At 46.1% G+C, this 72,089-nt stretch overlaps 1 protein-coding gene across 1 annotated transcript; it reads right to left on the reverse strand.

Moving 5' to 3' along the window:
* Positions 1 to 7,952: 7,952 nt before the first annotated feature.
* On the reverse strand, positions 7,953 to 43,800 carry FAM174B (family with sequence similarity 174 member B). Its single transcript, XM_004093177.3, has 3 exons — positions 43,315 to 43,800; positions 18,998 to 19,129; positions 7,953 to 8,561 (listed from the first exon to the last, which is right to left on the reverse strand). Exons 1-3 carry the CDS (start codon positions 43,662 to 43,664, stop codon positions 8,558 to 8,560), a joined length of 486 nt encoding a protein of 161 aa, XP_004093225.3. The 5' UTR covers positions 43,665 to 43,800; the 3' UTR covers positions 7,953 to 8,557.
* Between the last annotated feature and the right edge of the window lie 28,289 nt (positions 43,801 to 72,089).

Below are 72,089 nucleotides of genomic sequence, written 5' to 3' on the forward strand. Positions count from 1 at the left end.
GAGAGAGGGAGGGAGAGAGAAAGAGGAAGCGTGGAGAAGGAAGGAAGGAGGGAGGAGGAAGGGAGAGAGGGAGGGAGGGAGGGAAGGTGAGGAGAGGGGAGAAGGAAGGAAGGGAGGGAGGGAAGGGGGAGGGAGAGAGTGAGGGAGGGAAGTGGGGAAAGGGGAGAAGGAAGAAAGGAGGGAAGGGAAGAAGGCAGGGACGGAGGAAGGGAGGAAGAAACGGAGGGAGGAAGAGACAAAGGGAGGGAGGAAGGGAGGGAGGGAGGAAGGGAGGGAGGCAGGGAGGGGAAAAGTTCAGAGAGAAACCTACCAAAATGCTAATCAGGGTTATGATCTAGATGCCTTATTTTATCTTCTTTATAATTACCTGTCTTCCAAATTTTCACCAGTTAAAAGATCACTTTTATAATAAATATACTTTTTATCAAAACTCTGCTATTTGATTTAAATCCATCTAAAATGGTTTCTCATAACTCCAAGTCCTATTTTTAAGTAATGAATCTAGAAGACACTGGAATTAGTTCATGTCTATCAAAGTGGTCAAGTCTTGAATCAACATTGGGACACATGATCTGACAGTTTCCTAAATGCTCATTAAAGAGATGGGACTATTTGGAATCAAGGTGCCCACAAATCTAAACAAGACCCACACATCGAAGGATGCAGGGGAGCACAGGTGCTCCCCTTAGGGAAGATGACAGCAGCACTGGGGACGTGGACAGTAACCCTTAAGACGGTGGGCCTGTGTCACCCAAAGTTGCCACCTCTAAAGTGCCCATAATAAAGGTGGCAAGAGGGACATCTCAGAGGGAGATCTCAGACATTCTACTGAGTATAATATTCCATCCAGCCCGACTTTGCTTCCCTGAAGCTGAATTCATTCTGCTTTTAAGAAATGGATATTGTCGCCGGCCCGGGGGTCTCACACATGTAACCCCAACACTTTGGGAAGCCGAGGCAAGAGAGAGGATCACTTGAGCCCAGGACTGTGAGGCCTGCCTGGGTAACACAGTAAGATCCTGTCTCTACAAAAAATTAAAAATTAGCTGGGTGTAGTGACACGAGACCGTAGCCCCAGCTACTTGGGAGGCTGAGGTGGGAGGATCCCTTGAGCCCAGCAGGTTGAGGGTGCAGTGAGCCATGATCATGCCACTGGGTGACAGAGCAAGACCTTTTCTCCAAATTAAGAAAAAAGAAAAAGAAAAGAAATGGAGGGGCTGTATTATGCAGGTAAACAAAAAAGCCCTTCTGTGGCCTCCTCTCCACCTTCATCCTCCTCTCCTCTAGCCAGAGATACATCCATGGGCCCCATTCCCCCAAGCACCAGTCACCACCAACTTCTTACCCCCAAGAAAGAGAACAGCCTCAGGGGACCCCAATGCCTCAGCACTCTCTCTGGGCCTCTGCAATCTCACAAAACTTTGTAGCTCTCGCAGGACCTAGAGCCAAGGGACCTGGTTGGGATCAGTGCCCACCCTTCTGCAAGGCCGGCCCTGACCTTAGGCCAAGTCCCAGCACTGGGTGGCAATGTAGCACTGTGGGTAGCACCCAGGCCTCCAAGCAGCAGACAGACCACTGCTGGCAAGGGATCTGGGTGCGTTTATTACCAAAGCCTTGGTTTCCTAGCTTGACAAGTAAACACCCCAACAGAGAAGCTACTTTGTAGTGTTGCTGGACACATTAATGCATTAGTGCTACGTGCCTGGTCGTGCTTTAAAGACATTAAAACATCCAATTCATAATATCCAGATGAGGTCGGTACTGCTGTCATTTTCCTTTTACAGATAGAGAGAGGGTATCACAGAGAGGTTAAGAGATGTGCCTAAGGCCACACAAGTGGCAAATGTTAGAACCAGGATTCCAGCCCAGGGAGTCTGGCTCCAGAGTGCAAGCTAGTCTTACTATGCAAATGAGTGTCTTTACAATGCATGTAAAGTTCTCAACGCAATGCCAGGAACATATTAAAAGCTCAATAAATAGTAGCTGATGCTCTTGGTTGCTGGGATGCCTCAGTAAAGCAGACGGCGGCCACCCTGTGCTCTGTGTACAAACCTCATCTCCCTCCTACACCAACAGCCTTATGAGTCAAGAGTGTGCCTGTCTCGTCCACCTTTGCAGTCCCCAGCATCATGCCTTGTGGCTCTCTGAAAACCTGCTGGATGTATAGTAAGACGACACCCATTTATCAAGCACCCACTGTGTGCCTTATCTCATCCAACCCTCCCACCGCCTCATGGGCAAGCTGGGCATTTCAGCATCTCGGCAAAGGGACACCGCCACTCCACCAGTGTGGGGTGAACAGTGGATAGAAAGAGATTGACTTGCCAGGCAATAGAGACTGCCCTGGAGTAGACTTCAAATGAAACAGAGATTATTTATTCCATGTATTGGTTACTTTATGTGGTGCTTACACAACTCTGCTCTTCTTCACTTTCTATTCCAAAACATTTCCGGTAAGTATTTTCCATGGATGGTGATTCCAACTAAAGGAAAGAGAGAAAAGTACACTGATGTTGACCAAGACCTTGAGGGGACTAAGAGGGAAAGTGAGAGCGTCACATAATGAGAGCTGACGTCAAGGCTGGCCAACTCAAGAAACGGTCTCAAAACCATACAATGTAGGAAACAGAATCATCACAAAGAAAAACAACGTGATCTTGGAACAGTGGCAACCTCAAAGCACATCTCTACGTCTTGATAAGAAAAAAGAAGAGACGTAGAAAATCCCCCAGAACCAGACTCCAGTTTGGCTTACGGTCTGTCATAACATCACAGGCACCAGGAGTGGGCTCTTTGGTGATGAGAGCAGAACTGAGAATGGAAATGGAAACCAAACACACAGCCCCAGTCAGGTCCCAGGTTAGCTGACCTGCTCCTGATGTCTGCTGGGCTCAGGCCAGGATATCAGCGGAGGCCCCGGTCTGCGGCCTATTCCCCTTCTCTCGCCATCCCCATCTGGTCATGGTAACAAGGGGCCTCGCACATGAGTGTGGACACCCCGGGCTGCATGTTTTGAGCTCCAGTCATGTCCACGTCTCAGTCACAGCTGGCCATTCTCAGCCGAGGCATGGGCACACAAGTGGCCCTAGGGAAGATGAACTCAGTGCAGGCCCTGGCAGCTAGCAAAGGGGCATTTGGGCAGAGAATTATAGAAAAGGAAGAATCTGGGGGTCCAGGGGATATGTCCCTTTGCCCTGCAGACCTCTTTCCCCATTAGGGAGCCACAGACAGAGTGGGTGCCTCTTGGAACATATGACCGTGTCTCTTTGGCCCAGAGATGACATCCTATGCTATCCCAAGTGTGAGCTGTTTTGGTCTCAAAAGAAAAGTCCCCTCGTCTTCCCTTCAGGGAAAAGTGCTAAAGAGGGCAGGAGACTGGTGGTTTGAGACCTGCCCCTTAGAAACCATGTGACCCTGTGCCGTGACTGACCTTCCTAGGCCCAGCCCTGTGTGTACAAAATGAACACACCTACCTCACCACCTTGTTGGCAGGACTCAAAGGATGACAAAGTGCCAGGCAAATCGATGTTTTCTTATGGAGAGCCAGGGAGGTGAATATGATTCGGGGGAAACAGCCTTGAGCCTATGGAAATGATCAGTCTGTTCCAGGAATAATACCTACCTAAAGGATGCTGTTAAGGACTGAATAAGGAAGTGTGTACGCAAGGGCACCTGGCACCCAGGAAGAACTCAAAAACTATTCATGGTGGAGGTGGTGGTGCTGGTGGCGACCATTCCTAGTGGTGCTGGTGGTGCCAGGCACCTGCAGCAGATATTTGGCTAAATTACGTAATTTAATGATCACAATAACCAAAGAGGTGTGTTCCTGTAGCGCAGATGGAAAAAGTGGGGCCAAGATCACAGGGTTCGTGAGTGAGCAGTGAGGCCAGGAAACACATGCCTGTCTGTCTGCATCCGATTCCTCTTCCCACCACACTCAGCACCACCTGGCTGGTTGTCTTGCAGACTCTGGGGATAATTCATTCACAACACTCTCACCTGCTCACAGCAGGAAGCCTGTTCACAGCACCCCAGGCCAGATCAGCCATTGAGACACTTATACTAGAGCCTGTGGGCCACCGGATTTGCCAACAGACACACAAGAGTTCCTTGTGTTCCCATCCACATCAACTCGGCTCATCACAAAACCCATCCCAGGGAAAATGAGCTTGCTGATAAACCAACTGAGCGTTACAAGAAATAACAGCAAATTTTGAGGCACTTTACAAGGAGAGTCACACCCAGGTACTTGTTGGACCCAAGAAGACTCAGGTAGCAAGGCAGGGAGCGGCTCAGGACAGCCGCCCGGAACAGTCACGTCTATTTGGTTCTCGAAAATAATGGAAAACAAACTCGGTTTTCGCAAGTGGTATGCTGTGTACACTGAGTCCACATCAGGTGTTCTTGAATTCTCTGATAAATAAAAACCACAAGCAATTGTGGCACCACCGGGCTGGAGGGAAGCGCCGGTTTGCATCTGTCAATATGAGCAGCCTGGGGGCCTTATGGGGCAGACCCTCTTCCTGAACTAGTGATGTTGGAGTGAACACCTTCCAGGTCCCCAGGGCTCGCCCCTCACCCTGAAAAGATTAAATCATTTATTTGCATCAGAAAATATCTAACCCAAATACAGGAGGCACAGGCGGGCACAGGGAGCTATGGTTACAATGCAAGCAACATCTGGACCTGCAAACTCATGATGCTGCTACAAGAAGCGCATGCAAGGAAGGTGGGTGGCTGGGGAGGCAGCCCAGCATCACCCCCAGTCTTTACTACTGCTCTCCCCTCTGCTGAGTCACAATGCTCTTTGTTGGTGATGCTTGTAACATAACCCTCCTCTCCCCTCTTCAGAAACTGGCAACACCAAGGTGCCAATCTTTTTTGAGACGGAGTTTCGCTCTTGTTGCCCAGGGTGGAGTACAGTGGCGTGATCTCAGCTCACTGCAACCTTCGCCTCCCAGGTTCAGGTGATTCTTCTGCCTCAGTTCCCTGAGTAGCTGGGATTACAGGCACCTGCCACCACACCAGGCTAATTTTTATATTTTTAGTAGAGACGGGGGTTTCGCCGTGTTGGCCAGGCTGGTCTCGAACTCCTGACCTCAGGTATCCACCCACCTCCCAAAGTGCTGGATTACAGGTATGAGCCACCATGCCCAGCCACTGATCTCTTTAAATGGCTTCAGCTGCCAAATCTCACCAGCAAGTTTGGGTCACTGATGCACCCCCTACCCCTCTTCTACAGACCCTGATCTTCTGGGTAATTTCCCGATTCCCTTAAAATGATACCAACACCCAAGAATTTCACCAAAGGGGGCAGGCACGGGACACAAACTTATGACTGCATCAAGGGCCCTTTGAGGATAATTTGCCATGTCCGTAGAAAGCATCCCCCATCCCCACATGTCCGTATAAAGCATCCCCTCACCCCCCATCTTATTGTATATAACAATAACCATACAATTCAGGCTTTTATGACAGGAGATGCAGGCAGTAGAGGGAGGGGCTTTGATATTAGGACTTTAACTTACTGGCTTCCCATAGGTGTTCCACGGCACAGCAGGGGAGAGAGATTTTGTAGAAGAGGTCAAGGTGAGGATGGAGCCTCAACAGAATCTTCAAAACCAAAAGGCAAGTTGCAGTACCAGCTGACCCTCCGCCATACAGAGGCCACTGCGGACGCCGAAACACCCTCCTCCCCATCAGGCTGGCTTGTCCCCGGGCATCTGAACAAGCCAACCTGACAAGGATGGGTGCTCAGTGGAGGACACTCTCCGAGAAGACTGAGATGATGGGGAAACCCACTCTCCAGGGCTGGCTTCCCACGCAGTTGTTTGGAGAAAGAGCTACCCTGGAGAACCTTAGTCACTGCTACGGTTGCAGAGAAGACGGAGCACAGGAGTAGCTCCTCAAGGAGGAGGGACACAGACCACACCCCCAACTTATTGGTGACCTCCAAGGGAACCAGCTGGAAAAGCAGCAAATGGGCTTTTCCCCGGCTTTTTCTCACCTCGCTGTGAATCCAGCCCAGATGCATCCCACGCTTACTCACAGAAAGAGTAAAGCAAGCCAGGTATGAGGCAGTTACAAGCTAGCAGTTTTTTATGTGATTGATTCTGGAAACAATTAGGGCTCAGTATTTCCTAGCCAAGGAGCAAGCTTCCAGGAAATGAGCGAGTGAGCCTCCAATTGTATATATAAATGTAAATTGTGTATGTAGATGTAAAAACAGCACGCATGCCCCTCCACCCCCAAGCATTTTCCTTTTCCTTTTCCAAGCTTTTCTCTTAAATCACCGGGATCCAAACACCTCCCGCCCAGCTCCCATCCCCGCCCTCCTCCTCAGCCTTGGGCCCACCCACCTCTGTCTTCACAAAAGGTGCCTCGCTGGCCTACACCACAGAAAACATCCAAGCCCAAGGTACTCATGGTTTGTGTGTAAAGGGTTTTTATTGGAGAGCCTGTAGCGCTGAAGTGCCACCAAGGATTTGGAAGGTCACTCTCAGCAGCCGCCACTTCTGCCAGGACCAGTGGCAAGCACCTGGCAGATGGAGCCCGGTTGTTTCCGCGTAAGGCAGAGGAATCCAGCTTTTTCCATGAGATTGAGCTGCAGTTGTCGAAAACCCCGTGTGAGCCAGCAGTTCCAGTTCAAAGGTTGAGGGGGCGAACAGCTGTGAGGTGGCCGGGCTCCCGTGAGTCACCACTTAGGCCTGAGTACACCGTGGAGAGGAGAGATACAGCAGCCACGGCTGTTCTGTTGCCAGTCCCACCCCTCTGGCAAACAGATGGGGGAAAACAGAGAAGGAAAGTCAACAAAGAAGGTGAAATGCAGGGAGTAGAGACTACACGCAGTGCCCCTGTGGCTGGCAATGCCATGCGTGGTGGGCCGGCTGCGCCATCCTCACCGAGGGCTTCCCATGGGCTCTGCTCTTTCCTGCAGAGGCCAGACTGCCTTCCTGGCAGGTGGAGGCTGCTGAGCTCCTATGCCCCTTCCCACATATCCCCACTCTTCTCAGAAAACTGAAGAACCTGAAGAGGGAGGTGAGTTGCGAAAGGCTGGAGTTTTCATCCAAAAAAAAAAAGAGCAGGACAATAAACAGGCAAATATACAAACCCTGGAGCAATGCCAGGAAAAAAAGGGGGAAATAAAAAATAAAAAACACCTTTCTAGAGAGAGCAAAAGCCCAGGGTCCCAAAGGCACTGCTAATAGACTAATAGAAGCATCTTTGTTGCAGCCAGTCACCTCTAGCCTGGGAACACCACTAATTGGGAGGCCTCAATCAACCTGAGAAGTCAGCCCAAGGCCCTCTCTCCAGAAGCCAGCAGCAGATCTCTGGGTCATGTCACAGGCGAGTCCTCACTTCACCAGCTCAGAGGTGAGCCACTCTCACCTGAACCTCTGCCTTCCGGCAGGGACCTCCTGGGTCCTGTGGGGTCTCCTGGGTCCAGGCGGGTTTCTAGTCCAGCCCAGTCTAGACTGACTTCAAATATAGTCCCCTGACAGTGTGCTTTTTTCCAGCCAGCCAAATCACCGTTCATTTTTAAAATGGTTTTTAAAAATTACATTTCTAAGGCAAACAACGTAGAACTGTGACAGAGCAGAGGAACAACAAAAAAGCAAAGAATGTTGCTAATCACAGGCTGCCTAGCACTTTCCTTTCCCTTCAGAGAAGGAGAAACTGTTTTATAGGTATCACACACGTGCCCACGCATGCATGTGCACGTGCACACGCATGCACACACACCACACACACAGTTTTTCCCTGATACTGGAAATTCTTTGTGAACTAGCCATGCTGATTTCTGCTGAACTTTAAAAAAAAAGAAAGAAAGAAGAAAGAAAAGAAAGAAAGAAAGAAAGAAAGAAAGAAAGAAAGAAAGAGAAAGAAAGAGAAAGAAAAGAAAAGAAAAGAAAAGAAAAGAGAAAAGAAAAGAAAAGAAAAGAAAAGAAAAGAAAAAAAAGAAAAGAAAAGAAAAGGAGCCACAGACGTGTCCAGGTCTGGAAGGGGCTGACCAGCTCTAAGCACATCCACCTTGAACTCTGACACAGGTAACACCAAAATGAGGCCAGGACCTGATCAAGCCAAAAAAGCAGCAAAGGATCAGACAGGGTCCAATGTGTAGATCCAGTAGAGAAGAATGTCGGAAATTCTAAATACACAGTTGGACATCCTTCAGGCTTGTTTTAGATTCTTGATCCTCCTGATCTCTTTTACTATTGTCAACAATTGTCTTAAAAAAACTTTTTTAAAATCAACATATTTCTACCCTTTGCTCCTTAGCCAGGCACAAAGCCTCTTATGTGGGGAGTAGAAGTGGGGGGCACTTTAAAGGGGCACCCAAAGGGTGGCAGAAGCAACTCCATCGTGGTGACGTGGAAACAAGCTTGCCAGTGACAGTCTGAGCAGACGCCTGACACCCACGATGGAGCTGGGGTTTTATACATAACGTTTGTTTTGGTTTCAACATCTCCGACGCAAGAGGGCTTCCAGGTCCTTCACACCCCAGGTTGCAGCTGACCAACTTTCCACAGGATGCCAACAGGCTGGGAAACAGGTTTTACCTAAAAGAAAGGGAAGGACAAGAGTAAGCCCCTTCCGGCAGAGCCTCGCACCCATTCTGAGCCCTCCTGAACAACTCTATCCCTTACCCTCTCAGCCATTGAAAAGGTCACAGTCCCCAGCCACAGGACCTTTGAGCGTGCTGTCTGGAAGGCGCAATCCACTCTTCCAGCAAACCGCCTCCCTCCCCTCAGTTCCTAACTAAGGATCCCTCCCCACCAGCTCCCCAGACAGACTCCCTAGAACACAACCTCTTTCTCCTTATATCCCTCCTTGCCAGCACTTCCAGGGTGTTTACACTAGGGGTTGGAAAACTTCTATAACAGTCCAGAGAGGAAATATCCCACAATTACGGTGATAACTCCTCAACCCTGCTGTTGTGGTGGAACAGCAGCCACAGCAAGAAATGCTTGGCCATGGCTGTGTTCCAGTAAAATCTTATTTATAGACACTGAAATTTGAATTGCATATTACTTTCTCATGTCATAAAATAGTATTCTTCCTTTGGTTCTTTTTCAACATTAAAATGTGAAAATCATTCTTGGCTCCTGCGCTGTACAGAAACAGACAGCGGGGCTGGATTTGGCCCATGGGCCATAGTTTGCTGACTCCTGGTTTATGTATCTGATTAGTGTTGGTCTCTTGCTTAGACTGGGAGCTTGAGACAAAAGCCACGTCTAAGCTTCCTTACCTTTAAACCCCAGGCCCACACCACAGTGTCAGAAAACATAAGAAGTACAAGAAATAAGTTTAGGCCAGGCACGGTAATCCCAGCACTTTGGGAGGCCGAGGAGGATGGATCACAAGGTCAGGAGATCCAGACCATCCTGGCTAACATGGTGAAACCCCATCTCTACTAAAAATACAAAAAATTAGCCGGGAGTGGTGGTGGGCACCTGTAGTCCCAGCTACTCAGCAGGCTGAGGCAGGAGAATGGTGTGAACCCAGGAGGCAGAGCTTGCAGTGAGCAGAGATCACGCTACTGCACTCCAGCCTGGGCAACAGAGCAAGACTCTGTCTCAAAAAAAATGTAAGTTTAAAAACTAAATCTGTGGCCAGGCTTGGTGGCTCACGCCTATAATCCTAGCACTTTGGGAGGCCACGGCGGGTGGATCACTTGAGGTCAGGGGTTCGAGACCAATCTGGCCAACGTGGTGAAACCCTGTCTCTACTAAAAATACAAAAATTAGCCAGGTGTGGTGCTGCACGCCTGTAATCCCAGCTACTTGGGAGGCTAAGGCATGAGACTCACTTGAACCTGGGAGGCAGAGGTTGCAGTGAGCTGAGATGGTGCCACTGCACTCCAGCCTGGGTGACAGAGCAAGACTCTGTCTCCAAAAAAAAAAAAAAAAAAAAAAAACTGAATCTGCTCAAGACATCATCTAAAGGGACTTAGAAAAGGAGGGAAAATTTGACCAGTTAAAGCTGCCACCATCACCTCTTGATGTTTGATTATGGGCATTATATAATCACATGAGCAAAAATAACAAGGATGTAATAGAATTTACAAAATAATGAACTTTCTATCATAATATTATATAATACCAAATATATTACCATATCAGGTAGCTATTTACTAGAAGATGTAAACAACCTATTTTTAGGAAATACATACTTAATCATTTGCAGGAAAGGACCATGGTATATATAACTTACCCTCTAATGGTTTAGTAAAAACCATTTGTGTGCACACACACATACATACATACACGGATGAATCAGAAAGCAGACAGGCAAAAAATGTTAACAGGAAAATATGAGTTAAAAGTATAGGGTGTTCCCTACACTATTTTTATTTTTGCATGAAGTTTAATTTTTTTTTCCAAATAAAAAGTTGTTTAAAGAGAAAACATAAGCCAGGCACAGTGGGTCGCGCCTGTAATCCCAGCACTTTGGGAGGTCAAGGCAGGAGAATCGCTTGAACCCAGTAGTTAGAGACCAGCCTGGGCAACATAATGAGAGCTTGTCTCTACAAAAACTACACCAATTAGCTGGACATGGTGGCGTGTGCCTGTAGTCCTAGCTACCCAAGAGGCTGAGTGGGATGATCACTTGAGCCCGGGAAGTCGAGGCTACAGTGAGCCAATATCTTGCCACTGCACTCCAGCCTGGGTGACAGGGCAAGATCGTCTCAAAAAAAAAAAAAAATTTGAGTATCTTCATATTAGCCACTCCCCTACTCAACAGACTAGAGAAAGAGAAAAATAAATCTCCAGCAAGCCATGTCCAAGTTGTGCAGGAGGCTGGCTTTCTTACAGTGACCCCGGCCCCTTTTGTGGGTTGGGGAGTCAGGGGAGCTAACCTCACAAACCAACATCTCGGAGCCCAAGCACTCACACCCCCCACTGCAAAGAGGAAGGGACTAAGGACCCCCAATGTTAAGGCTCCTACCAGGTCTGACTGCACCATCAGGCCTTCCGCTGCATCTTGCTGCAAGGTCAATGTTGAGGATGAGGGGTGGGGGCACAGGAACTGGGGAGGAGCAGTGAAGATTTCAAAGACCAAGAATCAGAGGTGAGGGCAGGGACCTGATCGCCATAGCTGCGCCACAGCAGATCTGGCCACAGCAGGCCTGCGGGCTCTGGGGACAGCAGCCGGCAGAATCAACAGAGATGCAAACTCTGTACCACTGCCATGCTGAAATTCACCTCCGTAAGTGTCTGGGCATCCCACGGGACTGCTCTGAATCTTACAGGGATCCCCTACCAGGCTGTCTGCCCTCGCCTCACCCCCAGGTTGCTGTCTACATCCGTGTGCTTAAGAAACGCCCACACATACACAAGGTAGGGAGCCACACTGCTTATCGCAGAATCCTTCACGCGCCTCCGCGGGGAGAAGTCCACCCGCACACAGCAGCACCTGCCCAGGTCAGGCCTGGCCACCGGCTCTCTGGGTCTCTCCAGGAGGTGGTAGAGCCATACCCCAAGTTTCAGCAGTGTAGTTGGCTGGGCCTTCAGGCTCTCCGAGGTGACGGGGACTCAGGCACAATACCAGGCTGTCTCCAGAGGAGGCTGGCTGTAAAGTCCTGGCTCTCTCAGTGTCATCTAGCTGTTTCCCTGTGGCCATCTATTGGCCAGAAGCTTTGGGGTTCCCCCAAGTAGGGGCTTGGGGGGCAGAGGCTCAAAGCTGCCGCTCACTGAAGATCCCTATGCTGGCTCAAACGTCCCTGTGCCTGCACCTGCTGTTACTTCTCCCTGGAATGCCCTCCCTGTTCCCTGCATGTTGAGCCACCTTGGGCTCAGTTCCTGGTCCTCTCAAACTTGTAGGTTTCACCTCCTCTGGGAAGAACTTATTGCCCCTTCCTGGCTACCCACAGCACCCTGTTCCTTCCACTGTGAGAGGGCTTGGCAGGTGGTCTTAGAAGTGGCCATGCTCGGCCAGGTGTGGTGGCTCACACCTGCCCAGCATTTCAGGAGGCCAAGACGGGCAGATCACTTGAGGTCAGGAGTTCGAGACCAGCCTGGCCAATATGGAGAAACCTCATCTTTATTAAAAATACAAAAATTAGCTGGGTATGGTGGCAGGCACCTGTAATCCCAGCTACTCAGGAGGCTGAGGCAGGAGAATCGCTTGAGCCTGGGAGGCAGAGGTTGCAATGAGCCAAGATCGTGCCACTGCACTCCAGCCTGGGCAACAAGAGCGAGACTCCGTCTCAAAAAAAAGAAGAAAAAAGTGGCCATGCTCCTGCTGTCTCCCACTCTCAACACAGGCCCCTCGAGGGCAGGGCCAGGCTCACCCAGCCTGTCCTCATGGTGAAGGGAATTATCAGGCTCACCAACTAGACACGTGCTAGGTGACAAACAGAGATTCCAAGAGGCCTCTCTCGGTCCCCTTCTCATCCCTCAGAACCGCCAAACTGCTAGTGACATTCCTGCTTCATCATTAAGATAAGTCAGAAAGAGTCAGTGCTGACCACCACCCCCATCAAAATCTCTATAGGAAGTGAAGGCATATTTAGCTGCCACCGCCCAGGCTTGTTCAGATTTCCCACTGTGCCATAGGATGACACTGGGTTACAACCATCCCACAAAAGGAGAGTGACGTGTCCCTACTTGCGTCAGGCCCACGTTTTACAAGAAGCTTGTCTGTCAGGCAAAATAGCCCTCAACACAGGAGCACCTGTTGCAGCACCTGTCAGTGGCATCCAGCACCCTGGCAGCTGACCACTCAGTGTAGCCGGCAAGGATACCCTGGGAAGACGACGCAGCGGCCCCGCGAGTGAATGACGGAGAAGCCAGAGGGAGGAGACCTGGCCTGTCTGTGAGTACGTCTGAGACAGAGAGACATGGGGACACCACCACCATGCATCAGGGAAGCCCCTGGCAGTTCTACTGCTTCCATCCAGGGACACACAAGGAAAGAACATCTGTAAAACGTGGCTTGCTTTTGCAAAAGCATTGACACTTAGGATGATTTGTGTTGTTCATCTTTCCTTCCTTCCCTCCCTCCTTTCTTTTTCTTTCTTTCTCTTTCCTTTTTGTTTGTTTGATCAGATTCCTGTTCACAAAGGCTCCATCCTCATTGACATAAGACACAAGAATTTTTAAGGTGCCCTGGCTTTGAGCGAGACACCTTAAATGAAAATTACCCGCAGGCTGCCCATATTGATTTCCAAAGAAACAAAAATTCTCCATGAGATGCCCATTTTTAACACATATGCTCTGCATTCTGCAAGGAAGGTGACGGGCAGAGGTTTATTCATACTGGTCTGGGGATGGCTTCCGATGCTGTTTCAGATACAGTTACCCTGCAGGTCACCGGCTCCTCTCTGGTTCCTTCCAGGCCTTGGAAGCTCATGATGCCCATTGTTTGCATACCCACCGCCCAGGCAGCTGTCCATCTGCTGACGCTCCTAACAGTTCACCCTCAGAAGACCACGAGGAAACATGGGGTGCCCGGCCATTCAGAGGACCTCATTAAGTAGAAGCAGCTGCAAGAAGTCACTGCCTTGAGTGTGCTTAGCAACTGCCATGAGGGCATCCATGGGGACTCAGAGCTCCCGGGTAGCAAGCCAGGTCTGTTTTCCCATACTCCCTGCCTACCCTGCAGAGGCCTCATGCTGCAAACTGCACAAAAATGCCCTTTGTTTCCAAAACAAGACACCAGCCAAAGCCCGCAGCATTACGGTGGAAATCTCATGGGTTTCTAATTATACTCCCAAAGGAAGCCCTACTCACAAGAGGGTGGGAAGCAGGGATTTCTAGAATGCACATCCATACCCCCACAGGGCCACATCTTTTCCACACAGAAGAAGCGGGGACACGGACCTCCCTCTTGGCGGGGAGGCAGGGCTGGCAGAGCAGCGCGTTCTCCCAGCAGTGTGCCTTTGGGTTGCGCCTGTCACAGCTGCCGGGCCGCCTGCCACACACACGGGAGGAGGAGCCCACATCTGTCTCTTCCTGGGGGACGCCTAGAGGGTGTAACAAAGTCTTCTGTAATGAACTGGGAATGCAAAGAGGCCCAGAGCATCCCCACAACTGCACACTAGGCAACAAAGCTCAAAACACATGTAGCCGGAACCCAAACGCCTCTTGAAAGAACCATTTCAAAACCCCAGGGCACTCTCGTACTCCGGTTAGCTATCATTTCTCCTTTCTGATTAGCCTTTTTAAGTACAGAGTTAGAGATTCATTTCTATAGAACTCCCTCCCTCCCTCCCCAAACTCTGGCCCTACGTACTCGCAGTCTTATCTCCTATCCTGCCTGTATTCTTCCTCCTTCATTTCCTACCTGGCTGAAAACTTCGAGAAAAAAAAGCCTGGCTGATAGGCACAGGCTCTAAGTCACAAGATGTTATCAGAGAGTTACCTGGGAAATAAGAAGAAGCAGGTTGCTCTGCCTTACTGCCCTGGCGCCAAAAACATGATTTTCCTCTTTCTACTCAATCATAAAATAACCCAAAGCCATGATTCATCTGATCTAAATGTAGTCTGTTTCCTAGAGAGAACTGAAACATTTGGTTGAGTTATGTCTAAAGGGGAAAAACAAGTACTTGTGAACAGATTAGCAATGTGCAGACAAACAAGGTCACAAAATCACTAAACCAAACAGGCACTGTCTGAAACTCTTTGTTCTTTCACACCTATTGACCTGAAAAATTGCTCAGGATTCATTGTTTAGGTAGAAAAACGTGCCAAAACAGCATGTCTAACAGTCTTATTTCTATAAAAAAGAAAGTTCCACATCTATGTACTCACACACACTCTAGTGGTTACTGTTAAGTAGTGAGATGATAGGTAGTTGTATCTTTCCTATTTATTATCTGTATTTTCTACAGCTTAACATCACCTCTGTAATAAGAAAAGCCGGCGCTACTTAGTCTTTCTAAACAGTCGTCTTTAGGCCTGAGGACTGCAGTGGGCTTGTGTCTAGTGACTCACCTCCAAGTTCACTCACATTCTGATTTTATTTCAACCACCAACAGCACAAACTTCTCAAGGAAGGGAAGCAGAAAAGGCAAAAGAAAAGCAAAAGAAGAGATAAAATGTTTAAGGACTTGGGAGCAGGGACAGGGACTCTTCTTAGTCCCAGATGACATATCTACACAGAAAACCCAAAGATTCCACATTTATCCTACAAGAATTAATAAAAGTTTACGAAGGTTGCTGGATTTTTTTTTTTTAAATCAGTATCTTTTAAAAATAACTGCAATAAACAAAAAGTTTAAAAATAATATTTTTTAAGAGACGTCGGAGACAAAGTCATGAATCATGAGATGGCGGCTTGCAGAGAAATCTGTTTTTGACACTGTCCCCAAAATGACAGCAGAGAGAACCTGGCAGCCCCAGAAACCCAGGCATAGAGATTGGTCGGTGGGACAAAGGGGTTCTTTACGGCTGATGGTCTGGAGCAGGAAACTAATACAGAGGGATTTGCAGGGTTCTGAGTTTCTACCTAGAATAGGGGCAGAGGAGACGCTACTAAGGTGCTTCAGGGAGCTGACACTATTCCTGTATTAAAAACCACCAAGTGTTGGCCGGGCGCCATGGCTCACACCTGTAATCCCGGCACTTTGGGAGGCCAAGGCGGGTGGATCACGAGGTCAAGAGATCGAGACCATCCTGCCCAACATGGTGAAACCCCATCACCACTAAAAATACAAAAAATTAGCTGGGCATGGTGGCACATGCCTGTAGTCCCAGCTACTCAGGAGGCTGAGGCAGGAGAATTGCTTGAACCCGAGAGGCAGAGGGTGCAGTGAGCCAAGATAGTGCCACTGCACTCTGGCCTGGGCGACAGAGCAAGACTCCATCTCAAAAAAAAAAAAAAACCACCAAGTGTTGAAGGGCCCCGCACTATTGCTGTGTCAGATAGAGATGGAATGCACATCATTAAAGTGGCCAACGAAAATGACCCAGAGCGTGCCTGGAGACCAGGCGTCTCACTTACTTTTGCCCTTGCAACACGCCAACCAGCAAGCCAACCTGGACTTTCAAAACACAAGCTTGGACTTATCTGTTAACTTTAACACCTACCAGGTGGTTTACCTTTAGTAGTTTACCTTTAGTAGTTTGTTTGTTTCACAGCCAGCAGCAATGCCAATATGGCAGTCACTGTCAGCCTAGAAAAGGAACTCGCTCCATTGCTTGAAGAACTGAGACAAGCTGTGGAAGTTTCTTAATCTGACACTGGTTTCAATGTGTGCCTTATCTTCATCATACCAGACACAATGTCAGTCCAGCAACCAGGCCACAATAATACCGACGTCTATGCCCTCAGGGAAAGGCCCCTTTTCCCACCTTCTAGGAAACAGTCTATAAAGAGAATTTCTGAGCAGATTGATTGTTATATTTCCTTGTTTAGGGTCTTCTCTTATTTAGGGGGATGTGGAGATACCACAAAAATGGTTCTGTCTATCATGGTTCCCATGGAGTTAGTTCAGTCACCAAAGATTGATGAGACACTGTTCAGTGGCTCAGAATCAAAACAGTACATTGATCCACTCGAGCCATTAAATGCTCCCTATTGTACAATATTCCCAGCCCTGCAGGAGGAAGCGTACTCTTTTGACTGTGAATAGTAATGAGGACATGGTTTTCTTCACACATTTTACTTCTTTGTATTGAATGTGAGACAGATAAAATGGCTTAGCGATAAAATCAATACAATCACTAACTTTCCTACGTACACAGTCATCCCTTGGTATCCTCAGAGAATTGGTTCCAAGACCTCCCGCAAAGACCAAAATCCACCAATGCTCAAGTCTTTTATATAAAATGGTGTAGTATTTGCATGTATCCTATGCACATTCTCTAGTATACTTTAAATCATCCCTAAATTATTCCTAATACCTAATACAATATAAACACGATGTAAATAGTTGTTATACTATATTGTTTTTTGGGTGTGTATTATTTTCATTGCTGTATTGTTTTTTTCCCAAAATTTTCTTTTTTTTTTTTTTTTTTGAGATGGGGTCTTGCTCTGTTGCCCAGGCTGGAGTGCAGTGGCATGTTCACGGCTCACTGCAGCCTTGACCTCCCAGGCTCCAGTGATCCTCCCACCTCAGCCTCCCAAGTAGCTGGGACTACAGGCATGCACCACCATGCCTGGCTAATTTTTGCTTTTTTTTTTTTTTTTTTTTGTAGAGGTGGGGTTTCCCCATGTGGTCCAGGCTGGTCTCAAAGCCCGGAGCTCAAGAGATCTGCACTCCTCGGCCTCTCAAAGTGCTGAGACGACAAGCATGAGCCACCATGCCCGAGCCCAAACATTTTCAATTTGTGGTTGGTTGAGCCTGCAGATGTGGAACCCTCAGGTACAGAGGGCTAACTGTGCATTATTTTGTGGTATGAATAAATATTACTAATTGATTTGATTCTTTTCAAAGGGTGCTGCCCTTTACCTAAAATGCAAATTACAGCTAACGGGATTTTTCTCCCATTCTGTTATCCATAACCAATCCGTTTTAATGCTTTCAGGTTCTTTATAAGATTTAGGTGTGATTCACTAACAAACTGAGCTTCCAAAACCAATATGTACGTAAACATGATAATACAGTCATTTTCTCCAGACATGAGTATAAATAGTACTTTAAAGTAAAAAATATACATATCAAAATGTAAAACACCTGTGAGAATATATCTAACAAAAATGTATAAAACATTTATACATAAATTTTTTTAAGTACTGAAAAACATTTTTTTAAATACCTAATAAATGGAAAATCATTCCATATTCACGGATTGGAAAAGTCAATGTAAAAGTGCTGATTCTCCCTAAATTGATCTCAGGCAATGCAGTTCCAATCAAAATCCCAAACGTTGTCTTGTTGAGTCTGACAACTGATTTATGCAGAAGGGCCAAGGACCGCCAAGGCTGTGCTAAGGAACACAGGTGTGGAAGGCTTGCCTTCCCAGACATGCAGAAGCCATGGAATCCGGGGAGCCCACATAGGGACCAGCCTGCATTTCTGTTCCACTTTTACTACTAATTGGGACTTTGGCCAAGCAATGCCCCTTCTCTGGGTCTTTGAACCCTCGTCTCAAAACTATGCTCATCCTCAGCTCTTCCATTAAGAAGCTCACATATTCAAAGTACACCTCAAAATGATCTGAAAACCCGTACTACAATCCTAAAGTCACAAAGTCATTCTGACTTTCCTAGAGAAAGCCTTTAAGAAACACACCTGCCTTTGGAGCTCATCGGTAAACTCCATCTAAGCAGGAACGCCACCCACCCAGCCACCCGCGTCCTCAGCTATTGACATAAGTGAGGCTGAAAGAGAAGTTTCTGTTTGGGTGCCTGGTGTGTGGCACACATGGCTGCTTGGGCCAGACCCCCCACAACCAGTGGACAACTAGCTTGTTGTCTGAAGCACAATCCTCCTCTTCCATCTATAAAGGTGACTTTGTGTTCTCATTTGGGAAAAGTAATAAATAAGCAATTCTCTGCTGGGTTTCTGGGTGCAGTGTGTTCTAGGAAGGGATCTGATATGGTTTGGCTGTGTCTCCACCCAAATCTCATCTTGAACTGTAGCTCCCACAACTCCCACGTGTTGTGGGAGGGACCTGGCAGGTAACTGAATCACGGGGGTGGGCCTTCCCGTGCTGCTCTCGTCCTGACAGTGAGTAGGTCTCACAAGATCTGATGGTTTTATAAGGGGGAGTTCCCCTTCATAAGCTCTCTTGCCTGCTGTCATCCATGTAAGATGTGACTTTGCTCCTCCTTGCCTTCCACTATGATTGTGAGGCCTCTGCAGCCACGTGGAAATGTGAGTCAATTAAACCTCTCTTTATAAATTTCCTAGTCCCAGGTATGTCTTTATTAGCAGCACAAAAATGGACTAATACAAGATCAGAGCAGGTCTCTCCATGTGCAGAACACCCCAGGACCCAACACTTAACTAAAAACAAGAACACATGGACACCATGCCTGACCTCGAGGTCCCACCAACCCACTGCCCCAAGCCCAGGAGGAAGCCTCTGTCTCCACCCTGTACCTGTATTTGATGTCGAATACTGTGGAGTCCTCATCTTCATCATCCTCTTCATTTAGTGGCGCCATTTCCACTCGCTCGGCTGGAGTGGTGATGATATCGTACTTGCGTGTCTTCTTTAATCTCTTTCCCGACCTGCAGGAGAAGAAGCACATTCATGAGAACACAGCGGGGAGAGAAAGAGTCACTGGGCCCAAGCCCCAGAGGACCTGACAGCACCTTAGCAGCTGGTGTTTAGTTAGGTTTCCTCCCTCTGTCTGAGAGTGTGAGGATCTGATGGAAGGCAAACCATGCTGCTGCCTCCAGCCTGGCTGCTGAGACTGCTCCCAGGAGATTCAGTTAACACCCTGCTGCCCCACTTATGGTCATGGGACCTCAAGTGAGTGACTGACCTCGCTAACCCTTAAAGCAGAGGTCCCTGGCCTGAGCACTAAAAACTCAGTAAGCAAGATAAAAAATACAGAAATGTAATAAATATATATATATATATAATTTTTTTTTTGAGATGGAGTCTCGCTCTGTCACCCAGGCTGGAGTGCAGTGGCGCGATCTTGGCTCACTGCAAGCTCCGCCTCCCGGGTTCACACCATTCTCCTGCCTCAGCCTCCCGAGTAGCTGGGACTACAGGCGCCCGCCACCACACCCGGCTAATTTTTTTTTGTATTTTTTGTAGAGACAGGTTTCGCCGTGTTAGCCAGGATGGTCTCGATCTCCTGACCTCGTGATCTGCCCACCTTGCCCTCCCAAAGTGCTGGGATCACAGGCGTGAGCCATCACACCCGGCCACAAATGCAATATTTTAAGAAGGCAAAATTCATGCTTTAAAAAAAAGCCCCAAAGATCAAGACGACCGGGTTTGTCACAGCCTGACGCTTGAGGGCGTCGCCCTACAGGCCAGCCAGGGGAGAGCTGGGTCACAAATGGGCTGCTCTGTGCTTGTGTGATCAGGGGCAAGTCAGTTCATCTCCCTGAGCTTCCATTCCCTTACAAACCAAATTGGATAAGAATAGTCTTCCTCACAGGTGAGGGAGAATTGCATGAGATGATGCAGTTAAGCCTGCACACAGCAGGCTCTTGGCAAAAGTCACTATTAGGGATGATAAATAAAGAGGAGTTAAATACGCTACATCGTTTCTCCTAGGTCAAGGGCTTGTGAAAACAAGTCAATTTTGTTTCCATCATGAGGATTCATGAGGAAAATGGTTACAACACTACAGTGTTCTGATTTTGTTTTGCTGTTTTGTTTTAGTATTTTAAAGACAGTCTCTCGGCCGGGTGCGGTGGCTCAGGCCTGTAATCCTAGCACTTTGGGAGGCCAAGGCGGGTGGATCACGATGTCAGGAAATCGAGACCATCCTGGCTAACATGGTGAAACCCCGACTCTACTAAAAATACAAAAATTAGCTGGGCATTGTGGCATGTGCCTATAGTCCCAGCTACTCAGGAGGCTGAGGCAGAGGTTGCAGGGAGCTGAGATTGCACCACTGCACTCCAGCCTGGTTGACAGAGCAAGACTCCATCTCAAAATAAAATAAAATAAAGACAGGGTCGCATTCTGTCACCTAGGCTGGAGCGCAGTGGTGCAATCATAGCTCGCTGCAGCCTCAACCTCCTGGGCTTAAGCAATCCTTTCGCCTCAGCCTCCTGAGAAGCTGGGACTACAGGTGCATGCCACCACACCTGGCTGGGTTTTTTTTTTTTTCCTATCTGTGGTAGAGATGAGGTCTTGTCATGTTGCCCAGGCTGGTCATGGGCTTGTGAAGGTCAAGGGCTTGTGAAAACAAGTCAATTTTGTTTCCATCATGAGGATTCATGAGGAAAATGGTTACAACACTACAGTGTTCTGGTTTTGTTTTGCTGAACTCCTGAACTCAAGTGATCCTCCCGCCTCAGCCTCTCAGAATACTGGGCATGACAGGCGTGGGCCACCATGCCAGATCTAACATTATGTTTTTACCTTTAGGATGGTAGAGGGTCACTGTGGGCTGCAGGGAAAGCACTGACACAAGCCACTTCAGCCTCTAGCCTAAGACACTCTGCACGAAGGCTGTGATATGTATCAGAACATGGCTGGAAGGTCTAGGACGCCACTGGGAATAACACTGTTAGTGTGATGACTGACGTTCTTTGTGTTTGTTCCTCCACTCTCTTGAACTTTTTCCTAACTGCTTTATATTCACTGATGTCCCTCCTTTTTCAGAATATTTAATACTGTCTATGAGAAACCAGCGAACCCAGAAAGTCATAAGCGGGGCACTGAAGAATGAGGTTCCCTACACATTCTTCTTGCTGACCGTAAGCTATTCCCCAGTGGAGACCACATCAAAGACACACACGAGATCTCTTTGTCTTCGGCATGGAGAAACAATCCAGTAAGTTGGCAAAATGAATGAAAACAGAACTTCACTTTCAGATTTTCTAAAAATTTCTTAGCAACAGCAACTTGGTCTTGTCTTAACTGATATGATTTACCAAAAACATGGTTTCACAAAGCATTTTTCCTCTCTGCTTCCATCACAGGTATACACACACACACACACACACACACACACACACACATGCACGCACCCACGCACGCACAGGCATGGGTGTGAATCTACCTGGATTCTGAACACAGGATAAAGCATGGTGCAAATGCCAAGCCTGGTGATAGGAGGATAAATCAAAGGGGCACACAGCCAGTCACCTTGCCAGTAGCCCTGGGACAACAGTATTTAGAAATCAAGCTTTGTGTGGGACTTAAATGCTAACTTTATAAACAGTTGGATCCACATTCTCTCCCCCAAGAGATTCTTCTCTCCACCTCCCTCCAAAGGAGTAAAATAAATCTCTGCATTCTGCCCTAGATGACTTATAATCCCAGACCAATTCCATCTCAACACTGGAAGGGGGAAATTTAAGCCCAGAAGTGGATCCAAATGCCACAAGCAATCCAAGACAAAACCACAAGAAAAACCACCCATCCTCAAGCCTTTGAGACTAGGGTCAAACTCCCGATCTACACGCCTTTCTCAGGAAGACAGCCCTAAATCTCTGTCCCGACAAGTTGTGGCTGTCTGGCAGGAGAGCTTGGCTTCTGCAAAGGGGCAAGGCTGTGCTGTCCATTTCTGACACGCAGCTGAACAAGCATCTGGAACGGGAGAAAAGGAAATGTCCTGCAAACCGAAGGACATGAGAAAGTCCCCTGTGGACCCTCAAAAGGACACATCCAGATGGCTTCAGGCTGAGGAGTCATAGCCATGTTTGTGACTCTTTTTCAGGCACCGCAAAGCCCAGAAAATGCAAAATTGGACTAGCAAACCTCATTGCATACTTGGAACTTGATGCCTCATGTAGTCATTGGCCCTGGGGCAGGACTGATGGCTGACCCTGGGAGAAAGCTCCAGAGGCTCTGACTTCAGCCCTAGCCCTGCCTCGTGGGAGTGAATCCCTAACACCTATAAAATCACTTTCCTTCTCTATAATCTTATTCACGTGTAGAGTCTTACAAAAAGAAAATTAGCCTGCTGAGCTAAAATAAGGCCCTTGAACACCAAGCCATGGGAGAAGGAGGAAAACTACACTAGCATCTAGAACACTGTGGCCCATGATGCTTTAATGCCAGCCTCTGCAGCCAAGCAACCCCAGAAAATAAAAAATCCCAAGATGATATACCAAAGGTGTGACGGCTAATGCTCTATGACAACTTGAGTGGGCCACACGGTGCCCAGACGTTTGGTCACACTGTCTGCGAGGATGGCCCTGGATGAGATTAACAGTGGAATCAACAGGCTCTGAGTACAGCAGATGGCCCTCCCTAATGTGGGCGGGCCCCATCCATGCAGTTGAAGGCTTGAATAGAACAAAAAAACACAGCCTTCCCTCAAGGAGTAGGAGAACTCCTCCTGTCTAATTGCCTTCCAACTGGGACATCAGTTTTTTTCCTGCCTTGGGACTCAAACTAAAACATCGGCTCTTTGTGAGTCTGCAGCTTGTTGCATTTAGGCTGGACCTTCTACCATCAGCCCTCCTGGGTCTCCAGCTTACAGATGGCAGATCTTGGGACCTGTCAGCCTCCATAATCACATCAGCTGATTCCTTACAATAAGCCTCTCTCTCTCTCTCTCTCACTCTCCAGCTATCTCTCCACACACACACATACACACACACACACCCTATTGATTCTGTTTCCCTGAAGAATCCAAATACAAAAGGCTATTAGCAAGAGTCCTCATGTATGCTTCAAATGCCAGTTTTGACATAATGAGCTGGAGAAATTACATTTCAAACAATCAACTCTCTGAAACACAACTCTCTTTACAAAAGAAGAGCAATTTCTGCTGTTTCCACTGCTGGGTGTGTTAATAGGGATAAAACTGAGACTGCTGAGAAGTTTAAAGACATCGAGACACATTCCCAGTGAGGTGCACCGGCTGTGTTGACAAGGGTCTCCGTGGATGGTAGCAGGAAACCTCATAGCGTATAAATGGAGTTGGGGGTGCAGGGACAGGGAAGTAGGATTGGGGGTGCAGGAAATCTTCACACTTTTTTTTTTTTTTTTTTTTTTGAGACAGAGTCTTGCTCTGTAGCCCAGGCTGGAGTGCAGTGGCACAATCTTGGCTAACTGCAACCTCCACCTCCCAGGTTCAAGCAATTCTCCTTGCTCAGCCTCCAGAGCAGCTGGTATTACAGGCGCCTGCCACCATGCCCAGCTAATTTTTGGATTTTTTAGTAGAGATGGGTTTTCGCCATGTAGGCCAAACTGGTCTTGAACTCCTGACCTCATGTGATCTGCCTGCCTCAGCCTCCCAAAGTGCTGGGATTACAGGCATGAGCCACCGCACCCAGCACATTTCTCAAATTAAAAGGAGAACTCTTCCTTTATTAACTGTGCACCAGTCAGAAGCCGGGAAATTTAGGAACAGAGCCAATCAGCATTTTCCACATACCTTCAGATCCGCAAGCCTGTCTGAACAGTGGGCTCAGAGAACAGTGCAGTTCTGCCTCAGAGAGACAGAAGATGAGAAAATGGGAAAATAAAGTGCATTCGAAGCCTAAAAAACCTAACCAAGCCTGGCTCTCTCTTCTCTAAGTGTAGATTCTTTAACATGCCTTTTTAAATAATAGTCCATAAGGCTGGGCACAGTGGCTCACGCCTGTAGTCCCAGCTACTTGGGAGGCTGAGGCAGGAGAATCACTTGAACCCAGGAGACGGAGGTTGCAACGAGCCGAGATCTCGCCACCACACTCCAGCCTGGGTGACAGAGTGAGACCCTGACTCAAAATAATAATAATAATAGTCCCTAAAAGTTTAACTTTTCCTGGGTGCCAGCTAAGCAATTTAAATTCGTGATCAAATGCAAAACATCTAAAGCACGCTTCAAGGCACATGCTGCTGGTATCCCTGTCTTACAACTGAGGAGACTGAGGCTCAGGGAAGCTGACTTGCCCACAGCCATGTAGCTAATCAGTGGCAGAGCTAGGGTTTGAAGCAGGCAGTCCAGTGACCAGAAGACTTGCAGTGGGGCCTCCTTCCCACGTGGGTGAGTGAAAGTGCCGCACAACTACCCATGGTCTGAAATGTGCCGCGCAGATAGGCTGCATGGGGCTTGAGAGTATAGAGTATGGAAGCAACTCAGGAAAATCACAGGGCATAGTGAGCACATATGACCCCTGAGAGGGCCAGGGAGTGCCCCAGCTCAGACCTCCCCAACAGGTCGCCTTGAGCCATCGGTGGCATGCCCTGCTCTGTCACTCCCACCCACTCCCATCCAAGAGCCCCACTCCACGCCTCACTGGACTTCACGGCCACTTGACTTTAGCACTAAAAAAACTCTTTGCCCTCCCTCATCACACTTTCTGGAACGTGTCACTGCACAGCTCACATTTTCATATTCCACACTAAACTGGACACACTTCTAACAAACCCTTTCTAAACTGTGACTCCCTCAGGAGGTGTGTTGGTCTGCAGCCGGCCCACGCCCACTTCCTCCCTCCTTTTGGCATCTGTATCCTCTGTGCCCTGGGTGAAGCCCCCTCCCACATGGGCCTGGCCACACCCCCAGTTCCAGGAGTGGACGTGAGCCTGGAGCCTGAGCCAATCCAGGCATTGCCACCCCCAGGGCATGGCAATGGCAGGGGAGCAGGGCAGTGGGGAGGGGAAAGCACGACCAATCCGAACCAATGACTCTCTGCTGTGAAGGCTGGAACAGGGCAGGTGGGTGCCCCTCCCACTGACCTTGAGGCCCAGACGACATAAGCCATCATGCCACCATCTAGAAACAGAAAATAAAGGCAATATGGTAGAGGACAGATTGGAAAGAGAGAGACCAAGTCCTAAATTGACTACCAAGCCAGCTCTCCTTAAAACCTACAAGGCTACTCTCTCTCTTTCACCAAGGCCAGGTGGGGCCGGGTTTTCTGTCGCACATAACCGAGCAAACCTTAACTGCCTCGAGGCCTCAGGGAAGGCACTGCACCAAGGGAAAACACCACTGTAATCACAACACCTTCCTGGGGCTTCTTTCACATTTTAATAGTGAGCCTTCCACATGTAAGTATAATTTTCCTATATCCTCAAGCTTGTTTAAACCCCAGGACTCTGCCCCTTACAGAAACAATGAACACACACACAGAAGCAGAGTGACATTTTCTGCTTAGGGCTACCTGTGAGCAGGCTTTCAACGAGGACAAACATCCGGAGACTGCACCTCCCAGAACTGCCATGAGCCTGAGGCAAAGGCAGAGACTACACGGCTGTGATGAAGCTCAAGTCCCCTGGGTCCATTCGCGGGCAGTGGGCCAGCCCTGGGGACAGGGCCCTCATTTCACCCAGAGACACATGCAGCTCAAGGACAGAGCGCCTGGTTCTAGAAAGAGCCCAGGTTTGCAGCCCAGTGCCCCCACGCCCAGAGCCTGTCCCCTCGGCTGGGTACTGCGTGGTGCTGGGGGCCAGTGAGACAGCAGCCTACGAGGACAGACCAGCTAGCACTCCCCATCGAAGAAGGAACATTGGGAAATAAAGAAGTGAAAAGACACTTCTGGCCCATCTTCCACAGCAGGAATCTTCCTTTTCTGAGATAGGCTACTGTTAACCAGGAGGCCTCAACCTGGTTGAGATGTAAAGTGGTCGTTTTATTAATAAATAAATGTCCATATCGTCTTCACAGGAATAGGCAAGGCCAGATAATTTCTAGAAGAGATAAAGCACCCTTCCATCCGAACCAAAACTCATTTCTAACAAGAGAGAGGAGAGGTTCAAAATTCTTTTAGTCTGAAATATAATCCTCAAGCCAGAGGGTTTGTTTGCTCAACGACTGTTCACCAGCTGCGCAGAAACAGGTTTCGTATGAGTGCTCATACGTCCCACTTACACAAACAAGGAGGCCGAGAGAGGACACCAGCCCCCGGCAGGCCACAGAGGGGGAGGCCTTCTTTCCTCGTCCTCCCCCACGAAGAGAATAAAACAGGACTAAACCCTTTAGACTCAGTTCAGTTTTGAGTGTGACAGTCAGAGCCACCAACTCAAAGTGCGGAGACTGAGGTTCAGTGCTCAGCCCTGCAATTCCCTTGTCGGTGTGCTTCTGAGCAAGCCTCTCATCACAAACCCGAATTTCTTCATCCATTTCTACTTCCTGCCAGGTGTGGTCCGGGTTCTGATGACAGAGCCTCTAACACCTCTCGCTCTACTTACTCCAGGCCACAGGCTTTCTCACTTCTCCTGAGGCCATTCCAGGACATCCCAACCAGGCTGGGTTTTCTCCTTCTTCTGAATCCTGCAGCCCCTCTTCATAGGCACATCCCTACCACTGGACACCGTCTACACATGACCTCCAGGCACGCGGGCCTCTCCTGCGTCATCCACAGCACTGCGGTGACGGTACCAGCAGGCACCGTGAGGCGGCAACCCTGAGTGCCAGGTAATGCACATGTGATCTCAACACAGCCTCCCGCCAGTGAGGCGAGGAGGGCTCCCATTATCAAGGCAAGGAAACCAAGGCCAGAAGGCACTGAGTGACCTGCCCCCAGGAAGCAAGCAGGGCTCAAATCCAGGTCCATCACACTCCACAACATGAGCCCTTCACACTCCAACAAGAGGGCAGGAACTCACCTCGGACTTCTGGATATGCCCCAACCCTATGACTCAGCACTCAACAGACACTTCTCAGGACCCAGAGGTGCCCTGCAAGTTCTTTTGGTTGCCAGCCAGCTCCTGCGATGACCAAAAGCAACCAAAACAAGCTTGTGTCAACAGAAGGAGGGCACGCTGTGCCTCTGAATTAGGAAGTTTCAATCTCATAAAGATTTCAAGCCATCTAAATTAATCTGCAAGCTCAGTGAAATGCAGTAAGATTTCTGCTGGGGATCGAAATGAGCTGATTCCAAAATTCATGGGGATGGGAGAAGCAGCAAGAATGGAATAGCCAGGAGAATTCCGTAAAGGAGTTAGATAGTAAAACATGCTGTAAAACTACAATAACTGAACACAGCGTGATATGTGTCCCCAACCAAATCTCATGTTGAACTGTAATCCCCAGTGCTGGAGGTGGGGCCTGGTGGAAGGTGACTGGATCATGGGGGTGGGCCTTCATGAATGGTTTAGCACCATCCTCTTCGTGCTGTTCTTATGATAGTGAGTGAGTGAGTGCCTGAGAGATCTGGTGGTTTAAAAGTGGGTGACACCTCCCGCCTTGCTCTTTCTCTTGCTCCTGCTCCCACCATGTGAGTGCCTGCTCCCCCTTTGCCTTCCACCATGATTGGAAGATTCGTGAGGCCTCCCCAGAAGCAGAAGCTGCTATGCTTCCTGTACAGCATGCAGAACCATTAGCCAATTAAACCTGCTTTCTTTATAAATTACCCAGTCTCAGGTATTTCTTTATAGCAGTGCAAGAACAGACTAATACACAGTGGCATCCCACATTAACAATCAGATGCTATAGCAGAATAGAAAGTCCAGAAATACACCCAAATACACACTGGAATCAAGTACAGGATAAAGATGGCATTTCACATGAGAAAAAGGTAACTCATTAAATATTTTATTGATAACCACCCATATCTCACACTTTATATCAGCATAAATTAGATGGATCAGACTTAAATGTAGAAAATAAAACCACAAAAGTACTAGAAGAAAACATGGGAGAAATCCAAAATCCATTTTTTAAAAAAGGATGATAAATGTAAACACATAAAAATGTCTTAAAGTCAAGGTGAATAGGCCGGGAGCAGTGGCTCACACTTGTAATCCCAGCAGTTTGGGAGGCTGAGGTGGGCAGATCACCTGAGGTCAGGAATTCGAGACCAGCCCAGCTAACATGGTGAAACCCCGTCTCTACTAAAAATACAAAAATTCGCCGGGCATGGTGGCGGGCGCCTGTAGTCCCAGCTACTCGGGAGGCTGAGGCAAGAGAATTGCTTGAGCCCAGGGGGCGGAGGTTGCAGTGAGTGGAGATCGTGCCATTGCACTCCAGCCTGGGCGACAGTGAGACTCCATCTCAAAAAAAAAAAAAAAAAAAAGTCAAAGTAAATGATATACTGGGAGAACTATTTCCAACTCACTATAAATTTTGGTTTTTGTTTTTTGGTTTTTGTTTTTTTTAAGACAGAGTCTCGCTCTGTCACCCAGGCAAGAGTGCAGTGGCACAATTTTGGCTCACTGCAACCTCTGCCTCCCAGGTTAAAGTGATTCTCCTGCCTCAGCCTCCCAAGTAGCTGGGATTACAGGCACGCATCACCACACTCAGCCAATTTTTGTATTTTGTATTTTTAGTAGAGATGGGGTTTCACCATGTTGGCTAGGCTGGTTTTGAACTCCTGACCCACCCGCCTCAGCCTCCCAAAGTGCTGAGATTACAGGCATGAGCCACTACTCCTGGCTAACTCATTATAAATGTTTTAAAATTTAACCTCCTTAATATATACATAGTCCCTACAAACCAATAAAAAAGATCAATAATCTAATTGGAAAATTGGTAAAAAACATAACATAGGCAGTTCGCACACACACACAAACCCAAATGGCTTCACATTCTTAACTATGAAAAAATGTCCAATCTCACTTTCAATAAAATAAATGTAATTTTGATCTTCACAGAGATTCAATTTTTCACCTATTAATTTAACAAAAATAGAACTGTGTGAAAACACACCATTGGCAAGGATGTAGAGAAACACTCTCTCATGACTTGTTTGTGGGCGTGTAAATTGTTACAACATATACAGAAAGCAGTGAGACAATATCCATCAGTTACGAAAGGCATAGCCCTTAATCAGCAATTCCATTTCTAGGAATTTGTCCTACAGGTATGTTTCCACATGCGTGAAATGACACCTACATGTCCATTAACAGGAGACTGATTAAATAAATTATGTTACATCCATATAATGAACACTAAGCACCTGTAAAAACGAATGAAGAGCTTTTTATAGCCTGACAAGGAATAACCATTCAGACACACAAGATATTTTTATAAAGCAAGATGACAAGCATAGTGTATGTGTAAGAGATAGAAAAGATACCCACATGCAAAAGAATAAAGTTGGACCCCTATAAATCATGTAAAAAAATTAACAAACACCATATACAAAAATTACCTCAAAATGGAACTTACATATAAGTATGTAAGACTTACATGTAAGAGCTAAATTTATAGAAAAAAATAGCATAAACCTTTGTGACACTGGATTAGACAATGGCTTATTAAATATGACACCAGACGCAGAAGCAACAAAAGAAAAACTACATAAATTGGACTCATCAAAATTTAAAACTTTTGTGCTTCAAAGGATATAATCAAGAAAGTGAAAGGACACCCCCATAGAATGGGAGGAATCACTTGCAAACTACACATCTGATCAAAGTATTTGTATGTAGAATATATAAAGAACTCTTATCCATCAATAATAAAAAGACAAATAACCCAATGTAAAATGGGCAAAAGACCTGAATAGACAGTTCTCAAAAGAAGATTTACAAATGCACAATACACGAAGGCAAACAAGGTCAGCATCACTAGCCATCAGTGTATTGCAAATTAAACCCACAACGAGATACCACTTTATACCCTAGGATGGCTATAAGCAAAAAGACAGACAATAAAAAATGGTGAGGATATAAGAAATCATAACCCTCATACACTTCTAGTGAGATGTAAACTAGTACAGCAATTTGGAAAACCATTTGGCAGTTTGTCAAAAGGTTAAACATGGAATTATCATATGACCCAGCAATTCCACTCCTAGGTATATTCCCAAGAGCCATCAAAATACATGTCCACACAAAAACTCATACACTTGTTCAGAGCAGCATTGTTCATAATAGCCCCAAAAAGGAAATAACTTAAATATCTGATACGGTTTGGCTGTGTCCCCACCCAAAGCTCATCTTGTAGTTCACATAATCCCCACGTGTTGTGAGAGGGACCTTGTGGGAGGTGAATAGATTATGGGGGTGGTTCCCCCATGCTGTTCTCACGATAGTGAGTGAGTTCTCACGAGATTTGATGGTTTTATAAGGGGATTTTCCCTACTCCATTCTGTACTTCTCTCTCCTGCCACCATGACAGGACATGTTTGCTTCCCCTTCCGCCATGATTATAAGTTCCCTGAGGCCTCCCCCTGCCATGCAGAACTGTGAGGCAATTAAACTTCTTTCCTTCATAAATTACCCAGTCTCAGGCAGTTCTTTATAGCAGCCCCTGAGAACAGGCTAGTACAATATCTATCTATTGATGAATGGGTAAATAAAAGATGGTATACCCATTCGATGGAACATAATGGCAATAAAAAGAAATGATACATGCTACACATAGATGAACCCTGAAAACATTATACTAAATAAGCTATTCACAAAAGACCACACATTGTATGGTCCCATGTATATGAAAGACCAGAAGAGGGAAATCTATACACAGAAAGAAAATTCGGAGACGCATAGGGATTAACTACTATGGATTCATGGTTTCAGTCTGGAGTGATGAATGTATTCTAAAATTGATTTTAGTGATAGATGCACAACTCTGTAAATATACTAAAAACCATTGAGTTGGACACTTTATTTATTTTTTTTAGAGAGATGGGGTCTGGCTGTGTTGACCAGGCTGGTCCAAACTCCTGGCATCAAGCAATCCTCCCATCTTGGCCCCCAAAGTGCTAGGATTACAGGCATGAGCCACCACACCTGGCTGGGTTGGACACTTTAAATGAGTGAATATGGTGTTTAAGTTATATCTCACTAAAGTCATTATAAGAAATAGGGAAGGAATGTGTGTGTGTGTGTGTGTGTGTATGTGTATTCATGTATATATTACACTCACTTGCTTCTATATTTATAAAATCTCCCTGGAAAGATTTGACAAGAAATTGACAACATAAAGTGAAGAAAATTGTGTGGCTAAAGGGTAAGAATACTTTTTGCTATATCCTCTTTTGTTCTCTGTGAATTTTGAACCATGTGAACATATGGCCTATTTTAAAACCAAGTAAATAAATAAAATTCAATGTAAATCATTAAAATAAATTTTGAAATGGACTAAGTCTGTGTCAGGCTGCCCCTCTGGCAGGAGACCCTTCTCCCACAGCCCACCCACGGCCGCCTCCATGTGGCTTTGCCCCGCTCTCCTGGTGACTTCAGAACCCAAACTCAGTGACTCAAACCTTTACCTCGGCTGTTTCCATTTTTAAGCCCACTAAAGTAGTTCTGTAGCCCAAGGACCAGCGTTCTGCCAAAACCATATTACTTGTCAACGAACAGCACATGTGAACTCTGACATTTGGAAAAAGTAATCAAGAAAACGAAAATGGATCATGGGAGAGGAAGACTGAAGCACACAGGTGCCGCCAGTGTAGATGGGAGGACTAGCAGGAGACTCTGAGCCAGGCGGTCCCTCTGATGCTCTGAGGACACAGACCTGCCTCGCTTTTACCCTCTGAGCTCTACGCTGCACCTTCTCCTCAGGACATAAGAAGTAACAGAGCTTCCCCTAGAAAACCAGCTACTCTTGAAGAAATGAAGAACATGACTTAGAACCCACTCTTCAGCCCTAGCCTCTGCCCTACCCTGTAAGGAAGCAGGTGTTGGAGGCCCCTGGACAATCAACAGGCTAGCCAGGGTCTCACCACCATGGCCTGCCACCAAGACACATTCCCAATAACCAGCCTACCTCCCTTTCTGCCCTGGACACAGCCCTCTGAGCTCCACCCGACACCTTCTACCTAGAGCATTTTCAACAAGCCACTGAGAGGCAAACACTGATGTGACAGAAATCTCATCTTATTCCACTGCAGATGGGCCACTTCAGACAAACAGTAAGTCACACGAGGCAAAAGCATTTTCCTCTAGTGCAGCAAGAGCCTCCAGATCTCCAGCAGCCAAGCTCCAACACAATCCAGCTCTGGCAGAACCCTCCCAGCTCCAGCAGAACGCTCCCCAACACAGAGGCTGTGGAGACCTTGGATGCACCCTCGCCTCACCCCTGTCCTGGAGCACCCCCTCCCACCACGCTGCAGCCCCTCTGTTCCAGCACCCAGCACCCAGTCATCAGTCAAGCACCATGGCTCAACATACCAGGTCAATAACTCAAATGCCCCAAGGCCTTGTAGATAAAAGAAACCAGAGCATCAGGACTGCTGAGACCTAAACAAGGGAACAAACAACAGTGACAAGTGGTGGACAATGCTCTGTCTTCAAGTCAAAAAGGCATAAATAGCGGCACCCTGCCCAGCCTAGGTGGAATGACAGCCACCCAGCTCCTGTCCGGCTGCCCCAGAACAGAGGTCTTGCACTTCCGTGTCAATCCATCTGTCAAAAGAAGCAGGAAATCTAGATTTTTATATAAAGGCTCCTAACTTTAAAGTGTTCTCAACTATCCTAGTTTTTAAAACACTGTGCAGATCAAACAACAAAACAAATGTCTGTGGGCCAGATTTTTTTGGCCCCAGGCCATCAGTTTACCATCTCTGACTTGGTTCCCTGACCATGGTTCATTAGGTCCTATGTGCCAAGCATCAGTGATATTTAGTAATTCAGCTCAAAATCATGAGCCCAGAGAGATGTAATGATATGCACGTTCCACTAAATCCTTCTTTATCTCTGTTCACCAACAGTTCAACCATGACTAAGGAGTATTGACCATTATTTATATAACCTAGCTGCTTCCTCTCCCTCCTGGGCACCATCCCATTGGGGTTAACCAAGTGTTAGCACTGTTGGTTGACCCCAGGATGGGCATGCAGCGCACGGCACAGGCTGTGCCCCTGGGGGCTTACGCTTCATAGAGGATCATCCAGCACGGGCCAGACAACCCTCAAGAGCTCAGTGACAAGTCCTCGAGTTTTCCTTCATTACACTAAAGTGTTTACCCTCCATCTGCTCCCCACCCTGTTTCTCTTTTCCCTCTCTCAGTCCCTGAGGGATAAATCCAATGCTTACTCTTACAAGACAAAAGCAGCACACATTAAATCCGGCAACAGCAAATGCCCCAAGACCTGTTCCTCCAGCTTTCGGGTGTGTTTGCAAAGGGTTGGTTCTGCTTTATTTTTACATAAGGTGCCAGGGGAGGGAAGCGAGGTTTAAAGCAGAGAAGGTAGCCTCTAGGGGCAGTGGCAAGATGACCCAGAGGGGCTCCTGGTGGACCCAGGGGACCTGACCACCGCCTGAAAACTCCGAGGTCACAGCGCTTTGGGACACATGTCATAAAGGGCCCTTTCAGTACCACTTATCCCTGCCACCTCGGTAAGGGAGGCGTGGGAATGTCAGTCCTCACTACCCACTCCTTCTAGGCAAGATGCTCCCAGTGCCCCTCCACCCAACCCCAAGGCCCAGCTGCATGGCTGGAGTTTTCATGAACAAGTTTCACCTGTGAGTCCTCTTCTTCCTCACCAAACCTATCCCTTTCCCTGCCTGATCACCTCCTTCACAATGCCCCCCTTCTCTAGGCCCTTCAGGACAGCCTGACACTTTCCTCTTTCTCCTCTTCATCCACTCAGGCCTCCAGTTCTCCCAAGTGGTCCTTCCAGCACCTTCCACAGGTCTCCCCAGCCATCCTGCACCCCCACACCAGCCACGTCACTATTCATGCATTCTTGGTAAATCCTTGGTACAACGTAATCTGGACCAACATTTCTAGAGAAGCCCTGTGATTACTTCCCTCCTGTGTTAAAATCCTCCATTTGTTCTTCTCACCCATTATAAATCCCCAAGTCCTCCAGCTGGAATTGGCTTCTAAAATCCAGCTGCGATGGGAAGGGTGAGCCAGACTCCTCCCCTTCCCCAGCTGCTCATCCTTGAGCAAGACACTTCACCAATTGAGCCTTGGTTTTCTCATCTGTGAAATGGGGATGACAAACCAAAATTAAAATTATAAGCCCCCCAACCATCTGAATGAACCCCTCCACTCAGCAAGGCTACTGACGGCAATTTGGAATCTCGGCAGTGCCATGGCTAACCCGAAAAACTAATTCAGGCTATGATGGGAAGGGTGGGGGGTTGAACATACCTGATTCTACCCTCCTCCCCTTTGGAATTATTGATAGACCCTTTAAGTCTGATAAGAAACATTTACAATCTATTCTCTCCAAAGCCTGCTACCTGGAGGCTTTGCCTGCATAATAAAACCGTGGTCTCCACAACCACTTATCTTAACCCAGACATTTCTAAGTCTTTAGACAATAACTTAACTCTTTCAACCAATTGCCAATCAGAAAATCTTTGAATCTACCTATGGCCTGGAAGTCATCCCCCTTCCAGTTGTCCTGCCTTTCTGGACCAAACCAACGTACATCTTACATGTATTTGATGTCTCATGTCTCCCTAATATGTATAAAACTAAGCTGTACCCCAACCACCTTGGGCACATGTTCTCAGGATCTCCTGAGGGCTGAGTCATGGGCCAGTGGCCACTCATATTTGGCTCAGAATAAATCTCTTTAAATATTTTACAGAGCTTGACTCTTTTTGTTAACAGGACTGACAGTGCACCACTCATAGGAGCGAGGAAAACATATAAAATGCTTATTACAGAGTCCATTACACAGTAAGGGCTTAATAAATATTCGTTGCTATTATTGTCATCATCATCACAATTTCCAAGTGATTTCACAAACGCTACCCTCAGCAAAGCTTGCTTCACCCATCTGGTCCTGGAAGAACCTCTTCTTCCTTCCACCTGCCAAGTCCTAATCGTCCTCCTCCTCCCCCACCATGCCCTCCCAGACCATTCTGGTCCCTGACCAAAGTCACTGCACCCATCCTTTCTCAGTTTACCTAGCCTTGCTTTTAACACATGGCTCCCCTGTGGGACTGGATGGCTCCTTATGTGCCAAGTAGAATCATTCAAGGCATAAGCCAAAAATAAAATTCTAAGCCCCCCAGCCAGTTGAACAGACCTGGCCAGGAGGACCCCAGAGAAACCTGAAAAACTAAATTCCAGGCCTAGACAAGAAAGGAGGTCAGACATACCGCATTATACCCCTCCCTTTTGGAGTTTAGGCACAAATGACCAGCATTAATAATGAAATAGAGATCCTAAGACTGGCAAAACAAGGCTCTTTGTGGCAATAAGATACCAAATTCCAACCTGATTCTGTATAGCATCACATGGCAGATAGCAGGCCCTGAAGGAAATGAAATTTTACCCAAAAATATCTGTGACATAGTTTGAAATGGCCCTGCAAAGCCATCTTTTGTGGGGAAATGTTTGCATCTGTAGAGAATCTTCATTAATACAGCTAGGCCTTTGGTGGATCTAGGAGAGATTAACTGAAAGTCTGACACCTTTTAAGATCTGAAAAGAGGCATTTACCATCTATTCTCTCTGAAGCCTGCTACCTGGAGGCTTCATCTACATAACAAGAACCTTGGTCTCCACAACCCCCCTTATCTTAACTCAAGCATTTCTTTCTATTGACTTCAAGTCTTTAGACAAAGCTTAACTCTTTCAACCAACTGCCAATCAAAATCTCTTTGAAGCTGCCTATGGCCTATAAGCCCCACTTCAAGATGCCCTGCCTTTCCGGGCTGAACCAAAGTAAACCATCTATATATTGATTCATGCCTTTGCCTGTAACTTCTATTTCCCTAAAATGTAAAAAACCAGGCTGAAACCTGACCCACCTCAGGTCCACGTTCTCAGGACCTCTTGATATTGTTCCCCACGTCAGTATGGTCACTCATATTGGCTCACAATAAACCTCTTTAAATATTCATAGAGTTTGGGATTTTTGTCAACAAAGGGCATTATCCTACACCCTAGATTGAGCTGGATGGTCCTTGACGTCTGATGTGTCCCATGGCACCTCTATGTTCATAGTGGGTGCTAATTAAACACCCTGGGAAGAACACTGTCTACTCAGCCGTGTTTTCTCCTAGGTGCTGGGTTCAGTGTTGGGGAGACTTGACTGGACAGGGCCAAACTCAGCCCACCACATCTTGGAGGCCCAGAAAGGGCCAAGCTGAGCATCCAAGCCCCTAGGCTTAAGTCCTATTTTTCCTACAAACTCACTCAGTGACCTTAAGCAACCCTCCCCACTCTGGGCCTCAGTTTTCTCATCTGTACAATGAGTGTAGGGAGGTAGGTGGAAGGAGTTCTGAATGCAAAGAAACCCCTACGTGAGAGGCAGGGGTCTAGAAAGGCTCTGCCAGGTCTACAAGAGCCCTGCCCAAGCACTTTGCCATGGCCCCTCCTCTGTGCCACACCTGCCCATGAGAAAGGGTTTCCTCCTCCCTGCACCCTCAGGAAAATAAATAGCAAGTCTAGATTCCTGGCAGATTGCCCTTAGATTAAGTATAGTTTATTTTTTAAGTGAAACAGTAATAACATGATCCTAAATTCATGGTCCCAGATTTCCCTTTGCAAAAGATTAGACCCAAAACCTCAGCCATAAAACTAAAGTACTAACACAACCCATGAAGCCTTCTTTGCTTAAATCCAGGAGTGTTTCCCCCTCTTGACACTTGCCCTACAGGATGCCCTACAGATACTGACATTGGGGTTCCCTTAATCCCCACTGCTTACCCTAGATTTGCCTGGTGTCTCAAGAAGAACCTGCATTTGCAAAGACACCCATACGCAAAGCCTACATGGGCATGAAAGTCTATGGGTAATGCCATACAAGTCAGGAGGCTCAGGCTTAAATTAAAGAGGGATTTTCTTCCCTTTCCAACCTGATAGAAGGAATCCACGTCAGGTGCCAGGTCTTCACAGTCCTGTTAATGGGGGCAGTCATGAGGCGCCTCCATCATCAGGAAATTGAGTAGTCAAGGAGGCTCACTTGGGCTAAAGAGTCAGCAATTTCATTTGAAAGAGCCCCAGAAACAGATGCACCTGCCTGATAATTGTGGCCATATGGCTGCATCCTCATTTATGGACAGAAGCAAGACCAAAAGGTTGGGTGTAAATTACATCTGTTTTCAGAATCGTATTTTTCAATATAATAGGACACTTGGCTGCTTAAAGGGGAACCAGAGACTGAGTTGACACAATCTCATTCTAAACATGCAATAGCCCTTGGAAGCATGTACTCTAATTAATGATGAGAAACGGTGCCCAGAAAGGTTCAATAAACTGCCCATATCAGACAACCAGCAGGCTTGAAGCCAAGATTCTTGGCATCTCTCAAACCTGGCACCCTTGACATTTGAGGCTGGATAATTCTTTGGGTGGGGGTGGGGGTGCTGTTCCGTGCACTGTAGGATGTTTAGCAGTATCCTGGCCTCTACCCACTAGAGGCCAGTAGTAAATTCCCCCTACCCCTACCCCCGCTGGCCAACATGACAATCCAAAATGTCTCCAGATATGACCACATAACACCAGGGGACAAAATCCTCCCCAGTTAAGAACCATTTGAGCGATCTTGTTCTCTCCCTATACCATGATGTTTTGGAGAACTGAATCAAGGGCTTGCTCTCTACTCTCTTTTTTAAAGAATCTGGATTTTGGCTGTATTCAATTTGCTTAACACTTCTTCACTGTGGCATATAATATCAAACATGAAAGAAGATGAACATTTGTCACTTCTATAGTTTTTTCCTTCAATTCAAAGCCTTGGGCAAGCAATGAGAAATGACCAACTGATGCTAAACAAGTCCCACATCCCCTCTCAAATCTGAAAATGGGGCTGGACCTTCTAACCATGGCTCCACCCAAAACCCCAATTTACTAAAATAATATTGATATACTATGAAATAATAAGCAACGACAAAAAAAAATTTTAAATGGTAACTTTCCCTAAATGCTAAAAGTATTAAGCTTTTACATTTTCTTTTAAATAACTTTTCTTATTACAAATGTAAATACACACACAATAGAAAATTTAGGAAATACAAGATAAGTAGGAAAGTTCTCGTTCCTTTTCAAAGACCTGGCTTAGTAAAATTAACTAAGCATCTGTGGTTCCAATGTCTTCAGGGCATGGCAGTGTGCACCTTTCCCACTGACAGCTGGGCAATGTCAGACCGCTTAGAATTCAACCTCCCGATCCCTCGGGAAGCACCAAAAAGAACCCTGCTTTCAGATAAGAGGATTTTACAGAGATTTTGAAGTAAGAAGTGGCTGGGCATGCAGCCAACAGAGATCTAGGAGAAATGGAGCCTGCACCGTGGAGTTCGGAGACTCTCCAAGACTGGGAAAGGATCCCCAGGATGAAAGGAACGTTGTGGTTTCGAGGTGGCAGGGTTTCCTGACTTGCCCCTGCTCTGCTCATGAGACACCAAGAGCGTAAAGTCAGATTCCTTCCAGAACTCAGACAATAAAGTGTTCTGAGTGAATGTAGGGGGCAAAAGGTACTGATACCAGCAGTCCTTCGCTTATGTGTATTATCTTGAATGCATGCAACATCACCAGATGTTTCCCAATATCAAAAAATTAGGAGCAATCACACCTCTCTACCTCCTAGAGACAGCCTCTTTTGCTGATTCCCTTTCAGCTCCCATAAACCTGCCAAGCAGCAGACCCAGGGGGTCCCCCACACCAGGTACCTGTAGGACTACTCTCACACATGTGAAGGTACCCACCAGAGGGCACTTGGTCTCCAGCCAGCTTTCCCTTCTTCTGATTTTTGTCTCCTGTCTAAAAATGGTTTGCCTTAATGATGAAATACATTTAAAAAGGTGGACATGATTCTACAAGATGGGGAAATCAGATTGATTAAGGAGAACATTTGGAAGAGACAGAGGCTCAACTTTGGCAGAAAATGAAGAAATACAAAACAAATTAATGAATACCAAATTATACCCATCAGATTGGAAAGCATTAGAAAGTAAGATAATACTAAGTGTTGGATATGATGTGAGAATCTGAGAACCCTCAGGCTCTGCAGATGGAAACCTACACTGGCGCCTGCTCAAGGAAATCAAGAATGAGCACCCCCTAGGATCCAGAAGCCCCACTCCCAGGTGTACACCCCAGAAGCTGTCATACTGGTCCTCAGAAAGACACATCCAAGAATGCAGCCAGGAGCTGAGTATACACACAGGGATACCCAGCATACACACATCATAACTACATGCTTCTGGATTGTAAAAGAATTCAAACTATGCAGAAACACATCGTGAATAATAAAAAAAATACGATAATCATCCACATGCACAGGCACACAGATTTATTCGCACATTCATATATACATGTTTATAATTTACTTAACTGATACTATACATGCCACTTTGTGACCTGTTTCATACTCAAAAATATATAGCAAGTATTATCTCAATGTTATCATTTTAACAGCTGCACAGTATTCTGCCACAAAGATTACCATGATTTGCTTAACCAATGCCCAATTGTTGGACACTTGGATTATTTAAACCTTTTCACTATCAAACAGAGCTTCTCTGAATATCATTGCACTTGCATCTTGGCTTTCTCTTCTAATTATTAACATTAGAAGCAAAGAATATTTAGTGCAGTGGAAAATGTACATACTTTAAGAATGGAATTGCTTGATTAAAAGTATACATCTTTTTCATTAAAACACACATTCTTTGCTTCTAATTTCCTTGGATCCAATTTTTTTCTGTTGTCTGGTAAGGTGACTGCTTCCATTTTATAAGCAATCATACTTACCACACTCTCCTTTATCTACATTGTACAAATTCCTACCTCGCAGGTATCCAGCATCAGTCATGCAGCTAGTCTAGCACATTTTGAGAGACATCAGCAATGTAAAATCCTTGAGAGCTCAACATTCTTTTGCTAAAAATATCTTTATTAAATGCCAGCTTGTGCCTGGAACCACATTAGGTATTAGGGAAACACAGATTAATGCCTAGTCCTGCTCAGAAGAAGTTCGGCGGCACTTGACTCTGAAGAGGGAATTCAAAAATCGAGTGTGCTTTGGAAGCACAGAGGGGCCCTAGCTGCAGAGGCTTCTCAGAGGAGGCAACGGCAATGAGGTCAAACAGCACCGAACTGACCATGCAGTCTTAGTGACAGAGGGGACTCCAGGCAGGGGGTTAGAGTGGGACAAGATGCTCAGGCCACGCAGTGCCTCCGGAGAACCCCCGGAAGTCCAGCAAAGCTGGAGGCGCACTGAGCAGAGCCGAGATGGGGGCTCAAGAGGGAGGCAGCACCCTGATCTGAAGAGTCAGCCTTGCCCACACATTAAGGAGTTTGTATGCAGGGAGAATTGGCAGGGAGGGGTAGAAGAAGGATGATACAGGCATTCCTGCAGACGAGGGAGGACAGACTGGAGAGGGACAAGGTTGGAGGCAGGAACCCCAGCTTAAGAGACACTATTGCAATTCAGGAGCGACAAGGTAGAAACAGTGGCAGGTGGCGAAGCTTCCCCGGGGAAGGTGGTGTGGGCAGAGGTGAGACAGTCTCTTGGAGACTCAGGTGGTGGAATTTCCAGGACTCAGTGCCTGCAGGCTAAGGAGTTGCAGAGGGAGAAAGGAAGGACAGGCATTTGGTGAGCTGACTGACCAAGGCTACAGGGGAGCGTGGGACAGGAGAAAGGCCACAGTACAGACTGAATAGCATAGATGAGGTGCTGGCCCTGCCTTGGCTACACTGACTTGCAGAGTGTTCTAGAATCTAGCAACGACTTATTCTACTTCCTGGGATGCAACTTTCTCATCTGCAAAGAAACACATGGGGACTGTGCGCCATCAGGGCCCTTCTAAGCTGTAAAATATTACAAAGTCCTCTCTAGATCAGAATCTGGGGTGGCAGCTGTCCACTTGAAAACTCACCCTAACAAGATTGCCTTCCTGGGAAGAGACACAGATCATGTCCATAACCACCTTCTCCTATGAAGTCATAAACTTCTTTCAACACTCCACACCCAAGCCACTAAAGACCTATCTCTTCCAGGCTAGAGTGCTGGCTTACCCACTCCAACATGAGGCTCGCATCCCTCACATCTGGGTGCATGCTGCCTTCTTTTCTCCCCTACTCCTGAGTAATAAACAGCAGACTAGCAAAATTGTTCAAATACCTTCTAAAAAAATACACAGCCTTGTGGACTCCATAGCCTGTTTTGAGCTAAATGTTTCAAACCTCCAGACTCAGACTTGCTCTAGGCATTAAGCTTCACTCCAACTGAACAATCAGGAAGTCCGTAAATGACAATGGCACCTCTGCTGAATGGCAGGCCCGCATCGGGCATGGAGACACGAAGATGAACTGGACTTCCCAACCTCCAGGGCTCTCTGCTGAGTGCAGAAGCCAGCATGGCACCGTTGGACTGAAGGATGCACAGATTAGGGATGAGGAGGTCAGAAAATAGTGACAGCCTCATTCAAATGTCCGGGAAAACTATACAGAGGAAGGAGGATGGGAGCTGGTGGCTGCACGCACTTGTAGAACATAGGGGCAAGAATTAGGCTAGAAGCGGGAAACCACAGAGCATAAGGAGCACGTGACAAGGGACTAGGCTCAGAAGCGCTGGTTGATGTCTGCATCGTGGACGGGGGCCAGCTTGCAAGGGCCCTGAATTACACACCCAGGTATTGCAATGCCTAGGTAGTGGCCACAGGGAGCTGCTAGAGTTTGTAAACAGGGGATTGAGGCCAGTGGGTAGAGTGGGAAGAAGACAGGAGCATTTCAACCCAGAGAACATCAAGGAGACCAGCAGAGTGAGGAGCAATGTGGCCTGAGACAAGGCAGGGAATGGTGGGGTGAGCGTGGGACCACACCTCCCCTTTCTCCATTTTCTCAGACCACTGGCATCTAATCCTACAGACATAGAAGGAAACACCTGGACCCAAAGTCACACACAACTGACAGCAAAGCTCAATACATAGATAGCTCCCAACTCTACCTTTTCCTGGTCTGGTTTCTGCTGTTGCACTGAAAATGCTACCCAGGAGGGCAAGCCCTGAAGCCCAACCTTCCACAGCTGATCAAACACCAAAGCACAGTGTGTAGGCTTGGAAGCAGAGGAAGGCAGCAGTGAACAGCTGACACACACACCCAGACTTCCAGGCAGGCGGGCCTCAGTAACACGACAGGTTTGGTTCATTTCCTGCAAAAACAGGATTTCCCAGGCATTAAAGGAAATGTCCTTGCATTCCTCTTAGCCCTGTCCACCAGGATGGACAGGGATCAAGGACCTGGGACGTCGTTCCTAATTTACCAGACACTTTATCCCTGAACGTGAGAAACCTACAAAGGGCTCTCCAAGATCCCTCATGCCCCTGTGAATGTTCATCTAGCGCAACTTAGGCAGGAGCCTAGGAAAGCCATCTGTGTCCCCCACTAACAGAAAATCAGGGAGGCCACCAAGGGTCGCCTAGAATCCTGAAGCCCAGCTCCAACCCGTGGTGCAAAGCACCCCTCCAGCGTAATTCTGGAGGCAACTCTACTACCCCCCACGCTAGAAACTGCTTCTTTCAGTAGCAAAAAAAAAAAAAAGAGGAAAAAGTAGGTGGGGCGTGAGGGAGATGGTAGTAGGAAGAAGGAGTAGCGAAATTAAACTTAGACAGGCCTGGGTTCAAGTCCTACCTCCATCACTGAGTTTACTTAGGTGAGCCATTTTGCCTCTCTGAAAATGTTTTCCTCATCTGCGAAAATGATTATAAAAATAAATTATGGGAAACGCTGTCAGAATTCAGAGCGCTATTGTTAGCGTTCAGCATTAGCAGAAAGCCAACAAATGGAAGCAAATATTTATTTTATATATATAGTTAAAGAGAGGAAAGAAAATTCCTAAAACATGTACCAGGAAAATCCAGACGAGCACACCCCGGCCCCCCACCCACCCTCCCGGGCAGGGCAGGAGGCACACGGCTGGCTGGGGCGCACCAGGGCACCTGTGCGTGCAGGTGGGGCGGGCGCGCGGCGACAGCAGGTTGGCGATGCTGCCCTGTCGGCCAGCAGGAGAAGGAAGACGGCGGGAGGGCCCACCTGAAGACGCGCAGCAGCAGGCAGGCGATGAGGAGGGTGGTAAAGGCGAACGCCACGATCACGGCCGCCTTGAGGGTGGGTAGGTCGCGGAGGAGGGTGGAAATGCGGGTCACCAAGGCGTCGCCGCTGCTGTTGGAGCTGCCGCTGCCACTGCCGCTGCCGCCCGCCGCCCCAGACCCAATCCGGGTGGTGTTCCCGGGCCCCGGGCCGGGCGGTGGCCGCGACTCGCGCTCGGGTTCGGGCCGCGGCGCGGAGATGGACTCGGCTCTGCTGGCGCGGGCGGCGGGAGCGGCCAGGAGCGCGAGCAGCAGCAGCGGCAGGAGCGGGGCTGGCGGCGGCACGGCGCGCATAGTGCGGTGGGTCGGCAGAGGATCAGGCAGGGCGCGCGTGGCTGAGCCCCAGGATCCGCACCAGCACGCAGGCCTGCACCGGGGGATCCTGCGGCGGAGGCGGCTGCGCGGTGCTTGGCAGGAAGCTGCGGCGCCCGGAAGAGCCCGCGCCACCGCCGCCGCCACCACCAACACGTTGCAAGGAGTCATTCGACGGGCCGCGGCCCCACGTGGGCGGGGCAGGCCACCCGGCCTGGGTCCCGGCTGCGCTCCGCCCGCCCGCGACCCCAATTCCTCGGGACTTGAGACCCCGCGGTGAAGCAGCAACTGCCACGATGGCGCTTGGGCTGGCCCTGTGCTGCACATTTCACGTGTTTTATTTATTTCATTTAATTCTACAACCCCTTTTGAAGACAGGTATTCTGTTATCCATATTTGATAGTTGACTTAGCACCCAAAGAGCCAGCTCACAGCAACCCAGATTGTGTCAGACTAAGAATCAAAGACTATGGGACCCAGAAGTAGACTCCCATCTTGCAGATCAAAAACTGAAGCCGACAGTGAAGTGATTGCCTGATGTCCTATGCAACGCATAGTTTCAGTAACTCCGCTAATTTCTCTCTTTGTCAAAAGGAGTTTCTTATTTCATGCGCCTCTGCTTATGAACCGGACTGGGAGGTGAATCTCTGCCTCTCATACCTTTGTTGTGGAACACCAGTTGGTGTGGTTAATGCTCCCCTGCCTGGCTGAAGTTTCTCCAGGGAATAATTGGCTTGCTGCCTCTGGTTTGTAAGCTAAATGATGCTTAGGTGGAGAAAGACAATTAAGGAGGTTCTAGTGGGAGGCCCAAAGGTGGGAATTGATGGGGGCACAGAGCCCCTACCTGAAGTACTAGGAGCCATTCCCAGAGCTTCAGGGTTCCCCTTTTACACTGCATATGGGTCCTGGCAGGAAGCTTTTCAGTGGTGGGTAAACAGTTAAACACACATGACAAGGTCCCAGGGACCTTAAACGGCCCACTTCTGGTCCTGCTGGAAAAAGAGACAAATATGGTACATTGTATTAGTTGTCTATTGCAGCATAACAAATTGCCCTAAAACCTAGCAGCTTAAAAGAACGTGCATTTAGTATCTCAGTCTGTGGGTCAGGAAACTGACCATAGGTTACCTGGGTTCTCTGCTTCAGGGCCTCTCCCAAAGGTGCAATCAAGGTGTCAGCTGGGGCTGGGGTCTCCTCTGAAGGCTCAACTGGGGAAGGATCTGCTTCCAAGCTCAATCAGCATTTTTTGGCCAGATTCAGCCCTGCACTGGCTGTTGGACTGGGGCCTCAGTTCCCCTGGGGCAGTTGGCCAGAGGCTGCCCTCAGTTCCTTGGCATGGGGCCCTTCCAACATAGCAACTTGCTTCATCAAAGTGTGCAAGTCAAGATAGCAATAGAAAGAGTCACCTAGCAAGACAGAAGTCACTCTCTTATGAAACCTCATCACAGAAGTGACATTCTCACACCTTTGTCATATTCTATTGGTTGGAAGCAAGTCACAGGTTTCATCCACACTCAAGGAGAAGGAATTACACAATGGTATGAATATCAGGAAGCAGGGATCACTGGGGCCATCCTAGAAGCTGCCTGCCACATACAGTGTAATTCATTTTGATTTGGGGGGATGGACAACAATCAGATTATCAGAAGTCATCATCCAGAAGGTGCTTCTGAAATGCATGTTAAATATGCATTCCATGTTAAATATGCCCCAGTGATAAGAGATATGGATAGATCACATGATTTAGGTCTCTTCTAACTCTGAAATATCACCTTCTGGTATGTTAAAAATGTTGCATTAGTAGACAGTCAACATCATATCAGTATGATAGAATATATAAAGGAAAGTTTTTAAAGAAACACCTCTGATTCCATGATTTTGGAGAACTGTTCTCCAAGGCATAAACCTCAGCCATCACAGCCTCTTATTTTTGTACTTGTCAGAAATTCCTGCACGATACAGCAAAGAGGTCCTGGGCTTTGAGCCTCTTAGCCAGGATGAAAGGTTTGACCACTGAATGGCCTTGGCCAAGTATTTAACCACTGAATATCAGGTTTTTAATATCTGAAATAGGCTGGGCATGGTGGCTATGCCTGTAATCCCAGCACTTTGGGAGGCCAAGGTGAGTGGATCACCTGAGGTCAGGAGTTCGAGACCAGCCTGACCAACATGGTGAAACCCCATCTCTACTAAAAATACAAAATTAGCTGGGTGTGGTGGTGCATGCTATTCGGGAGGCTGAGGCAGGAGAATCGCTTGAACCCGGGAGGCAGAGTTTGCGGTGAGCTGAGATTGCACCATTGCACTCCAATCTGGGCAACAAAAGCAAAACTCCGTCTCAAAAAAAAAAAAAAAAATCAATGTGAGGTAGGGACAAATAGTACCCAGCTCAAGGCCACTGGGAGCTTCCATAGAACAGAGAAAATATTAGTGCTGTTTTCCTTATTTTGCCACAATTTGTGGACTGATGGTCTACATCAGTCATTAAACAATGCTTGACTATTTAATGTTAACATCAAGAATGTAGAAAGCATAAATGTTAGACTTTTTTCATAAAGTGAAACTTTAGAATCTTTCCTTCTAATCATTTGCTTACTTAAAAATTGCCCTCAATTAGAGTTCCTTAAAAACATTTTAATTCAAATAACCATAAACAATGACATTTTTAACATGGTAAACGGGCAACAAAACCAAATCTGGTTGATTTCAGAGAAGGGGAGATTATTGGAAGCATGTCATGTTGCTTCCAGAATTGACTGTAAGCTAAAGCAGAAGTTCTAACCGTGGGATTTGTGGACTCCTGGGGTCTCTGAGACCCTTTCAGGGAATCTTCAAAGTGAAAACTAATTCAATAATGATAATAAGATGTTATGTGTCTTTTTCACTATGTTGACATTTGCACTAATAGTGCAAAAGCAACAGTGAGGAAAACCGATGGTGCCTTAGCACAAATCGAGGTAAACAATATTCATAGTCATTGTATTCTTCACAACTATACACTATAGGCAAAAAAATAATCAGTTTCACTTTAGAATGCCCTTGAGGTAGCCACTAAATTATTAAATCTTGACCTTGAGATCATTTTAATATTATACATGATGAAATGGGACATAGGAATAAATCACTTCTGCTGTACATTTATGCATAATGATTGACTCAAGAAAAAGCATGTTTACAATTCCTAGAGTTGCAAACTGAACTAGCCACTTTTTTCACGGAACACCATTTTTAATCAAGAGAGTGACCGACAAACTTTACACTTGGTCTTTGGCAGGCATTTTCTCAAAAATGATCAAAATGAGGCTGTCATTTCAAGGACACGTACTGCCAGTATTGTAGCCAATGATAAAATACAAGCCTTCAGGTGAAAATTAGAATTTTTAAGAAAACTTGTCAATTAGGATGTTTTTGCTATGAGCTTGACAGCTTCCCAATGCTTCAAAATTTTTCTGATGATCTTGGTGGTGATATTTTAAAGTATGGGTTTTTTATATTATGCAATGAAACATATCAAAATTTGAAAGATCTACATAAATTTTTCCAAATGGCCAATGCACAGTGTTACAAAATCATTTCTGAGTAAACGATCCACTCAAAGTATAAGACAGACCAATAGATTCTGATGAAATGAAATATAAAATATTCATTACTATGGTTTCATATTCCACATTGCAAATAATCTTTAAGAAACTACAACCTGCAAATTTTGGTATAGTATCAAAGAATCTCCACAACTACCTGAAAAGGCTACTAAAATTTTCCTCCCTTTTCTGACTAAATATCTAGGTGAGGCTGGATTTTCTTCATGTTCTTCAACCAAAACAAATTGCAACAGATTGAATGCAAAAGCAGATATGAGAATCCAGCTATTTTCTACTAAGCCAGACATTAGAGAGATTTGCAAAAAAATGTTAAAGAAAGGCATGCTCTTCTCTAATATTTTTGTTTTAGAAAATTGGTTATTTTTCATTAAAATATCTCTCATTCTTTTTTGGTAGAGACAGGGTCTTGCCCAGGCTGGTCTTGGATTCCTGGCCTTAAGCCACCCTTTGGCCTCAGCCCCCCAAAGCACTGGGGTTACAGACATGAGCCACTGCACCCAGCCAAAAAATATCTTATTGATGTTAACATGTTAATGTGTTATTTTTGTTTTTAAATATTTTAGACTTCATTTTAATTTATAACGCAGCAAATATCAATATATATATTGATATAAAACAAAATAAAGAAAAGCTCTTCGAGGTCCTCAATATTTCTTAGAATGGAAAGGATTCCTGAGACCAAAAAGTTATCTAAGAAATGCTGACTTCAGGCCGGGCGTGGTGGCTCACGCTTGTAATCCCAGCACTTTGGGAGGCCGAGGCGGGCGGATCATGAGGTCAGGAGATCGAGACCACGGTGAAACCCCGTCTCTAATAAAAATACAAAAAATTAGCCGGGCGTGGTGGCGGGCGCCTGTAGTCGCAGCTACTCGGAGAGGCTGAGGCAGGAGAATGGCGTGAACCCGGGAGGCGGAGCTTGCAGTGAGCCGAGATTGCGCCACTGCACTCCAGCCTGGGCAACAGAGCAAGACTCCGTCTCAAAAAAAAAAAAAAAAAAAAAAAGAAATGCTGACTTCAGAGAAACAGGCTTAGGGAAACAAAACAAAACCAAACAAGCAAACCAATTAGGATATTTTCTGCTATAAGAAACAGAAAACTCACTTGAACTGACTTACATAAAAAAGGACATTTCACCCCAATTACTCTGATGTGATTACACATGTGATCAGAACATCACATGTACCCCATGAATATATACATGAATATGATGTACCCATAATATTTTTAAATTATTTACATAAAATATTTTTTAAAATCACATTGTACCAAAAATAAAAAATAAAAATGAAATCTCTTCTTGCACATAAAGGAAGCGCCTGGGAGGAGAGGTTTAGGATTGGTTGATTCAGCCATGTGCATGATGTCAAAGGTCCTGGATCTTTCCATCTCTCCACTGCTGGCCGCAGCATTGACTTCAACCTTAGAAGGGTGGCCACCTGGTCACAAGATCCACAAGGATAGCTGGAGTGGCAATCAGGGTGGAATGCTTTCTTGCTCACATATAGCAGGTGAGAGAGGAAAATACTTTTTCCAACTATGGAACATAAACCCTCCTCTCAGTCTGATCGGTCCATCTTGAGTTACAGCCAGGGGATTATCATGCCCTGATTGGATTAGACCTGCCTTGGAACTAGGGTTGGGGCACCCCGCCCCCCGCAAGGAAAATTAAAGAAAAAGAAAAGGTTTTGTTAGGAACAAGGAAGGGGAAGACATGGATACTGAATAGGCTGCAATGCGCATTCCAACAAGCAAGAAACAAGGAACTGAGTCTGTCTGGATTTGTAGAATCAAAGCCCAAATCAGACCCAGGAAGGATCTGGTTAGGAAACAGCACTGTCCAGCAGATGTCTCGCAGGCTCCACCATCACCACTGCCTCCTAAAGCCACCAGACAGTAGATGCCACTGCTGTGACCATGGCTGAAAGAGTAAATTTTTATTTATTTATTTATTTTTTGAGACAAGGTCTCACTCACTCTGTTGTCCAGGCTGGAGTGCGGTTGCGTGATCTCGGATCTCGGCTCACTGCAACCTCTGCCTCCCAAGTTCAAGCAATTCTCCCACCTCAGATCAGCTTCCTGAGTAGCTGGGACTACAGGCACGTGCCACCACTCCTGGCCAATTTTTGTATTTTTTGGTAGAGAGAGGGTTTCACCATGTTGGCCAGACTGGTCTCAAACTCCTGACCTCAAGTGATCTGTCCGCCTGGGCCTCCCAAAGCGCTGGGATTACAAGCGTGAGCCATGGCACGGGGGCTGGAAGAGTGTCTCTTTAACTGCCTGTGAATTGCATCACTGGCTTGAAATTAAAAGTCCTAAAATGCAGCATCCGATTGGCTACCCCAGTCACGTGGCACTGTCCAAGAAGGGGAGAGGGCACATCCCACCCTCTTCATCTTCCAAACGGGAAGTGGGGGGTCCTCCTCCACCAAGGATCACAGCACTGGGGAGTCCACCACAATAAGGACATCTGGACGCGGGGAGCCAAAGCCAAAACTAGTCAACGGCCACTTCAAACACAGATGAAAATTCTTCAGAAATAATTAGATCAAAAAAGTAAGTAGATAGTTTTTTAAAAATAAATAAATAAATACAAGACAGGGTCTCACTGTGTTGCCCAGGCTGGTCTTGAACTCCTGGGCTCAAGTGATCCTCCTGTCTTGGCCTCCCAAAGTGCTGGGATTACAGGGATGAGCCACCACCCCCAGCCAAGGCGGGTAGATATTGATGAGAGAGATATAAATATAGATAGATAGAGATAAACGATAGAGAGGTGATAGGCATATAGGTAGAAGAGAGAAATTTATACATATTTTCTATATACTGTATTTACATTCGTATTGCACATATATATTTTTATATGCACAATAAATACAAGTCATTTAATTCCAGTACACCACTAACTGTGTGATCTTGTTTAAACCTCCTTATGCCTCAGTTTCCTCATCTGTAAAATAGGGCTAATAAGAGGACCTATCTCATGAGAGTAGTTCAAGGACCAAATAAGTTAATACTTGGAACATGCTTAGCGAAATATCTCAAAAATGGTAAGTGCTCAGCAAATGTCAATTATTAATAAAATATCAGAGCAATGAAGAAGGATCATTGAAATGGCAGAAAACATTTAACTGTAAATCACTTTTCCAACCTTCAAGGTTCACCAATATCTGAGGGAGGGAGTTTCTGATGCCCTGCCTGGGACACCTCCAGGAGACAACAGCTATGGAGCAAAACCAAATCCCTGAGTTAATAACGTCTAAACCACCTTGGAATTCAGAGCAGGAACACCCTTTGGACACCTCTCACCTATTTGCTGTTTTATACATATGTAGCCCAGAGGAAATAGGTCTCAGTGAAGTAACCTGTTTGGAAGACAGACATTCTCCATTCTCTGTGACTAGCAGCTGACTTAAAACAGGACACAAGAAAATATATTGGAAGAAAATATACCAACATGGTTTGGTTTGGTTTGGTTTGAGGTGGAGTCTCTCACTGTCGCCCAGGCCGGAGTGCAATGGCCGATCGTGGCTCATTGCTACCTCCACCTCCCAGGTTCAAGCCATCCTCGTGCCTCGGCCTCCCAAGTAGCTGAGATTACAGGCACGCACCACCACAGTTGGCTAATTTTTTGTATTTTTAGTAGAGACGGGGTTTCACCATGTTGGCCAGGCTGGTCTCTAATTCCTAGGCTCAAGTGATCTGCCCACTTAGGTCCCCCAAAGTGCTGGGATTACAGGCATGAGCCACAGTGCCCAGCCCCGGAAATATACCAATATGTTAATAGCAATTATCCCTAGATGTGTGATCATGGGGCATTTGTGTTGTCTTTACTGCATCAGACTTTACTGCAACAGACTCTAGGCTCTGTAATAAATATGTACTAATTTTGCAGTTTTCTTACATGCAGTACATATATTAATCTTAACTATTTTATTTCCTAAAATGAATATGACATGACTCACCTTTGTTTTTAACATACCCTCAGGCAAAGGGTTTACAAAGATGACCAGAGATCAAACTCTGGAGCATGCGTAAGGAGAATGTGAGAGGCAAACTCTCTCTTCCTGCTGCACCGCATACTGCCAACACAGAGTAGTGAAAACAATTTTTAAGGGTAGACTGAAGAGGGGTAAGGAAATTCCAGATAACAATGTCCACCATGCACTGAGCTTTGCAGACAGAATCACACATACCTTTCAACCCTATGGGAAATAGGCATTAGCATCCCTATTTTACAGAGGAAGAAACAGAGGCTTGTCAATTTAGGGACTTGAGAGAGTCGCATGTGCGTGGGCAGTGGAAGAAAGATTTGGCCTGGTAAGGAGATCCCCTTCAGCCCTTGGAGAGTTATTTCTATTCCAATTTGGAGAAGCTGCTGACTACACATCTACCTGAGGGGGACCCACAGCAAAGGAGTGGAGGGGAAGTCTAAGACGACTCAGCCAGAAACCCAGCAAGCAAACCCACGGAGTGTTCCAGCCCATCTTTCACTTCTTCCTAGACGTCAGCAGCACTCGTCATCTGGAAGGTTTCTTCCCACAGCAACAGACATCTTTTGTGCCCGTTACAGGCTGGGCACTTTCGGGAAAGGACTAAATATATTGCATGTGGCCTCTAGCCTTAAGCACGGCCATTCTGGTTTGCAGACAAGACATGTTGACTGTTGAGCTAATCACTAGTAAATAAAATTTCCAGACCCAAGAGAAAAGGATGAGAAGTAGAGGATCCGTCCTGAGTATATTCCACAGTCATTGCTAGAAACGTTCAGATGCAAGAACTCGTGTTTCTTGCATGCCCACTGTGTGCCACACTCGCCTCACATGTGTCTCATTAGTCCTCACAGCAACCCTCTGTACCCCATCATAGCCTCCCCGGTTGACATGCAAGGAAATGAAGGCCTGAGGGGTCCTACAGCGTCTGGGGCCACATCAGCACCAGAGCACACACCCTGAGCTCAGTCTTTCCAACTCCTAATCGAGTCTGGGGTTGTCTCCAAAGACAGTGAGGCATTGCTCCATTAGAAATACCCCGTCTCGCTCCACGGTGCTGGGAATATCAGAGAGTACGTTTGGAAAAGTAGAGCTGAGTAGCGGGAGAACCCTCTGGAACCCCAGTGAAACCTGCGTGTGGGCCTCAAGCATTCGTGTAAAACGCAGGCCCCAAGTACTAGTGAAATGTCATGATCAAATCCACTTCTCAGACTCCTTTACACACAGTTGTTATCATCCACATAATAAAAGGAATTGGATTTCCCTCATGTCTTAAGTCTTTGCACAATTTCCTCCCACCTTTCCTGGGCCTGCTGGGAGGCTCCGCACAACCCCACTGGGTGGAAGGCAGAGTAGGCAGGGGAACCCTGGGCCTGGCAGTTCTGTTACAATACTGTGCCACAACACAGACAGGTGGGGTGGCCAGAGTCAGGCAGAGTGACACAGGGTGTGTCAGGTGGCTCTCCTGCCCCTGCCTGTGCACACACATGATGGAACCCTGGTACAGTAACTCAGCATTCAGTTGAGACGAGAGGGAGAATAAACAAGGGACAATTCATCCTAACCTAACTCAGGACAGCGGCCAACCCTCTGGTTGGCCTGGGTCTGAGAGATTTCCAAGGATGCAGGACTCTGTTTTTAAAACCAGGTTAGTCCCAGACAAACCAGGAAGAGCCGGTCAGCTCAGCTGACCTCTCTACCCTCAGGTAATGCAGCCCCTTGCCTTTATATTCTCCAGTCCTTCCTCAGCCCACACGCTCGCCCCGCCCCTCTGTGTCTCTGAGCAGGCAGGCAAGCTTGAATACTAGCTAATATTTATTGAGCATTGACTTAGCGTCAGGCACTTTACATCAGGCCTAAGGAGAAAATACAGTTATCACCTCCTGTCACAGATGAAGAAACTGAGGCTGACAGAATTAGTGTATACAAATAATTCCATAAGATCAGCTTCTGCGCACACTTGAGCTCATAAAAGATCTCCATACTTTGCCTTCCCAAGTTTGCTAGAGGGAGGGAGACAAAAAGAGAGAGAGAGAGAGAGAGAGAGAAAATGAGTGATGAGACAGAGAGAGAGAAAATGAGTGATGAGTGAGAGAACGCGAATTAAAGGTCTCTCCCTCCCTCCTGGAGGGGGACAGGCCGCATCTCAGACATCAGCCCCTCTCAAGGGATCAGAGGATCAAGCCCATCCTCCGCTGGCTCTCTGCACCTCGCCTGTGGAGCTGACACAGCACCAGCTGCAGCTCATTTTACTCCCCGCCAGAAAAGAGGGTGTTATCATGTGATATTTTTGCCTCTTTTTATAAATAATTCATCCTTTTTTGCACAAAAGTAAGATAGCCTGAAGCTAGAACATTTAAAAGGAACGTCAGCCCCTTATACATAAAACAATAAAGTGCTAGTTTGCCAGAAAGTTTGCGAAAGTCCCGAAGCTAAAATACACCTCGTTCTAGGTCTATTTTTAGCCTGGAAAAGGCTTTCCGATGTCTTTCTCAGTTCACACGTGATAAGGGCGGTGTTATGCTTTCTCTGAAATGGGGCTTTCCCAAATCAGTTACATTTGCACAGGGAAACCTAAAAGATCACTTGCCAAATAAGCATACTTATGAAATCCAAATCCCAAGTACACAAATGCTTTTTTTAACTCCACAAAAATAAATTATAAACAAACGGATAATGGAGTCTATGGTCAACCACGGCTATGAGAAATGGGGCCACAGATTGTTAATGTTTACAGGAGTCTTTTTCCCAAGACTGACAGGGAGTTTTCCTTTGCAGAAGGATAGCAATTCTGTGCTGGAAATTACAATCATAAGAACAATTATAGGAAAAACAACTATGTTTGATGATAAGCTTTGGGCCTCCATGTTATTGTGGGCTCCCTTATCCCCTTGATATCATGCATTAGTTTGGTTTTGTTGTTTGTTTGTATTTGGGACGGAGTCTTGCTCTGTCACCCAGGCTGGAGTGCAGTGGTGTGATCTCGGCTCACTGCAGCCTCCGCCTCCCGGGTTCAAGCGATTCTCCTGCTTCAGCCTCCCAAGTAGCTGGGACTACAGGCACCCGCAACCATGCCCGACTAATCGTTGTATTTTTAGTAAAGACGGGGTTTCACCATGTTGGCCAGGCTAGTCTCAAACTCCTGACCTCAGGTGATCCACTCACCTCAGCCTCCTAAAGTGCTAGGATTACAGGCATGAGCCACCATGCCCAGCCTCATGCATTAGTGTTTTATGAGAAAGACATTTTATTTCTTTATCTACAAGGATTTTTTTTTAATACTAACATTGCTGTTGTCAAAATGTCTTCAGAAGGACACACGACAAACTCATAATGTTGGTTGCCTATGGCAGAGGGTGACCAACCATCCCAGTCTGCTGGGGTTTCAGGAGTCTCCTGGGATGAGGACATTTCAGAGCTAAAACAGAAAGTCTTAGACAAAGCAGGACCAGTTGGTCACCCTACCTAGGCAGGGGAACTCTGGATGGCTGGAACAGGGGCAGGAAAAGGAATAGTAACTGTATCCCTTCATGCATTTGGAATATTGAACTATGTAAACTTATTACTGGTTAAAAAAATAGGTTAAAAATGTTCTGTCAGTATCATATGAGAGGACTCTTTTTAAATTAGTAGATTGCTAAGCGTAGCAAAGAAAAGGTTACTGGACCTATGCAAAATTAACATCAGTACATTTAAGGTCTGCTTTATTATTTCATTTGTTTCTGAATTATGTCCTCCGAAAGACTTCACAATTATTCACCAAAAGAACTAAAAAATTTGCACAGTTCTCAATTATTCACCAAAAGAACTCAAAAATTTGCACAGTTCTTTAATCCTCATTCTCACAACACCAGAAGGCCACTGAGGCCACAACACTGTTGTTCCATTTTGAAGATTAGGAAATGGAGACCTAATGAGGTTACCTGACTTGCCCCAGGGTTGGAAATGAGCGTGCCCTGCAGCCTGTGTCCCCAGGGCCGGCCTTTCCTGTGCTGGCCTACTTTACAGCTGGCTAGGATCGTCAAACCATGGAAACAGCGAGCTGTTGCCAAAGAGAAATATTTCTATGAAAGTTTCTCAAGTGTCCCCTAGGAGAGCCTGCAGACGCCAGTGACGACAAAATATTGCTGACAGAGCCCTCCCTGCCAATCGTGCTGCTCAGAGAGTGCCACCCATGGAGCAACTTCTTAGGAGATTCCAACAGGACGGAAAGTCCTGAGGTGCATACGTGGAGGGACCCCACCTTTGAGCTCAGGTGGACCATCTGTCCACAGTCCCTTTCACAGTGCAGTACTTTTCCCATACACATCAAAGTTGCTTTGGATCGAGAGGCGAAGACCAGCAGGGCAGAACTAAGCAGGCCACAGACATCTTTCCCCAGAAAAGCTGAGGGTGACAGGCAGGGCGGTTCACCCTCCGGATGGCTGTTTGTAAAGTAAATATTGATTGTGAGCCATCCCCCAACCTGCTCGGGAAAACACACCAGCTGTTGCCTCTGCCTGCAGCTCCAAGTGACAGTCACCCCCATGTCCAGAAACATCCTCTCCATACCTGTCCCCAGTGCAATTCCCACAGCTGGCGTCGTCAGCCTCTCCGTGACGGTGGAGTTAGACCTCACATTGGCAGGAATTTGTGTTTTAATTCCCAGGCAGAGCTCGGGCCTCTGAGGGATAGGGACACAGAAAAGGTCAGTTTGGGGATGGCCCCAGGTGGATGGCTGTTTCTCCTGTTCCCCACAGTGTGGAGCCCAAACCTTCACCCCTGTGTTGATGCATCCTAGACCCACTTTGGACATTTCCACCTCACAAGTGACGTTGGCACCCACTTCCTGAGAGGCGCTGCTCTGTGTTCCTGACCATTTTTTTTCTCACTCCCCTCCAGCCTCAGGGATACACCCTCCTGTTCGAGACCAGCCCCCACACGTCGGCCCTGAGTTCAACCCACCTCTGAGGCTCTGCTTCATGCATTACCTCTGCTTCCTCCTGTAGCTTCACCCTCCAGTAGGTAGTTCCCATTCTGGTTTCTCATTGAGGAAGAGAAAAGGAAAAGGAAAAGGAAAAGAGAAAAGAAGAGGGAGAGAGGGAGAGAGAAAGAGAGAGAGGAAGAGGAGAGGGGAAGGAAGAAAGGAAGGAAGGGAGGGAGGGAGGGGAGGGGAGGGAGGAGGGGGAGGGGGAGGGGAGAGCCTACAACTTTGTGTGTCTCCCCTTCACCCTCCCTGAACCTCTAAGTGGCATTTGATGATGCCGGGGCTTCCTGCCATGGAGGTCTCCAGTTTTCCATCCTCTCTCTCACCTCTCTGTCCCCTCTCTCGGGAGCTGGCTCCTCTCCCTTTTAACTCAGTCCCCAGGGCTTCCTGCTGAGTTCTTTTCTCACTCTGGCCCCTCTCCCTGGGTTCTCAGGCACCCAGCATGTCCCACACAAGATTCCTCATCGTTCCCCAAAACCTGCCCTACCTCCAGAGCTCCTAGGCTCTGCTGGCCACCACACTGCACATGACGGAGCCAGAAACCTAGGGGTCCCCCTACAATCCCCCCATTACTAAGTCCTTCCTCTTCTCTCCTACAAACAGTCCAAATCCAACCACGAGTAAGTTAGTGTAACTTGTTTGTTTATATGTCTCTCAACACACACACACACACACACACACACACAATGTCCATCAGATCAGGAGTTGTGTCTGTTTTGTTCATTGCTATTTCTTCATCAACGAGAAATGTATCTGGCACACAGTAAGTGCTCAATAAATGTTGCTGGACTGAATGGGTAAGTACCTACTGCCGTAGTTTATAGCAAGCAACAGGAGTTGAGTGCACATATTTAAAGTCAGAAGGCAAGAGCTGGAATCTCGGCTTTGCCATTTACTCTCAGTGTAACTTGCACTCAATTAACCTTAAAGTCTCAATTTCCTCACCTGTAATATGGGCATAAAGATAGCAGCTCACTTACCATTAGGATTAAATGAGATAGCACACGTGAAGAACTTAGCATAACTGCTACATATTAAGTCATCAATAAACATTACATATTATGTTTCTTACTGTTATTCTTTCCTGTCCTCATGTGTCACCTGTATTATAACATCCTTCCAACCGTTCTCCAAGACTCCAGGCTCCTCTCTTCAGGAGCATGCCCACCCTACTACCGTAATCAGAGTGATCTGTCCAAATGCAAAATCAAGCATAATACTCCCTTGCTGAAAACCTTATGGGGTTTTAACTCTTCCAGTAGAGTCTTAATTCCTTAGTATGGTCCCAGGTTCCCCACTCCCAGCTTCAACAACCCCCACCTCCCACACCCCAAACTCTAAATTCACTAAACTCCTAGCTTCATCTATCCTTACCTCCTAGCACCCCAAACTCTAAATTCACTAAACTCCTAGCTTCATCTACCCTTACCTCCCAGCACCCCAAACTCTAACTTTACTAAACTCCTTCCATCCAAGCCTTTGCCTAAATCGTTCCATGCTTCTTCTACCAGGAATGCTCTTCCTTAACCCTCTCCTCTCCATTTTTTGCTTAAAGGACTCTTCCTAATCATTCTACAAATAAGACATAAGCTCCTTTGTGAAGATTTTCCTAATCTCTTCTGCACAAATCCCCACCACCCCATACAAACTCACCCCTGCCCACACACATTCCTCTAGGACAGTTAAGGTGGACCAGCTGTCCCAGTCCAGGCAGGAATGAAGAAGTTGCCCAGAATGTGGGGCTTTCAGCGCTAAAACTAGGAGAGTCCGGGGCAAACAAGGGCAACTCTAATAGCACAGATCACATTGTTTTGGAGTTAGCTGTCTTTCTGATAAGATTGGAGGCAGCAGAAAACTTAACTTTGATCATCTTTGTGTCCCCAACACCTAACCTGGAGTCAGGCACTTATATGGCCCATACTCAATAAATAGGTGCTGAACGCATTATTGAGATAGTGTGGAGGCAGTGGAGGAACTAAAGGTTCAGATCCCATCCCCTCGCTGTATGACCTTAGGCAAGTTATTATTTTCATGTATATATCTGTTTGTTACTGAATGATTGAAGGCAAACTTCTTGGTCTCAGCCTCTGTTTCTTCATTTGTAAAATGAAGATAATATCCATTTCGTCGCAATATTGTAAAGATTAAATGCGTGTAAAGTGGTTAAAACAATGCCAGACATATAAAAAGCTTTCAATAAATGTTAGCTGCTATTTATATTCACTTTTTTTAAAAGAGTTAGCACAGTGCATTCAATAAGGGTTTGTTCCCTTCTCCCCATTAAACAAATTAATACAGGTGACCTTAAATGTAATTATACCACAGAGAAGGCTTCCCTTAGGACAGTGATCAGCCACCTTGGTTACACATTAGAATCCCCTGGAGGACCTTACAAACACTGATGCTCAACTCCAGGCCAATTAATTCAAATCTTCCTTGATGGATCCATGCATCAGCACGTTTAAAGGGCTCCCCTGCTGATTCTAATAGGCAGCTGGTTGAGAACTTCTGCCTTAGGACACTGGGTTGTGGCTCTTTACCTCTTAATTGCTGCACTGGGTCTTTCCAAAGTTATCCCTAATCTAGCTATTGTCAACTGCAAGTGTTTAATACCCTCTGTTCCCTTCACTTTGTCTTCAGGGCAGGAACTGCAGAATTCTCAGCTCCCTAACCATTCCTGGCCTGTACCCAAGTTCCTAACAGCTTTTCACACCTTGCCTGTCCCTTGAGAGCCTTCACAGCTTGATATTCCCCCAGGAAGTTGAAGAAATGAAAAAGAGGTCACTTCGTCTGTGTCTTCCTTAAGGGGACAGACGGTTCCATTTTCTAGCCAGTGTTTCTCAAACTGGAGTCCACAGACATGTTCTCAGGGACCCGCCAGTTCTGTATGAGGATTTTTTCCTTTGCATTTTCAATTTGCTAATAATCTAAAATATTACTATTGTCATTAACTAGTTGCCCCTTTATAAGAGACTGCAAGATTTGAGTGCCCCATGGCCAGGCGCGGTGGCTCATGCTTGTAATCCCAGCACTTTGGGAGGCCGAGGCGGGCGGATCACGAGGTCAGGAGATCGAGACCATGGTGAAACCCCGTCTCTACTAAAAAATACAAAAAACTAGCCGGGCGCGGTGGCGGGCGCCTGTAGTCCCAGCTACTCGGAGAGGCTGAGGCAGGAGAATGGCATGAACCCGGGAGGCGGAGCTTGCAGTGAGCCGAGATTGCGCCACTGCATTCCAGCCTGGGCGACAGAGCGAGACTCCATCTCAAAAAAAAAAAAAAGATTTGAGTGCCCCTACAAAATTTGATATTTGAGGGGTGTTCATTTGTTTGTTTTGGGAGACAGGGCTCTCACTGTCACCCAGGCTGAAGTGCGGTGTTATGATCATAGCTCAGTGCAGCCTCCAACTCCCAGACTCAAGCGATCCTCCCTCTTCAGTCTCCTGAGTAGCTAGAACTACAGGCGTGAGCCACCACACCTAGCTGATATTTGAGTTTTGTAAAGGCAGTGCACACATACAGATTTTGAATTAGTTCAAATAGAAAGACCAAGCAGGGAACCAAATCCTCCCATGGCACAAAGCAGTTGAAGCAAAACAGACTCCAAATGACCAGCAAGTATTCGTTAGTCTCAAATTAGCTGCAGAAACAGATGCAGTTTGTGCGTCCTGTCAAAACGTAAGTGTTTGCAGCAGTTCATTAGCAGTGAGTAGTAAATATACATTTACTAAGATATTTTCTTCTCCCATTCCAAAAAAAAAAAATGGGAAGAGAAACCCCAGTTGAGGTAGATTTCAATAAAGCTATAATGCTAATTATATCCTTAAGTGAATGTGAGCCATGTACAGATTTATCAAGGGCCATATAGTGCCTGATTGTCCAGCAGTAGCAAATACAGCCTTGACGTTAAATACCATGTGTGCCTCATTCTAATAAGAGACAGTCTTTGCATGGATACTATTAAAATCAAAATACAGGAATAGATATAAAACTAGACCCAAGGCTGCATCTTTTCATTATTAAGCCAACAATAGGCATTTATTTTTAGTACAGTTCATAAGTCCCATCAAAATAATGTTGTTTAGATGTGCCTATGTACTCTCTTTTGCTTTCAATTTGTAAATTTGTTTTTGGTTTTATAGGTGCGTAAGAACTTGAAGCATAAAGAGTTTATGCCTAGTTTTATTTTACACCTAATTAAGAGATGGTAAAAAATAACTCTATTGTAGCTGTCAATCCTCAATGATCTTTTCCCTGCTGGTCTGGAACACTCGTGCTGGCTACAGATCAGAATCAGCCAGAGACTGTCAGACACATGGGCTCCCAGACGTTGGTGACTTGGGGCTAGAGGACAGGACACTTCCCCGGGCTCCGGATCTGCTTTGTCACTAGGCGTAGAGGCTACTTGGTGATTTATGGACATGGGTTCTTGGTCCTGTCATTTCACCATCTGCCCTCTCCTCCCGCTCCCACTTCCACCTCCACCGGGCCTCAGTTTCCTCAATTCCCTAAGGTCTGTGGTCCTATCTGTCCCTAATTTTCAGTGGTTCTGTGATTCTTGCCTTCGGTGTGTTATCAGCTGAAGGTAGAGGATAAAGCACCCGCAGGGCTTGGGGTCAGACCTGGCTGAGAATTCTGACCCAGGCACTGCCCCACCTGGGATATTTAAACTTGATGAGCCTTGGGCTCTTTGCCGTAAAATGGAGAGGATAACGCTGTCGCCACCAGATGCTGCACAGATTAAACGAGATCAGAAATGTCTGGGAGGCACAGCGCACTCCTCCCTGCCCGACTGGGCATTCAGTGCATGTTTGATACTGCCTTTAAAGTTCCTGTTTGTCTTCAGGAGGGGTTCCTAGGCCTAACTGGAAAAAAGAATTTGTTTTTGTTGTTTTTAAAGCTCAGCCCATAACCTCCTTTCAACTAAACAAGGTCTTCCTGAAACTTCTCTAGATTTCTGAATGTTTAGCTTCAGGATGCACCAAGGAAATGGGAAAAACCCCCCGGGGGGCCTAGGCTGAAGCCAGCGGGTGATGGGGCCCAAGGGCTGCCCTGAGACAAGCCCCTTTCAGGGACCAGAAGAGAAAGACTCATACTTGCCCCATTCCAAGTTGAGTGAAAAGGAGGCATGTGTTTCCTGTGCACTTTTCAGCTAGCTGTAATGAAGCAAGCTCATTTTATATTTGATTTTAACAAAGAGTGAATGACTGATGGCTTCAAACACATACATCTGCCATGCCTGTTTACCCACATGAAATTAATCAGATGACTTCAGGGCTGATGCTGGAAACATGGGTGAGGAGGGCAGGGTTCGCTTGGCCCCAGCCCCACCTAAGGTCAGCTTTGGAGTTCAGGAAAAGCTCTTAGCTCCAACTTTCTCAGTGAAGAGGGGCTTCTCACACTGCAGAGAGACAGAGAGGCTCCCACAGCCCTAAGCCTAGGATCCCCAGAATTCTCTGAGCCCAGGTTCCCAACACCTGGTGGGTGGGTAGGAGGAGGCTTTCCATTCAGCCAAGATTCACAGAACCCCACGCTGTGAGCCCTCCTCCCTGGCAGAGGTAGAGTTACTGCTGCCTGGACCCCTGAGGGCACAGGGAACCCAAGGGTTCTGAGACACTGGGTTTCATCTTCCTCACCTCCTCCCAGCTGTGCTACATAAAACATCAGTTGTGTAGGATATTGTGTTCGTTTTCTGGGGCTACCATAAGAATGTGCTACCGACTGGGTGGCTTTAACTACAGAAACTTATTCCCTCAGTTCTGGAAGCTAAAAGCCTGACATCAAGGTTTTATAGGGTTGGTTCCTTTGGAGGCCTCGCTCCTTGGTCTGCAGACGGCTGCCTTCTCCAGTGTCCTCCTGTGGTCTTCCCTCTGTGTGTGTCTGTGTACTGATCGCCTTTTCTTATGAGAACACCAGTCATATTGGGTTAGGGCCCACCCTAATGTCATCATTTTCACTTCATTACCTCTTTAAAGACATTATCTCCAAATATGGCTACATTCTGAAGTACTGGGAGTTAGGACTTCAACATATGAATTTTGAATAGATACAATTCAGCCTCTAGCAGATATTATAATGGGTTAATCTTATGTGTCAAGTTGGCTAGTCTGTAATATCCAGTTGTTTGATCAAACTGCAGTTTAGATATTGCTGTAAAGTTATTTTTTAGATACAAACAACATTTGCAATCAGTTGCCTTTTTTTTTTTTTTTTTTGAGACGGAGTCTCACTCTGTCACCCAGGCTGGAGTGCAGTGGTGCAATCTCGGCTCACTGCAACCTCTGCCTCCGGGGTTCAAGCAATTCTCCTGCCTCAGCCTCCCAAGTAGTTGGGACTACAGGCATGTGCCACCATGCCTGGCTAATTTTTTTGTATTTTTAGTAGAGACAGGGTTTCATCATGTTGGCTAGGCTGGTCTCGAACTCCAGACCTCAGGTGATCAGCCCGCCTCAGCCTCCCAAAGTGCTGGGATTACATGTGTAAGCCACCACACCCAGCCACAATCAGTAGACTTTGAGTAAAGCAGATTACTGTTTATAATGTAGGTGGGCCTCACCCAATCAGCTGAAGGCCTTAAGAACAAAGACTGAGGTCCCTCAAAGAGCAATTCTGCCTCCAGATTGCAACATAGGAATTATACCTGAGTTTCTGACCTCAAACCAAAGACTATAACATCATCTCTTGCCCAAATTTCCAGCCCCTCTGCCTGCCCCACAGATTTCAGTCAGCCCCCACAATCACATGAGCCAGTTCCTTAAAACAAACCTCAGTCTCTCTTCCTATCCCGCTCCCACCCTCCCCCTTCATATCTATATTAGTCAAGGTTCTCCAGAGAAATAGAGCCAATTTCATATATATTGGCTGTCAAAGAGACCAACATATATGACCAACACTGGCAGGTCATAGGATATGACCTTAATTTGGTTAAGACCACCAGGTTGGCCTCCAAAGCCGCTGCACAGGTCAACCTTCCCACCAGCAGCACATGATTCCTTATGTCCCTACACACTCCCAATAACAGGTGGCATAATCCAACTGTCTAATTTTGGCATTCTAACAGGTATAAATGTCAGCTCTTTCTTGCTTAACTTGCGGTTCTCTAACAGTATTACCAATGATTTGGAGCATGTTCTAATGGTAGCCTTTTTGGTTTTGTCACGGAGATAAAATTTCTTCTCTACCTTCTTAGTGTTTCTGGCTGGGCCCAAGAATTAAATTGTCATAAGACAGATTAACAGGAGAAAAATACAAATTTTATTTATTTATTTTCTTTGAGACAGAGTTTCGCTTTTGTTGCCCAGGCTGGAGTGCAATGGTGCGATCTCAGCTCACCGCAACCTCCACCTCCCAGGTTCAAGCGATTCTCCTGCCTCAGCCCCCTGAGTAGCTGGGACTACAGTCATGCACCACCATGCCGGGCTAATTTTGTATTTTTAGTAGAATGGGATTTCTCCATGTTGGTTAGGCTGGTCTCGAACTCCCGGCCTCAGGTGATCTGCCTGCCTCAGTCTCCCAGAGTGCTGGGATTACAGGTGTGAGCCACTGCACCCGGCCACAAATTTTATTTAGTAATTTTTACATGTGTATGAGAGTCCCCACAAGCAAAATGAAGACCCAAAGAAGCAGTTAGAGGCTAACACTTATATACTAGGCTGGACAAAGAGCAGTATATTGTGAGAACATGACAAGACAAAGGAGCCTGGGCTAGGGCAGTTAGTGGTGGAACTGTCACTAGGAAGATAATGGCTAGTTTAACAAGGTTGGTTTGTGCAGATTTCTCTTGGCCTCAATTCCTCATCTCTGGTGATAAGAAGGTCCTTCTTCCTCCTGGTACGGAGAGGGCCCCTTTCACTAAGGAGTTGTAGCTCCCACTTTTGGGGAGAAAAAGAAGGGTCAGACTGTCATTCTTGCTTGTGCTGCTTTTCAAAGTGCCTTTAATTCAAAATAACGAGGCCGGGCGGGATGGCTCATGCCTGTAATCCCAGTACTTTGGGAGGCTGAGATGGGTAGATCACGAGGTCAAGAGTTCAAGACCAGCCTGGCCAAGATGGTGAAACCCTGTCTCTACTAAAAATTCAAAAAATTAGCCGGGTGTGGTGGCAGGCACCTGTAATCCCAGCTACTCGAGAGGCTAAAGCAGGAGAATCACTTGAACTCGGAGGGCAGAGGTTGCAGTGAGCCAAGATTGCGCCACTGCACTCTAGCCTGGGCGACAGAGTGAGACTCCATCTCAATAAATACATAAATAAAAATAACCGATATGCCAGAGTGGCAAGTTTGGGGGTGAAATATCTCGATTTCCTACAGTTTCTACTTTCATAAGTTGCTTCTTTGAATCCTTTTCCATGTTTCTAAGGACATTTCTGTATTCTTTTATTCTTTGGTAGAGTTTCTTGAATAGCTTAGGTATCTGCTACGGACCAAATTGCATCCCCCCAAAACTCATATGTTGACCTCCTAACCCACAATGTTATGGTATTTGAAGATGGGGTTTGGGGGAGGCAATTAGATCATGAGGGTGGAGCCCTCATGATGGTATCAGTGCCCTTATAAGAAAAGATGCTCTCTCTTTTCCATGAAAGAAGGTAGCCATCTGCAAGCCTGGAAGAGAATCCTCAACCAGCACCCTGATCTTGGACTTCCCAGCCTCTGAAATTTTGAGAAATAAATTTCTGTGGTTTAAGCCACCCAATCTACAGCATTTTCTAACTAAGACAATGTTAATCCCTTGTAAATCTCGGTCTCTCTCCCTGTCTCTCTCCCACCCTCCCCCTTCATATCTGTAATAGTCACTGCTTAGATATCCTGCATTTTTTAAATGGTACAGCTCCCTGTAGCAATAAAATGAGATACTAAGAAAATGGATCACTATATCTTTATTATGGGAATTAGTAAAATCACATTCTCTGCTTTACTGTTTAAGCATTGCAACTTCACTGTTTTAATCATTGCAACTATGCTATTATCTATTAGCTGCCATTCTGTTATCTATTAACTTTATAATGATGTCCTGTATTTTGATAGGATCAAGTATGTCTTCTGCTGAAAGGTTTTGTTTAGAAGGCTCTTCCCTATCTCTAAATCACAAAGGTATTTTCCATTTTCAGCTTGTATTTTCTTTAATTTTTAATTATTGAATCCATCTGGAATCTGCCTTTACATGTGGTGTTATATTCATATCCAGTTTCAATTTCCTTTATGTAGTGAGGCACAGTATGAAGGAATTTGGGGGTAAAAAAAAAAGAAATATGTAATGAGGCAGCTTTCTCAATACCTTCTATTAAACAACCATCCTTTCCCCCATTGATTTTGTGGATTAAGTTCCCACATGCACCCGACTCTGTCTAAGAGCTCTCCTCTCTGTTCTCTTGGTCTATGCATCTTCCCAAGTCCATTCTATATTGTCTTTACTACTATGGCTTTGAAATTGTTCTAATATGGGGAGGGAATGTCCCCCCCTCACCTTCCATTCTTTGCTCTTTTTTTAGTTTGCTTAGTTATTTGTGGACTTTTATTCTTCCTTATATTTTATAATTTATGTTAGTCTAAAATTACTATTGAGTTCACAAAAAAATTCAACTGAGATTTTTATTGGGATTGCACTGAGTTTAGAGATTAGGAGAAATTTAACATCTCTATAATATTAAATTATCCCATCAAAAGCATGGACTATGCTTCCACAGATGATCCTCTATGTCATTCTGAGTTTAAATTTATTTTCATAAAAATCTTGTACATTTTTATATATGTTAACACCTAAATACTTATCGATATTGTGAATAGTATCTTATTACTATCAAAATTTCTAATTGGATATGACTGGTGTGAAGAAATACTATTGACTTTATTTCTGGATAACCTTATATCCGGCAAAATCTTGCAGGTCCATTTATTAGTTCTAATCATTGATCTTGTTAGATTATCAACTTAGATATTTATATCATGTATAAACAGTTTTATTTCTTCCTTTCCAATCCTTTCTCCTCATATTTCTTTATCCCACTGGCCAGAATCTCCAAGCTGTGTTAAACAGTAGCTGCACAGGTGTCTTAGTCCATTTTCTGTTGCTTATAACAATCCCTGAAACTGAGTAGTTTATAAAGAAAAGGAACTTATTTCTTACCATCATGGGAACTAAGAAGTCCAAGGTCAAGGAGCCACATCTGGTGCGGACCGTCTTGCTGATCTTTTTACACGGAGACTCTGCAGAGTCATAAGGCAGCACAGGGCATCACATGACACGTGGGCTGAGCATGCTAAGCTTAGGTCTGTCTTCCTCTTATAAAGCCACCAATTCCTCTCCCATGATGATCCGTTAATCCATTTACCCATTAAGCTATGAATGGTTAATCTATTCATGAGGGCAGAGCCCTCATGACCCAATCACTTCTTAAAGGCCCCACCTCTCAATAGTTGCAGATTAGGAATTAAATTTCAATGTGAGTTCTGGAGGGAACAAATATTCAAGCCATAGCAATATGAATATCTTAAAGTAACATTTCTGTTCCCTCTTAGCAGTGAAAACTTGGTTGAGTTTCTTCACCATCCTGAATCTCCATTTCTCCAACTGATATGCCTTCCTTGCAAGGTTGTTGTAATGATCATGGTAATAACCCCAAAGTTCCTGGCACACTGTAGGGGCTCCAAGCATAGAGTGTGGTTTCACTAATTCCCATAATAAAGATAAAGCCGTCCATTTTCTTTTTTAAAAATTACTTCCGGCCGGGCGCGGTGGCTCACGCTTGTAATCCCAGCACTTTGGGAGGCCGAGGCGGGCGGATCACGAGGTCAGGAGATCGAGACCACGGTGAAACCCCGTCTCTACTAAAAATGCAAAAAAAAATTAGCCGGGCGTGGTGGCGGGCACCTGTAGTCCCAGCTACACGGAGAGGCTGAGGCAGGAGAATGGCGTGAACCCGGGAGGCGGAGCTTGCAGTGAGCCGAGATTGCGCCACTGCACTCCAGCCTGGGCGACAGAGCGAGACTCCGTCTCAAAAAAAAAAAAAAAAAAAAAATTACTTCCGCCTTCTATGTCTTTATTCTGTATGAATATAAATACAAAGATACATCTAGAAATAAATATAAATAGGTAGATAAACACACATATACAGGATTATATGTCTATATAAATATTCATGTATACAAAGGATGTTCCCCAAAAGACATTTTCAATACCCCGGCATATTCTAAGCATGCAGATATAGACTTACTTCCCTTCCACATGGCTCAATAACATCCCAGATTGGAAGACAGCCCTACCGTATTGTTTGTATAAACAGAGCTTCACCTTTAGCGGCAAGGTCTGGGAAGTAGGCTGGCAGTAGAGCCATGTAATGCTTTATGTCTAGGTTAGAATTTCAGGACCCAGTTTTCCTCCTCACTGTATGCCTATTCACATGCACCCTTTGGGGCCTGCCTTGATTCTTCAGCAGTCTGAATCTAGCTAATTGGCTGATTAAAATCATCTGGGCTGAGCTAATTGGCTGATTGGAAGCACTTGGGCTGGAAAGGCTGGGTAGGGAAATGACCTCTGACCTACTTTTCTTTTGGGGCTTTTTTACAAGACATATTCACAAATGGACATTACATAGACATATTCCTATAACTCTGTGTGTTTGTGTATCTATTGACTTATAGCTGTATCTAAATCTACAGAAAAAAGACTCTAAAGAAAACTGATGTTTGCTTTCAGTATCACAGTCTATCTTCAAGTCACAGACCTTTCTTCCCCTACCCAAGGAATCACTTCCCCAGCCACCAATACAGAAAGACAAGAGGGCACTTCTACATCACGCATTCAAAACAAAAGAAAAAAGAAGATCTCCTGAATTGATGGAAGCTTTCATGAGAAATATTCAGCATTTTCAAATTTCAGTGAGGGCCTTTAAGCTGAAGCTAGTTCATCTCTGGTCCCTTATTCGCCAGAAGGGGAAGGGTCAACCTTGACCTGGCAATAAATGACTCCCATGGCCTTAGTGCATTTTATTCTTCTCACAGAAGTGAGCAACAAGGACCAATGCTTCCTTCCTTCCTTTGTATACATTAAATGCAGCAGGATGTATGTCAGAGCATACCTTTATTTGCGTACTACTGTGGATATTGTTTAGAGGACAAATAAGATTTTACATTATGGAAGTTTCTTTCTTGTTGTTGTTTGTTGTTGTTATTGTTTTGAGATGGAGTCTCGCTCTGTCACCCAGGCTGGAGTGCAGTGATGCAATCTCAGCTCACTGCAAGCTCCGCCTCCCAGGTTCATGCTATTCTCCTGTCACAGCCTCCTGAGTAGCTGGGACTACAGGCGCCCGCCACCACGCCCGGCTAATTTTTTGTATTTTTAGTAGAGATGGGGTTTCACCATGTTAGCCAGAATGGTCTTGATCTCCTGACCTCGTGATCCGCCCGCCTCAGCCTCCCAGAGTGCTGGGATTACAGGCGTGAGCCACCATGCCCGGCCCGGAAGTTTCTTTTTGTATTACTATCAGTACCACTATCTATCAATACTTCCACCTTCTATATCTTTATTCTGTATGAATATAGATAGAAATATAGATAGATCTGGATATAGATATACATAGGTCTATAAACACACACATACAAGATTATATGAGTATGTCTATATAAATATTTACGTATACAAAAGATGTTCCCTAAGAGACATTTTCAATTCCCCAGCCCATCCTATTGGTGCAGACGTAGACTTACTTCCCACTTATCTGGCTCCATACCATCCCAGAATGGAACACAGCCATACAATGTTATGTATAAACATAACCAAATCTTCACCTTTAGGGATAAGACCTGGAAAGTAAGCTGCCAGTACTGACATGTAACGGCCATCCATTTTCTCGATATCCCATTCCCATTGTCAGAGGGAGCTGCACCATTTAAAATATGTGGGATATCTAAAGTGGAGGAATGGTAATTATTTGAATCCAAAATGAATGATTTACAAGACTAGTGGGAAGGATTTCAGCCCCCTACTCTAAAACATTGTTCATTGAGTGTTTTTGCCAAGGGTAAGCAGAGTAAATTATCAATAGCAGCAGCAGGTACATAGATCACCTCAGCTTTTCACTCTAACTTTATAATATATGTGTCAGCAAACTCATTATAGGCACATTTTTAAATAAGCGTTCATGATCAAGATGGTGGTGATACAGAATATGGGATAAACTGAATTTTCCATGTTCTAAACTCTTGGGCAATGATTGAAAAAAAAAAAAAGGAATGTAAATGTCAAGTTTTTTTATTTAACTCAAATATTTGATGAGGAAAACCTGTTATTTAACCCACGTAAAGTTTTAATCTGTATATATTAGACCAGTGCTTAAAGTACTATAGTAATGTAAGTGCATTAATAAATTCTAAGTTTTGCCGGGCTTGGTGGCTCACGCCTGTAATCCCAGCACTTTGGGAGGCCGAGGCGGGCGGATCACGAGGTCAGGAGATCGAGACCATGGTGAAACCCTGTCTCTACTAAAAAACACACAAAAAAATTAGCTGGGTGCAGTGGCGGACGCCTGTAGTCCCAGCTACTCGGGAGGCTGAGGCGGGAGAATGGCGTGAACCCGGGAGGCGGAGCTTGCAGTGAGCCGAGATTGCGCCACTGCACTCCAGCCTGGGCGAGAGAGCGAGACTCCGTCTCAAAAAATAATAATAATAAAATAAACAAATAAATAAATTCTAAGTTTTACCCAATTCTGAAAAAATACATACACGCCATCAGGCAATTTTGTTTATCAAATTTCCTTAAGAAAAGATAGTATCTCCACTAATTGTTGATACATGCCGGTAGGCTGGTCTTCCCGCCTCCCCCCACAACATGTGTACTGAAATGCTAATAAATGAATCATCAACAGTAATTACAAATATTCTGGGGATGTGATTTCACAGCTCCCATTTCAGGAAATTGCATATTTTTGCTCTGTTTGGGTGAAAGCATGTTTATAGTAACAACTTAGTAATAAAAGCCATCTTTGAAAACTATTCTGGTTTTTTTATGTGACTGCAGGGATTTTTCTCACGGCTGACAGCTAAGATTTTAAATAACATTTGTACAACTTGGACAGATTTTCTGTTCTGCTTGGAAGTGGGTGATTTCACAATCCCCCTTAGTGACATCATGCTTAACAGAACTGCAATGAAAGCGATTCAGCCCCCTGTGCTTATTCCTCACTGTGGCTGAAAGATGGTTACAGCTGTGGAAATGGAGCTTGATTTCCCTATACCAGCAGCTTTGATTCTCTGATTTCAGCACTTTTTCCCCTGTGATTATAAGTGGGAAGATAGTTTTGAATATGAACTACTAGAGTGCATGTAGAGTTGAACTGTGGAATTATAGTTTTAGAAATTACTTTCAGCCGGGCACGGTGGCTCAAGCCTGTAATCCCAGCACTTTGGGAGGCCGAGGCGGGCGAATCATGAGGTCAGGAGTTTGAGACCAGCCTGGCCAGAATGGTGAAACACCGTGTCTACTAAAAATACAAAAAATTAGCCGGGCATGGTGGCACACACCTGTAGTCCCAGCTACTTGGGAGGCTAAGGCAAGAGAATTGCTCGAACCCGGCAGGCGGAGGTTGCAGTAAGCCGAGATCGTGCCACTGCACTCCAGCCTGGGTGACAGAGCGAGACTCTGTCTCAAAAAAAAAAAAAAAAAAAAAAAAAAAAGAAATTACTTTCAATACCTACTAGCAATGCCCTACCACCACCACTATCTCCACAAAATATGTAACAGATGAACTCCAGAAAGAATTGTCAGGTATTTCAAAGCATGCATTAAGCACCTACTCTACTCCTACCTTAGTGAAAGGAGATTTGGCCTCACTGTGCCATGTAATATTCCCAGTCGTCTTTTGAGATGGCTAATGGCAGTTAACACCAAAGTCCCAATAAGAGCTAATGGGAAAGTATATTACAGGGGTTAAGGACTTGGTCTTGTGTTATAAACCCTGTCTTTTTTTAAAATTTTTATTTCCACAGGTTATTGGGGAACAGATGGTGTTTGGTTACATGAACAAGTTCTTTAGTGGTGATTTGTGAGATTTTGGTGCACCCATCACCTGAGCAGTGTACACTGAACCCAATTTGTAGCCTTTTATCCCTCACCCCCCACCCTTTGCACTCTTTCTCTGAGTCCCCAAAGTCCATTGTATCATTCTTATGCCTTTGCGTCCTCAGAGCTTAGCTCCCACTTATGAGTGAGAACATACCGTGTTTGGTTTTCCATTCCTGAGTTACTTCACTTAAAGTAAGAGTCTCCAATCTCACCCAGGAGAAACCCTGTCTTTAAATCTCAGCTCTGCCACTTTAGTTGTGTGACTCTACTTTCTTAACCTCTCTGTGTTTTGGTCTCCTCGTCTGTAAAATAGGAATAATAATAGGCAGTTGTAGGGATTAAACCAGATAACGCAGGCAACACACTCCATCAGTTACAAATTATCATCAGCTGCAAACAACACGTAAGGTTTTATTTTTTTCAAGTAAAAACAAATTCCAGAATTGTACAAGCTGCTGCTGATGGTTCAGCAGCTCCAGGAGTTAAGATCACACACTCCAGGCCTTTTCCTCATGGCCCCAAGAATGGCCACACTGTTATCCAGCTGTCAGGTCCAAATTCCTGGTAGGAGGAAGGACAAAAGGGCGAGCTTCACAACTCAGTCAGCCCAGCCCTTAAGGGGCCTTCCTAGAAGCCCCTCAATGTCTCTGTCGCCTCACTTCCCTCTCTCTCTCCCACACCCCCACATGGCTTCCGGCTTGTCACTCCACTGACATGGCTCTAAGCTTAGGCATGATTCCATATTGCTAAATTTCACAAACATGTTCCTCCTCTACGTTGACCTCCCTCTCTCAGCAGAG

This window comes from Nomascus leucogenys, chromosome 6 (assembly GCF_006542625.1).
Source record: "Nomascus leucogenys isolate Asia chromosome 6, Asia_NLE_v1, whole genome shotgun sequence".
Classification (NCBI taxonomy): domain Eukaryota; kingdom Metazoa; phylum Chordata; class Mammalia; order Primates; family Hylobatidae; genus Nomascus; species Nomascus leucogenys.

Excerpts from the sequence above, each read along its gene's own strand:
- FAM174B (XM_004093177.3), bottom strand. The coding sequence starts at position 43,664 with ATGCGCGCCGTGCCGCCGCCAGCCCCGCTCCTGCCGCTGCTGCTGCTC. Across the intron at positions 19,130-43,314 it reads CTGCTGCTGCGCGTCTTCAG|GTCGGGAAAGAGATTAAAGA; the intron begins GTGGGCCCTCCC and ends CTTCTCCTGCAG.